A 72,089-nucleotide genomic window follows, 5' to 3' on the forward strand; every position below is an offset into this window, starting at 1 on the left:
ATGTGTGTACTAGCTACCAAGAAAGCAATTACCAAGACTTCTAAGGGAGAGAAAAATTAAAAGAATAAAACACCAAAATGATCCAAACATACTTCCAATACAAGATTGTCTCAGCTTTAACTCCCAGTGTCCTGGAATTTCACAACATCGTTCTCCCAGAATGCAACCCTTGTCTTGAGAAGCTTCTCTTGCTGAGTCTCATTGACTGCATTTATACATTTGTTTTTTGTGTTCTGTTTCGAATTGTTATGAAAGTATAATCCATGGCTATGTTTTGGAAGTATCTATCTGAAAGTTAGTTCCCACAATAGACACAAGGCTATTTGATAATAACAAGGAACCAAGAGAAAGCCCTGGCTGTAAAATGTATAATAGTTTGTCTTTAGTGTAAAAAGGGTCTATAAAGTCTGTTAGTAGGGTAGCTGAAAAACAACAAAGCTAAACAAAGCAAAAAGTAAAACACTTCACAATAGGGTAGTACAGGAGATGTTAAAAGAACAGAAAAAGTCCCCCAAACCCTAAACAAGACAAACAAATTAAGACCCCGGCTATTTTCAGGTGAAGAGACCTTGAGACATTGCTAAAATCCAGCTCTGCTTGTTACGATTATTTAAAAATTAACATTTCAGAACGCTGTAACCCAATAATGTTGAAAGAACATGTGTTAACCAGCAGAATAATCCAGTGCAAACATGCTACAAAGAATGTGTAGATGAGCTGTTTTTACAAAGAATCAAGAGAAAAGAATCCTGATATGTTCATTTATCTAATTCTTACCAAATGAGAGGTGTGGTCCGTATAAAAGTTGCCAGTTTTGATTTATTAAAATACTTATATAATATTTATAATACTGTTAATTAGATGCTATTTTACTTAATGTGCATATCCTACATTTCCTATAGTATTTTTAACTTGCCTGCCACTGTTTTAGAGAGGTGCATCTCCTTAAAAAAGAGGTTTAACTGACCTCTCTCTTTCTAACCCTGAAGAGCCCTGCAGACTGGGAAGATTTGGTATTTAAAGCTGCACTATCTGGTACATATAAATCTTGTATTATCAGGGATGGATCTTTAGGAGCAAAGCAGAAATTTCACATTCAGAGGAGAGAGAAGTAATTTCACTGAAAGGCTGAAGCATTTAAAAAGTAATAAATTATTTTAATAACTACCTAATGGTAGACATTACAGAGTGTTCTCTAATTATTAATCCACTATGGACATATTCACTGCACTGAGAAAGAAAGACGTTTTGGTGCATAACTTCCTTCAGTTTGATAAGGTCATAGTTCTTCATTATTTCTGATTTGAGATTTGGCATTGAAGAGGTTCTCGCATGTCTTTTCTGCCTTCTTCTCCGTGGATATTTCAAATTATGTATATCTTCCCCTTGCTTCACTGTGCAGTAATTCAGATGCTGATATCAGATATTAATTTTTCAGGTCTGTCACCCCTCAAAGCTCTGGTACATCAATAATTCCTCAATAATTCCCGTTTGCTTTCTTATCTGTAATTTCCTTTCATTCTAGGCTATTCCAAGAGTCAGTCTTTTGTCTTTACCTCATGTATTATTTCTGCAACATATATTCAAACTTTTAAAAGACATAACGTTCCTTACCAAAAATTCTTTCTTCAAGATTTTTGCTAAGGGTCAATAAATCTATAATGTCTCTCCTAATTCCTAATGAAAAACATAAACAGAATTTATGTCTGAGCTTTGGCTCTATTAAGAAAGCTTCAATAAAGATATCTAAGTGCTGTATTGTCTTCAAATGGAGAACAGCATTTTGTAACAATCAAGTTTTTTTCAGATTTATTTTTCTAGTCCCCAAGCCTCCCCATCTCCTTTTTTAGGACAATACTTTCTCCCTCTCTCCCAGAGGAAGCTGCAACCATCACACAAGAAGAAAACAGGAAAATAAAGATACAGACAATGTTTTGTGAGCCATGGTAAAAGCCATGTGTGGTAGGAGGAGTGTGTCAAATTATTGTTTGTTATTTTCCTTTTTTTGCTGTAAAGGGTTTTTTACTGCTTGTCTCATTTTCTTTGTGAGTTGTTCAAGACCATATGTCTCCTTGTACCAGAAATAAGAATGGATTTTACTACCTGTGCATTATCGTGCATATATGTTTAACAGAATTGCAGATTCAAAGATTAGTCTGAGTTTGAAGGGACCCAGAAAGATCACTAAGTTCATTTGCAATATATCAAAAGATCTTGACTTCAGATATTCCAGAGGTGAGCCATGAATCTTGCCCTTCTGCCTAATGATGCAGAAAATTTTCCACTTTGGACTGAAGACACTTTCAAGAAGTTGAAAGTTTAGCTGTGAAGGCTCCATCTTTGCATTTAACATGAATCTTACAATCTCATAATACAGAAATCTCATCCTGCACAGTCCACCCACTGGTGGTCATCCTGGGAATTCAGCTGTCTTTGGGAAGAACTTAGAATGAAGAATTCTGATACTATTACAATTTTATCCTCTTTGTCTAGGAAAACATCACAGTAAGACTTTAACTACAGCTCTTCATACTTATTCTCCCTATTTAACATCTGACACCTCTTTCATACATGACATACACATAACAGTTATAAATCATAAGAAAATATCTTCTGGTCCCCAGGTCTGGATGATCAATAATAGATTGAAATTGAAGCATTCAAAGATAGTTAAAAGAGAATGAAAGTAGCAAGTAAAGTTGGCAAATTTAGTTCAAGTGAATTTGAATTAATTTTATTGGAACTTTACTAAATGCACCATGATATTGCAAAGAATACTCTCAAAGACAATAAAGAATATATGAGAGTTTTAAAGAAATACTTGCAATTGATCTACATCTACATAAAAATGTTTACAGCCTAACTAAACAATGCCAAACAGACAATGTGATTATAGATGGGTGTGTGAGTATCTGACAAACAGACACAGTCACAGACCAACCATGACCTTGTAACCAGCATTTCAGCACAAAAGTGCAGCAATGGCAGTGGTCCTATTGACAGGTGCCAGGACTATTCCTGTGATGGAAATCCACAGCAGGGCTGGGATGTAAGGGTGGCCCCTCTTCCTTATGTGTCAGTACATGGTGCCTCACAAGCACATGGTGCTTTCTTCACGGCTGAGTATTCGAACTGCCCTTCCCATTGGAAATGCACCTTTCATTGAAACAGTTTGGTTAGCTGTTGTGGGGGGCAAGGAGGTAGGTGCTCAGTTTTATTCAGATTTAGAATAAACTAAACTTTTTTTACGTGGCAGGTGTTGCTGAAATGGTCTTACCATGAGTAATTCAAGGTGCTGTGACCTAATTCATAAAGAGATAAGTCTCAAAAACATTTAGTAGTCCAGTTCAGAAGAGCCTTTTTTGACATATTTTTTAAAAATTTAATAAATTTTTGCGTTTAATATTATTTTTAATTTATTTTGAAACTTCTGCACTATGCCCCTGCAAAGCTTTCCTTTTTCTTATTGAAGTTTAGTTCTGTTACTAACTATCACTTTCTATGCAAAACATTGTTTCTCCCACATAAAATTACAGTTCTTCCTCTTATTATTGCAATTTCACCCAATTTTCCCACAGGATCATTCTTTAGTCTGGAGTTTCTCCTCAGCTATATTTCTGTAAATAGAGTCATGTGTGTAGTTATTTATTAAAGCTCCAGTAAAAGATACTCCACCTGCCTTAATTTTCTCCTAGCCTTTCTTGCTCAAACAAGCACCCAGTTTTTTCCTCTCCAATCAAAGTAATGCTTCATAAAAAAGAAATATCTCATAGTAGGAAAATTCAGAAGTTGACTCATTTCACAAGTGCTATCTGGACTACAAGATGTTCAAATTTTGTCACCTGTTCTGCTGGGCTTTTGGCAAAGTTGCAAACTACTTCCGTGTAGACTATGAGGAGGCTGAGAAATACATGAGACTGAGTACAGTAAGTTCAAATTTGCAAATTCAGCCTGATGTTTAGAAGATTTCTTGCAAAGGATCTTCATACTCAAAGAGAGGAGCAAGTTTTTTGTCAAGGCTGCATTGGGCCCGGGGTCTTCAATGAGACAAGAGCATTTTGTTGGTTGCAGTAAAGTTGTTTATTGCTGGAATACATCAGTCTCAAGGGACAAGAGTTTAAAAGTTTAACCTAAAAGCTTTCTGGCATAGAGCCCCAAGCAAAGGCAGCAGCCGCAAGGATGCTCTCTGGTGTGGAGTGTCAGGATCCATGTAGGAGCAGCAGCAGCACCAGCTGTTCCCAGGCACAGATTCTAACGTCCCAAGCAGCAGCAGTAGGGACCATAGCCTTTTCTCTTCTTTCTGTTGTCTTCTTCTTGTGGTTGTTGATGGTCGTGGTTGTGGTGGGCATAGTTGAGTTGATTTCACCCCATTACAGAGCATTTTATTCATAAAGCACCCAGTCTGAGTTGATTTCACCCCATTACAGAGCATTTTATTCATAAAACACCCAGTCAGAATGTTTTAGAATTGTGGTTTTGGCTTTCTCAACCAATCTAAACTTGATTCTAATGTGCGACCACAATTCTAAAACATTCTTTCTAAACCAATCTAAACTTGATTCTAATGCGCAAAGGTAGTTCGAAAGTAGTGTCAGTTCTTACCTAAAATCTACGTATATAATACTATTTATTTACACAAATATACTGTGTTCTTACTTAAAATTTACGTATATAAATTTACCTATATACGTGAATAGTTCTATCTATTTACGCATATAGTTCTGTTCTAGTGATGCAAGCAAAGTTCTATTACGTATATAAATTTACCTATATATGTGAATAGTTCTATCTATTTACACATATAGTTCTGTTCTAGTGGTGCAAGCAAAGTTCTATCATGTCTGGAGCTAAGTTACTGAACTTTAAACTAGGCCTTAGAGCCTCCACTAGTTAGCACAGTTTCTTAAGGCACTTAAAATGTATTTTTACCTACTTAAAGCTGTAACATACACTTCACTTCTACTTCATATCTATATGGCTTAATATATCTTCATTTCTCTAAAGGCTTTAATTGAACCCCTGCATTCATCTCTCCCTGAAGAACTCAGAGAGGCTTGTGTGTCAATATCTCCCCCTCCTCTTTGAACCATGCAGATTCCCTTAATAGCTTTGTCAATCATTTGTCAAATGCATTGGAGAAAACATGGCACCATGATTAGCACAACTACAATGATGACTAAAATGTATAAACCCATTTTTAAATGCTCTTTCACCTATAATGTTAAATACCATCCATGAAACAAACTATCTAACCAAGTTCTATCAACTCTAATCTTTGACACACCCTCCTTGAGCTGCTGTATTCTTTTTAAACGGATGCTGAGTGATCAGAAAAATTCATACAACACATTCCTTTAAAATCCTCCCATCCACATCCATGTGCTAGTAAGAGAAAAATCAACCTCAGTCCAGTTTTGCAAGGTTGCGTGTCTAACACTGTTGACATCTGTTAGCATATCAATGGAGGAAGGTAGAATTGAGCTCCTTACTCAGCCAACACCCCAGACAATCTAATTGTTTCAGAGCCACTGCTGAACTAAATTGTGGCAGAAAAAGAGATGCTGACAATCTTTTTCCAGAACTCTGAGGTTCAAAATAATCGTTGCAGTCTGACTTGTATTGACTGATACATCTTTTACTTTTATATTTTGTTTTTACACTGAATGTTAGCAGTCTAAGTTTCCCAATGGTACATGGTCCACCTTTGATGTGTGCTGGGATAGCAGGGCAAACTATCTCCAAAAATGAAAAACATTCTCTGTGGTAATTGAAAAGAGATTATTAAATGCAGATTGAAGAAAAGAAGTATGATTACACCAATAGGTCTGATTTTTATATGTAGCATGATACAAGGAGAAGCATCTGTAACTAAAGCTTGATTTTTTTTCTTGTATAATCAAATTTGAAACAAAATGGCATTTTTAAAGAACTAAGGCCTCTAATTCTTGAGATTCAAGAGATGCCTGGGGGATCTAGGAGGTGAGGAACCCACCAATCCCACACATCTACTGGGGACCAAAGATTCTACGTGGATGATCCTGTGAAGGTACCTTGCATGGCTTTGTCAATTTCTGTTGGATTTGGCCAAGTATTCACTGCCCCACCAACTAGACAAGTAGAAAATAGTTTTTCTGGGGTTGTGTCGGACAGACACATGGTATCTAAACATGATACATCAGCTGAAGTCACCCAAGCGTTGGGTCTAGGTTGGCTAACTGGCAAATCTGAATTATTAAAAGCAAGCAAAGCAAAAAGGTCAAAAGCATATTTGATTGAGCCCCATATTTCCCTTCAGCTATTATCTAACAAAAATTTTACAACACTACTGATTCCCACACTTAAAAAGGAACACAAATTTCACAGTCTTTTGTGGGTGAAACACACGATGTCAGGCTCAAGTTGGAATCTCCGAAAAATCCATGTCTGTATGTCTGCCTCTTTGGTCGTGAAGTGCTCAGCATTTTCTTGCTTTCGATAGGATTTCACGTTTCTCTGCTGGAATCCACTTGAATCCTGTACCTGTTGAGATACAAGCAAACCCACATCCCCCACAGGGACTGCAGGATTTTCTTTTAATTTCTGCCAGTGTGCTCTTGGAAAAACACCTGGAAATTGGCTGCAGTAACTAGGAGTTATTTGAATAACATATGCAATAAGTAACACACATGAAATTAGATAATTATCAAGAATTAAAACACTGTACGCCATCAGAGTCTGCAACAACTGATAAACTTCAAACCAGTAGTAGGTTGGATAATCACATCCGGTTAATGATTCTCCAAGCTTACTTTAAAAAAATAGGTTTAGCTGTCATATTAATAAGGTCAAATTGCCAAGTCAAAGTGACTGGAATAGTTTTTGATGCAGAAAACATCTGGGTTGGTTGGAATCAAGCATCCTGTCCAGGTAGAGCCAGGGCCTGGCCACAACCCAAGCTCTACTTGATAGGGCTAAAGTATTTTAAAAACAAGTCTTTTCATAATAGCATTTATAAGATGTTGGAAGAGAACAAAAAGAAGAATCCTGAAAGCAACACATCTCTTGTTGGTGATCACATAAGATAGAAAAACAGATGAAAGCCAGCTAAAATTATAATAACAATACTCTATAAATCATGCTTATCATAAAAATCAGTAAACTCACATTATACAACCAATATATCAGCAGTAAGTGTTTAAGAAAGCTAAGGCAACATTTTATAAACAATCATGTATCAATAAACAAAGCAGAAACTTTAAACAGTTTGATTCTAATAACAATTACTATTCTTTGTTGCTACCTCTAGAAAACAAAAACAGAAGAGACTGCAATGAAGAAAGAAACTTTTGATGATGTAATGAACTGCATCTTCTACTCACAAACAGGAAGTTTGTCATTATGTCATCTCAGCTGTTTTGACCAGAGCTGTTCTTATCTCTAAAAAATTAAATCCATCTCTTACAGTTTAGATAAAAAGCTTTTAACAAAACTTAGGATAAAATCAGAATTACTGAACTCTAGTAACAAAGGATAATAAACTTAATTTTAACAGAATATCAAAATGATAAAATGTAACTTAAGAGTACTTAAACCTAAACATAAAAATTGACATTACTTGATCTTATCAACATTTAAATGTTATTATCTCTAAATGTTTTTACTTATTTCAGTATTGTTAACACAAAAGGTATTAAAAATCTAAACAACCCATACTTTTAAAAAACCCTATTTTGCTAAAGGAAATATAAATGGAGTTTGATCTATAGATAGGAATCTTTCTTTGCCTCTGATTATAAACTAAGCCATCCCATGCTCTGGTGCTGTGGTTTGGTCATGGTCCCAACAGGAACAGCAATGTTGAGAGCTTTTTTGCTCCAAAGGGCCCCACTCAGAAAGAGGTGCAGGTCTCAGCGTGCTGCACTCCAGAAGAGCCCTTTGAGATTCAGGTGTTAAAAATCTCAGAAGTAATGGCTCTTTATACTCAAAGAGAGGGGCATATTTCTTACCTTCCATTTCCAAATGGACCTTTGTATTTGAGAAGAAAAAAGGCTCTTCTACCTCCTCCAAGTGCTCTTTACAAGTTTTTCCCTCACCAGCCAACTCACCCTTTTTAATCACTATTACCTTGATTATTCACAGCTGCGACCCATTTAGTCCAAGGGTGTTCCTTTTCTATGGTAATTAGTACACCTGTAACCTATCAGGTCATATGTTGAGGTAATTAGAGCTCAACCAGTGTTTCCTGGGTTTCTTTTATTAAACAATTTTGTAGCCAGTTCAATCAATATATCAATATATTGATGGAAAGGATTTTCTTAATTGCATCTTACCCTTTATCCAAAGAAAAAGAAACTTAAGTATTTAGTAGGACTATTCCTTCTGCAGACTAAACACTAATATTTTAAAGAGTCTTCATTCTCTTTTCTTTGAAGAAATAGATCTTAAGAGGAAAGAGGATGAGCCAGAGTAGAACTGGAACTGAAAATGTCACTGGGAAAGAGAAAATACAGTGAGAATTGAGACAAGAATTGTGAATTTTGTGTTCCCATGTTTTGTCTAACCTTTAAAAGTCTTAGTTACAAAAGGTGAGTAAATAAAAGCAAAAATCCACTCATTTTGCCTAATTAGTTCACCTATCCCATTAATGCTGCTATATGCATTATTACAGATATTAATCTATTAATAACACCATTCTTATTGTAAAGCCCCTCTTGTTACATAGCCTTCAGGGAAAATTTCAAATGCTCTTATTTAAAAGGGTAATCAGGGAACTTACTGAGTTCACTTGGGGTGAGGAAGAAAAAAAATTAATAGTGGGCTTTATAAATTTGAAGATTTCATTGATATTCCTCTTTCTTCCTAAATGCTACAGCCTTTCTATCGCTCCCAGGAATAGTGGAAAACAGCCAGCAAATATCAGATAGTTACTGAACCACAATACTGGTGAAGTTTTAAATTTCAGGAGATGTCTGCTGGGGAACTGATCCCAGGCACTGTCACAAACACGGAGTGATCTGACTGCTCGTGCAGGTACAGAACTGTACTCTTAGCCTTAGCTAACAAGGCTCCTCAACTCGCCTGGCTAGTACTCGCATCTTTACAGTACCTCTCCAAGCATGGAACACCTCTGCCCATGAGAAAACTTCCTGGTGCCATTAGTTCAGCATTTAGCATCTATGTTGCAGGCCAGCAATAGCTCTTCTGTGCAGAGCTCAGCCTGCCCATGGATGGTTAGCTAGGAAATGTTGACATTGGGAAGAGTGGGCACTGTTTGTACAGAGTGCTGTTATCTTGGAGAAGAGCAACAAGATATTAGTGTTTCTACAGATTGAGAACAAAGCCTCATTTCATTGCAAAATGATTTACAATGTGTTTGCCTCTGTGAATTGAATCAAGGAAATTGCTGAAATATAGAAAATCCTGCCTTTCCCCACACATTTTGCACCCATATCAGTCACTGGCTTAGGTTTATAAAGGGAGTCTGAAAGAAGCCCACAGACAAAAGCGAAGACATCTTGCTTGCTGGAAAATGAGGGAGAGAAATAATATAAACATCATTGTAGGCATGACTAATGCTAAATATCATCCATGAATTTTGGTCCTCACCATGTATACCATGTACACCATGTACTGGTAAAACCAATAATTTTTGTCTGGCATTTGACCTGCATGCTCAGAGACTGAGGTTATCAGCCTGTGTAGCCACGTGAGCTTGATCCCTGGTGTGACAGAGCCTGGCAAGGAGCACACCAAGGCTGCAAGCCACAGACCAGCCCCAAGCTGCAGCAACACTCCCCCTCCACCACGGACCCTGCTGTGCAGCTGGAGCAGGGCTCTGCTCCCTGTGCCACACCAGCCACAGCTACACAAGTGCTGCTTCAGACACAAGGTGGGGGAACATATGTCAGTCTGCAAAAGGCTATTAGACAGTCTCAGCAGGACATGGAACACAGAGCGAGCAGTCCTAAGTCCTGTCACACATCAACAGATAGAGTTTCAGGCTAGATCACAAACAGCAAATAACTGATTTTCTTTCTTCTTCAACATTTCTATTCATGCATTGTCCTGACATTATCTATCAAAAAACAAATACTCACTGAACATGAGCATTTTATTATTTTATTTATACTCTAAGCACCCTTTAGTTTGCATGAGTACATTTAATGAGCCATCAGAAAATCCACAGCATTCTAGTACTGCTTTTTACATAAGCTAAGAGGCTACATTATTTTATCACTAATCCCTACTCCATCTGTTGACATACTCAAACTGAGGAATGCATCAGAAACGAGGAAACTAACATTCTTCCCTCTTGCTCCCTTCTGAAAACCTGATAGTGCCAACTTGACCCATTAGGAGATCGGGGGCTTCTAATTCTGTGAACCACCCGCCAGAGTCTGTGGGGATGGGTTTACTGGTGGAGCAAATCACCAGTCAGCATCAGCAAAGGTTTGAAAATCAGAATTATGCCATAAACAACTTGTACAAGTGTCTTTTGTGGGGCATATGATTGCTGAGTACCATACTAATGGTGCTGGTTTGGAACTGATGGAAAATTATGCTTTTTCAGGGCTGAATCTATCAAGGTTAAGCTCTCTAAATGACTACTTCTACAAAGTCTTTTACTTCTTACTACATATTTTTCATAGTATTTTCTTTTTGGAAATTGAGGAAGGAGGACTCTCTGGTGATAGTGAACAGTTGCCATCTTATTGCAAAGGTTTCATACCTTCTTGGTGATTTCTCATGGGCAGCTCCTCACAGCACTAACTCCTTCTTCTCAGCACAGCCAACAAACTCCATCCAACCTTCTCAACCAGCCAACCTACTCTTTTACAATAGCCCTCCTAACTGGATCCAGCTGTGGCCTGTTAAGGGCAGGCCTGTTCCTAATTCTTGATAACTAGCACAGCTGTAACCCCTTAGGGGTGAGATTACCTTCACCACTATCTCTATTTTCCTACATTCTACCCACCCACAGTGAATAATTTCTGTGTCTGCTCCTGGGCTGTGCAACCACTATGGTGGCTCTGTCTGTAACTGAGGTGACTTCTGCAGTTTTCAGCAGAATGCTCCCTCTCTTTTGGAATGCAATGACACTAAGAGATCACTTTATGCTCATCACAGGTCTCTAGGTGCTCCTTCACAGAATCATGCTCTGGGAAGTATTCTGTTTCTGTTAGGGCCACTGTGTTTGCCAGTTTTAGTATCAGTTGTGCTCACTAAGTACACCCCAAATAGTTCTCACAATGGTTTATCCACCAGAAAAACCCTCAGTGGAGCAGTTTATCCTGACTTGTTTTACTCACAGGGAGCCAGAGAAAGCACAAGGCCGTGCCATTGCTCTGTTTTATGCTTAGAACAGTAGCTTTCATATTGTGGTTAAAAAAACCCAGCAGTCTGGGACCTGTGCTGAAGGCACTGCACAATAGGCAATGGAGGCTGCATTTCAGCACATCCATTAGATCATCATAAGCCAGCACTTCCAGACAAAATCCAAACAAAAGCAACCTAGCCATTCCTTCCTGTCCCCAAATTAGCTTTCTCATTGTCCTGGCACAAATGTTTATGTATGTACTTGGTAAGTCAAAATGAGGAGCTGCCCTGACTGATTTGCTCTAGGAAGCTTGCTTTTCAGCCAGATTGGCACTCTGGTCCAGTTCAATAAGCAGTTACAAAAATGGACATGCTGACTTAAATTATTCATCAAACAGTAGGTTTAAAAACCCCCAAAAGAGTCTGGTGTCAGTAGATTAAAATTCACCAAGCAGAAATTCATATACCCCAGCTTGCCATATCTAGGACCTGTATATGGAAAATATTGAAGACCATGAAAATATAAAGTGTGATGTGCACTCATCTGCAACTGCAGTCAGTGCTGTGGTCAGGGACCTGTTCCTAGCAGGGAAGATGGGAACTGATGGCAGTGACAGCTCAGAATGAGCTGGTTACTGCCTGACACGCTAATTATCTCTCACAGACTGTTTGCTTTAAGCAGAAAAATTAGTCACTAACCAGGAACCAAGGGTGCTGACAGTCCTATCTGTTGGTTTTTGCTGTGATTTAACCCCATCCAGCAACTCAGTCCCACCCACCCACTGCTCCATCCCTTCCTTGTGGGATGGGAAGAGAATCAGATAGGTAAAAATCAGAAAACTCATGGGTAAAGATATAAATAAAGATATTTTAATAAGGAACATAAAAGATGCATGCACAAGCAAAGCAAAAGGGGGCACTTGCCCTCTTCCTCCTATTTCCCCCGTCCTTATAGCTGACCATGATGCCATATGGTTATGGGGTATCCCTCTGGTCACCTGGGGACCAACTCCTTGTGCACCCCAGCCTCGTCGCTGTTGGGATGGGATGAGTGGCAGGAAAGGCCTTGGCTCTGTGTGAGCACTGCTCAGCAGTAACAAAACCAACCCTTGGTTATCAGTGCTGGTTTTATTCCAAACTGAATACAAAGCCCAATAACAGCTACTGTGAGGAATATTAACTCCACACAGCCAAAACCAGCACACTCTGTAAGGCTCCCAAGTGACTCTTTGTGGAGGTAGAGCCTTGTCTGGGCAGTAATCACATGTGCTGCACCAGTCTGTATAATGGGCTATTCAGAAGGTCAGTCTTGTCATGGAGCCTTTTAGCATTCCCAAGGGACATTTTTGCCCATAACCACTGCCAGAACCTTGGGTTGTGGCTAAAGACAGGCATGCCCTACAGGGATGTGTGCAGGTAGAGTCCTGTGAGCACCAGGACTGTGGGTTCAACCCTCATCTCCTTGATGCTCAGAAATCAAAATTTTGGACTCATCTATTCTGGAGTCAGACACAATTGAGGTCTGCTGAATCTTAGGTAATAGTTGTTTTTTTACCTTTGTTTCCTGGGATAACATTTTAATGAAGAGAATACAGTTCAGGTGAGATTTCCTGCTGCCAAAACTGAGTGGAAATATCAACCGTGCTCTTCCACAGTTACTTCATTTCCCTCTCTCTTCCCTGTTGATTAAATGTCAGCTCCTTTCTTTGTTCTCTTCCCAAGAAAGTCAGCTCTCTCCTCCAGCTGCAGCCAATCTCCTTAGCAGCACAAAGCAATGCTGCCCAGTGGTTTCACAAACCTTTTCAGCACACTACTGCTTCCCCTGCTGCCTCCCCAGTGCTGCATGTGGCAGCTCACAGAAAAGGCCAGGAACTTCCCTTTTATGATGTACCATGGATATGTCACCACAGGACCCAGATGGTTAAACAGATGAGAAAAGCAAAGCAGTGACTGCCCACAAAATTTTGGTATAATGCTGCTTGAAGAGCAGGGGCCAAATTAAGCATTAAACATGAAAGTGCATATAAAAGCTTGCAGCCTCTTAAGAGTATAATCTTTAAAACAGCCATTTTGATGAAAATTTCTCTTTAATGAAAATTTATTTTTTTATAGTGTACTTCTCCTGTTGTGGCTTAAGTTTAGTGACATTTCCTAAAGCTAATCTTAGCAAACAATTTACAGTGAGAAATTTCACTTAATTTCACTTCTGCGCTGTGGAGCAATTGGGCAAAGGTCCAAAGAGCACTTAGCAGCTTCCAGAGGCATGTGAGTGAAACTCACACAACCTGAGTGATCCCAAATATTCCACTTACCTCACCAGGGTATACTAGAAACCTGCCTGAGATACCAAAGTATTGCCTGTGCAATTGAAACATTGCATTTGCACTCTACTCACAGGAATTCTGTGGGTTTTTTTGCATGAGCTAAGTACACAATGGCATTCTCAGGTGGGCATCTGGTTCTGGGACTAAGTTTTCATATTTTTTTAGGATTATTCATCACTCAAAGCACAATCTCTTGCCTCATGTTACATCCTGAGAAGAGGATGTGTGCTTCTCACATCACAGTATACTGTGAGGAGCCCTGCTCCAGGATTTGGGAGGCTTGTCTTCTTAACTGTAACCACAATCTCAACCAGTAGGAATGCTTCTCATGCCAAGATATTTAGAGAAAGAAACATCTTCTGGCTCCCACTTGAGTCTGGTTATTTTCAAAAAATATCCTGTGTCTGGAAGAAGAGCTGAGGTACAAGGAAGAGCCTAAATAACAGATCAGACACTCAGCTAAGAATACAAACAGCTTACCTAGGTTTTAGTAAAAGTCCCACATCGCAGCTGTCACCACCCATTTCACAAATCAATTAACTCCATTTTCTCTGCAACCCAATCCCTGCCTGGGAGCACAGAAAAATCTCCAACCAACAAACCCTTATAGAAAAGTAGAAACAAGGAGAAGTTTTAATAACTGGAAGTGACACTTTATAATTGGAAGACTTTAGAAATACTGATGAAGGGTTTCAGTAGGCATAGCACCTGCAGAAAAATTATCGCATCTCGTGCTGGTAAAATATCCATGGATTTTCTCAGGAGACCAATGCAGCTGGCATTCTACTCCAATCATTTTATGCAATATGGTTTCAGTAGGGAAATGAAAAATAGCTAATTTAATTGAAACAATAGGGGTGGAGATGATTTTTTGCTAATTAGGCAAGCTGTTATTTGGTAAAGATTTAATATTTATATATTCTATATACTTTAAATACAGAAATATGTGATACAGTAGATTATCTACTCACTCCTCTTGGTTTTCTCTTGCACATATTTATACATTAATATACTTTAAATTTCTAGTATAATCAGAATAGAAGGAGTTTTTGTTACACCTCTGCAGTATTTCATACAGCAAATGCAAGAGCTCACAATGGAATGGCTGAGTGTCATGCAAACCAAGACCAGGGAAGGCAGCATACTGTGGCATATGACACATTCAGCACTGATACTCGAAAAGATTACAAGGTCCTACTCGCTTCTTCAGTTGTGGGTTGCATCAGAAACTTGATTCCTGAAGCAAAATCGTCAGAGAAAGAGCTGTACATTGTTATTTTTATCAGCTCTGCTTTTTACACTGCTTAGGTCTTTATTGCAAAATCAGAAAAATAACTAGTTGTTAGAAGAGCAAGAATGATTTGACCTGCATTCAGGGAAAATCTTAGTGATAGGAGGTGAATGCAATATACATATTCTGGGAAAATGTTGTATAGTAGTAGGGATCCAATTACATAATGATAGTTCCACATAGAAATTATGCTGCAGAAATCAAGAAAAACCAGTGTTTAAATACCCTTTGTTTGTACTGTAATTTTTAAGTATTAGTCAGTAACGTGTCCTTCACTAACCATTGCAGCCATTCTTACGTACTGGAAAGAAATTATTTTGTAGTACTGTGAAAGGTTAAAATGAAAACCAAAGAGACTCGTATGGCACAGTCCAGTTCCAACAAATTTCATAGAAAGAGGCATGCCTCATGGCAAGAAAATATATAGGAATTAGTAGGATTTAAAGGGAGCAAGAGGAGTGAAGAGACAAGTAAGTCTTTGCAAAGAAGTGTACATCATACAGAGTCAAAGGACCATATTGAGTTCAAGGGCAACTAACTTCCATATGGTCCTGTGGCAAATTTAGCAGACTGAAGTAAAAGAAGGTGAGTGTCTTCTTTCCATGAACACTTTCTTACCTGGTTTATTTTCACCGACCGTTTTCTCTGCCTCCAGTCAGTCACACAGATATTAATTGACAGGCAAAGAGGAAATGCTATGGCCTTTCCTCTCTACAACACCCATTTCTACAGCTTGGTGTGTTGCATATATTCCAGGTAATACAATATAAGCATGGAGAACACCTTTCCCTTTTCCAAGTCACCACTGAGGCCGACCATGGTGCTTTTCAGAACTGGATCAGGTTTCTGTAGGCAGAGTTTAAGCCTTCACTGTCTAGCAGACTTTATTATAAAGCAGGACTCCTGTTCTGCCAGTGGCAGTATCTCAAGAAACCTTTCCAGGAATGACATTATCTGCAACACAGAAAGTAAAACCTGCTGAGGCTCAAGGCACAGAGTTGGTTAGTAGCATGCAATATTGAAGAAGTGATAATGAGAAACTCTAGGTTAGGGACTGATTATTTTCTAGTACTGCTAATTAGGGATCTTAGTAAACAAATGTCATTAAGCGTCCTGCTAAACACATTTCCTTAAAAAATATTTTTTAAATACAAGAGAAAAGATAAGATTGTGCAGCTCATCTTGTCCAAATATGAAGCTGCAAAAGATGAGGCTGTTCAAGTTTGTTTTCTATTTAATTTAATTATTTAATTATAACATGTTTTTAATGAAAATAAATATTTTAATCTCCTATGATTTTATGGAATTATAGTTTTATCCATTGAAAGTTGGTGAGAAACACATCACAGAGGAACAGTGCAGTGCATTGTAAAATCTCAAACCTATAAGTGGTGAAGTCTTGTTTGCTTAAAATTTATATAAATAACTCTTTCTGAAAAACAAATATCACAGTCAAAGGCCAGTGCTTTCCATATATAACATTTTTGGGTTTACATTGTCTATTTATTAATCTTAACAGTCTAAAGGAAGTGTCTTCCATATATAATAAAGTATTTTTGTATTATGGTGTCTATTAATATTTATTAATTTTTAGACAAAATTTAAATTGTTTTTCATAGAGTAATTTTTTCTATGTATACAAAATTCAATACAGTAAACCAGAGTATATTATAAGTAAATTATGTGTACATACATAAGAAGCAGTCTCTGTCTTTTCTGAATAAAACTCAAAAGGCATATTCACTGCATAGCTGATATTAATCTTATGATTTCCCATAAGATTTTAGTACAAGTGTGTCTTAGCTCAGTTAATAATTCACATTCCCTTGGGTTTCTAGGATGAGTTGTTTCATAATTGAAAAAATGCAGATGAGCTTAACAATAAACAGCAAGTACAGGTGCTGTCATTTTCATAATTCTTTAGGAAAGACACTATCACATTAAACAAAGAACAAGGGCTTCAGTTTTATCCAAGTAGCTAATCTCCATAATCCATCCATTCAGTTTATCTCCCTCTCTATAAATTAAAACAGACAATAACTGGGCACAAGCCTTCGAGTGCTACAGGCTAGATGAAAAAATGTATCAATTTAAAGACGTTATTCACAAATCTTGTTTTCTCAAGTTTTTAATTTAATGTCAGGCAGAAAGTGACAGAAATGGAATACATTTTCAAGTATGAAAAGTTTAGAGATTAGTTAAGTTAGCAGCTTTCTTGTTAAAAGGTAGGTGTTGTCGCTCCTAAAGTGTGCAGTGAAGGACAGTTACCCACACTTAAATAGCCAGGAATCCCAGTTTAATACAATACTGTTTATTGATGCTATTATAAACAAGATACTCAAATTTCAGAGATAGTTGGATGAATTTATACCCCACAGTAACGGTAATAAAAATAGTAACAAATATTCTAAGTAAAAGGCATACATAGAGAAAGAATGAAAACTGCAAGCCACCAGCTGGTTACTTGCTTTATGATGTAACCCAAAGGTTTTCACTGACATTACTTTGCCTTTCCCTAGTTCCTTTTCTGAAGAGCTGTTGGACCACAGAGCAGCACGGGCAGATATTTCATATCAGATTGTGGAGCTGCTAAGCAAGTCTGTAATTACCAGCATTTTTCTGATTTCACAGAGGAAGAGTGACAGGTCTTAAAAAGTGATATAAATCCTATGGAAGGTAGTATTTATAGCTCCACATAATTTTAAGCCAGAATTCTGGCTTATTTCCATAGCTGAGACTCTTATCAATCTTGCAGTCCTATTCTCTCTAAATACAAAAGGAGAAATATGTTGAAATAGGTCTCTCAGAAAAAAAAATGGAGAAATAGTGAGGGAAAGTCAGTAAGCAATCTGAGGCCATGCCTATACTAGAAAGTTTTTATAGTAGCATTATTTCTGACATCTATTTCTGAGTATATCTACTTAATATTTATATTCCTTGAAATATCTGTCTTCAAAATATTTTCTTCCACCTGTGAATTACACAAGTCACATAAGCTTAGAAGATACAGTTTAGTGTGTGGTAGAGAGTCATCCCCTGTTCCTCACTGGGCTCCATGTCTTGAAAAATGGTGCCATGTCAACATTACTTTCAGGGAACTATGAGATTTTGTATTCCATTTCCCACCACATCATGATCTCCACTTTTCCTTTTCTGTATTTTTTTAGAAAGTCCTGCTGCTTTACACCAAATAATTTTCTCAGTGTCAGTCTGTCAGTTCCTTGCTGTGTTCATGGGTGAGTTAACACTGAGGACACTCCTGGCTTTTTCAAATATACAGTACCTGACATTGTCAAGCTGTGAAACTTTTAACTATTACCTTAGAGGTTGTCTGTCATGTTACATCCTACTGATCAATCAAGATACCAAATTTTCAGATTGCTTGAGTTCTGTAACTACCTGGCAATCATTCTATAGACTTAGTACTAAGATGGCAAAATACATATTTTGTAAAAGATGCAACCAAAGTGGAAGCATAATAATGCACGTTGCTGTCAGGGAGTAGGCGAGCAGTTTAGAATTGGTTAATCCTTGCAAACTGGTGAAAAGTTGAAAGGAAATTGGTGTCACTCCTGCAGAAATTCTGCTTCTGGACAGAAAACAATGCAAAATTAGTAGTGTCATTTAAAGACAGAAAATTCTAAAATCTGATACCCAGGGCTTTCACCTCATGGAATAAAAAGGTAGAGACTGTCCCTACTTTGTACTGCTGATGTTGTTTTTGCTCTATGTACGTGTTCATTGCATGGGATGGAGACAGACATTATCCCAAAGGTAGAACGCCAGACTCCCCCTGTGAGGATCTTAACCTCCAACTTTGAGTCACACGTCTCTTTATTTGAAGTTATAGGGAAAAGCCACAGCCATTATCTGCTAAGGCCAGGAAGAACTAGGATTAGAATGATCAAATGTAATAGAAAAAACAGAAGCCTTAGGACTATTCTGAGAATAATTAATACTCTGTCCTAAAAACAGACTACTGGAGTTTGACAAGTGACTGCAAACTATGGAAAAAGAGAGTGAGTTTCTACCTTTAACCTTCTCAGTATCACATGTGCAGATTAGCTTCTTCCATTAATTTGGTTTTTTTTCTCTCTGTAGTTGCCACAGCTTTGCAGTGAAAAAGGTGACTCAACATATTGTGTGGAATCATCAGAATGCAATTTTCACCAAATGAAAAAAAAGGGTTTAAAAAACTTGTTCTCAAAATGATTATTTTAATGAAACTGCAATTGAATTGTTTGTTAGCTAATTCAAGTAAACAGAATGAAACAGGGAAAAGTAGTTTGAGCAGCTATTCCAAGTTTCATGACACACTCTTTCTAAATTATGCTTGTAATAATTATATACATATTTTTAAAAAACCAAGCAAACCTGATTCCAGACTGTTCATTTCACAGCTTACATTTTTGATGGATACAAAGAAAAGGTCATGTTTCAATCTCTGTTGAAGAGATGTTTTCAAGTGCATCCTTTATTCTAATGAAACTCCTACAGAAATGAGGGAGAATTAGAGACTTGTGATTTGTCTAGACCACTGTTTAGCTAAGTAACTGGAAAACAAACGTGCAGCATCATTTTCCCTAGAGTTCAGGTGCTGGAGTACACACTTATCCAGGGGGGTCTTGATGGAAGGCACTGGGTACATCTTGTCTTGTACTCAAGTGCAGCAAAACAAACCACTACAGGAAAAAATTTGGTACTCTTCTCTCACAGAGTAAGAGGAACAAGGCAAAGGAAAATGTAGAATGGAGGAGATGATCACATTTTACTAATTTCTGTAACTGCTGTGCCACCATGGCAGCATGAATAAGCAGGCACTCTCAATTAAGGGAATACTGCTGTCTGAGACAGAGGTGCACCTAAAATACTGAAGATAAGCATTTGCAAGCATTTCTATATTTGAAATGGTTCAGAATAAACTTGAAAAGGAGTTTAGATTGTTTTGTTCACCAGCTTTGAACTGAATCCTGAAAGTAACTTCACAGACTAAGACTTTTACTAGGAAGCTGCAGAGTTATAGCTCAAGTATGGTGACATGGTGCAGGTTTCTGCTTTGTACAGTCATGAATGATTCTGATAAAACTGATAGCAAACCATATTTGTCACAAGAACTACTGCTTTCTTCTTCAATGCTAAGGAAATTTTTCAGGTTAGCAGGCTGTGAAGGTACATCTTTCTATCTCTAACACAACCCAATGTTGTGCAGAGAAACCCAAGCTGAGCCAGCTACTTCCTCACAGAAACCTAGGGAAAAAAAAGAGCAAATATGTGTCTCAAACATTGACAGCCAAGAATAGATAGCTGTGGAGCCAAGCAAGTACTGGTAACAATGCAGTGTGAGAAAGAATAGGATGTGGCTGAACAAGGGAGCCATATGGAGGTAGGGCAGCACTTTTCTGAGACAAACATCCTTGTGCTGGCCCCTGGAGATGACCATAGCATAGTACAGTGTGAGCACAGAAATGAGGTCAAGAAGCAGCTGCAGGCAAATCAAGATCATCAGTTGTTGCGACTGGCGGAAGAAATGCGACACGCAATATGGGTGATCAGCAAGTCTCAGAAGTTTATTGAATAGGCACACACATTTATAGCAGTGTTAATAAGGCTAATGCACATTGCAAAAATTGAGCTCATCATGCCAACTGTCCACAACATCCTCTACAATCAATGATCCCAAAACGCCTCTGACTCTTTTTCAGAAATTTCTAGAAGAACAAACTGCACATGATAATTAATTTGCATAGAAAACCAGAAACTTATCTCCAGGATGGGGAAGCTTACAATTAAAAAAGTAGTCCCACAAGGGCTGTTTCCAGGACCCTGAAGACTCCAGCACCTGGACTGACACTGGATCTAGGACTGATGTATTTTCTTTTCCTTCCTTCCTTCCTTCCTTCCTTCCTTCCTTCCTTCCTTCCTTCCCTTCCCTTCCCTTCCCTTCCCTTCCCTTCCCTTCCCTTCCCTTCCCTTCTTCCCTCATTCAAAATCCACTGCTGTGCGTTTATACTGGAAGATAAGGGACTCATTTATACCAATTTCCATGCCAAGTGTTTACTAATAAAACTTTCTAAGATTTTGTGGACCCTCTGGCTTTTGTCATTCCTTTTCAAACAAGGGCATCTAAGAATTTTGGGTGCTCCCCTTACCCTTAGGGGTGGGATGCCACATTTTTTTTACTAGTTCCTATGATAACATAAATTTTTACTTACATTAGTTATCCATTCTGATGAACTTCAAGGAGTGGGAAAACCTTTGAAGATTATAGGTAAAAAGGTGAAGATTTCAAAAGGGAAAAATAAAAAAGCTAGGAAAGATCAAGCAGCACAGTGAGCTGGTCTCCATCAAGGTTTCTTATGAAGCATTTGACCACTAAAGATAAATATGGAGTAATTTCAGTAATACATGTATCAGTTGGAGTGGAGCAGCATGTAATGAATTAGGAAATTAGGCTGTTCTCTTTTCCTTGCAAGCATGGAAATTGCCTTGTGATGCTGTTTACTACAGTTTATAATTCAGTACAGATTTACTTGGGCCCATCTTTTTTAAGTGCTAAGTGAATTTCCACTATTGCTGAATGACAAGAGTACCTTTGGGAATGGAGGTTAATACCACATGCATACCAGAGTTTGTTATGGTCATTTTTATTATACTGGAAACTTAGTGAATCCAAATTTAAATATGGCTTAACATGTCTCTGTGACAACAGAGAATGATGTTTTTATAAATATGCCTGCTACCTGCTGTTAAGTAAACACATAATCAAATTTCCTCCCACGGTGAGCAGGATTTCATTTATTAGTTGTAGATATTATTAAAGAGTTAATAGGTGACAATTGTCACCTACAGTAATTTAGAGTTTTCATAATTAAGATTACATTCCCTTTGTAATCATTGGAGAGAAGTAGTCTGACTAACCTTTGACCATATGAAGCATTGAGGTGACTGGGCTGGAAGGAGATACCTGTGTTGTAGATCAGGATTCAAAAATTCTGCAGGGTCAGCAACTGAATCTTCCCTGATCTACCTATTCCTGCCTATTTTCTCTTTTTCATTGAGTAATGACCTTTTTCACTATTTGCAACATTTACATCTATACTTTATTTGCTTTATTCTGCAAGATAATCTCCATCTTTACACCTTCAGTGTTGTAGAAAGCAAAGGTAATGGGATGAAAAAAAAAAAAAGGATCTTGTTTTTATTAGACAGCACTACCAGTCATCTTTTTAAAGATAGCTCTTCCTTTTTGTTCATGGTTATCCACTCATATGAATCAGCTAACACCATATCAACCTAACACAAATCCTCAGCCCCATATATTCACCTGACTCATGTGAGCAGATACCCAGAGTGAAAAAAAAAAATAGCTCTCTTTAAAGCTGTCAGTGGCCAGTGAACAGAAACACATGGGATCACATCTGCAGCACTCCTGCCAATCCCTTCTTCCCCTGCAGCAAATTATACACATATTCATAAACACTCCAGAGGATTTATCAGCTCATACTGTGAGCTTTCCTGGAATGCAGAAGTGAGCTATAAAGTTTTTACTTAAGAGAATGACACCTATTTTTCCTTGTTTTCCTCGTTTCTGCTGCTCAGTGTGCCACACTGCATCAGTTATAAAGACAATTTCAACAGTCCATGCTTAACAATAAAGACATTTGATGTGCTCCAGGACCTGAAATTATTTCACAGACAAACTCTGTAGAAAACTGAGGCTGTGTTTGCTATGGCAGATGTGTGTATCACTGCTACCAGTGCAATACATTGGTGCAATGCAGGAGATCTCTACCCTACAAAGTCCCAGAGGGAGAGATTTATTGTTCCTGGCATGGGTGGCAAAATGACTCTGCAAGATTTATTTACCAAGACCCTAATCAACAAAGGAATTGCATTTCTCTTAAGTTATATCTGTTTTCTGGTTTGATTTTTCAAATATTCGGCTATTACCCCAGTATTTTCACCAAACTGCTTAAATATATTGAGTGAAGACACAATTCTCAGTAAAGACTATGAAAGAAATTTATTTAATTTTATGTAATTAAAATTCAACCCACATAAGCCCAAACATTTACAACAATTCAAATTAGAGTCATTGCAGTTTTAATTCCTTCATCTTCACTTTCTGTCACAACAAATTAAGTTAGATTTGCTGTTTTGAGGTTGTTATGGCTGTCTGTGTTCTTGCTACTTAAATTAAGGACCTTTCTAATCCATGGCATGATGTCTAACAACCTCAGAAATAAGTTATGACATCAATAGGATTATGCTTTTATGAAAATGATGGCAAGCCACAATCAATAAAGCATTCCATAATGTTATCAGCTAAAGGGAAGAAATATGAGAAATATTTGGGAACTTAAACACACATCAGATCAGAGTAATAGGAATATATATGTATCTTTTCACTCGGTGTTTTGGAGGTTACAATTATAATGAAAACCTAATAAATGATTAATGGATTGATATATCCAACAAATTAAATATTTTTATAACAACTGCAAAAAAGATATTGCATCAGAAATATTAATTATTCCATCTATAATGCCTGTATGGTTTGTTCTGACCTTGATTTTTGTATTCCTTAGATGTACTAGGTCAGAAAAGTATGTTATGGTTCCTACTCATTATCTGGTTAATTAGTTTCCCAAAACTTCTGAAGAATATGTCTGAATTTGTGTTTTCTGTGATTTTTTCCAAGATATGAAAAAAATTTCATTTTTATAATGCTCTCATGAGTTAAAAAAAAAAAAAAAAACAAACCAAAAACTCCTTGAATAATTAACTGTGCCCTTTTAAAATGTATTTCCCTCTTCTTTTATTCATATTCAACTTTCTAACATCCTTGGCACTGAACATGCTGTCTGGACTTTATCTGGCAGTTTTGTGATATCTACAACACCACTACATTTCATCAGCAAGCACAATGACAGATCAGGTGTCCTCTGCTTGTAGTTTCGTGTCAGTGCTCAGATGATGGGTAATTACCAGTGACAGACCCAACACTGAAATGGGAGGAATCGAGGGTCGGGAGAAGAGATGGAAGTGGCAGTGCGGGGTACTCAAGGCACTGGGCACAGAGATAAACAGCAAAAACAATCTGTACACCAGCCACAGGTTTTTTTAGGTTTTTTTGTTTGGTTTTTTTTTTTTTTTGGGGGGGGAGATCCAGTATCATAAACTAGAAGCTGCTCATTTTGCTCATATTTTGTGGTTTTGTGGTTCAGAAATTTTTGACAGAGATCTTTCCATTGATAGCAAAAGAGAGACTAACATTTCCAATTCTAGGAATATAATAACTTCAGGAATACGACTTACTCATAAGAACAGATAACCTTTTTGTATTTAAAGAGTGTTAGCAGACATAAATTACATTGTTCCCCATGAAACAACCCTGCCTGACCAAGAAGCAAGCAGAACTCCAAAGGCACTCTTGACTGCCTGGTGTAATGGGACACTGAGTGAAAATGTGTTCTGGGACTTGTTGACTTGGAACTGAAGAAACAACCTGTTCAGAAAAGAAAAACTGAGAACTGGGAATTGAAAGCACAACTCTGGTTTTACTGACAGTTCCTAAATAAATATGAACGCCTTCCTTCCATGGGCTATTTGGTTCTGCAAATGGAGACTAAAGATACTGTTTGGAAGAAAGGCACTGGAAAGGTTGTCTTTTGTCTCCCAGACCTGTACCATGGCTGTGTACTTGCTGGGCACAGATATTGCTTCTGGCAAGCAGAGTTTGCCAGTCATTTGCCCACAATACCAAGTAGAAGGCAACTGTTAATAAAATTCTACCATTCTCCTTCTTTAGTGCTCTGATTACTGAATTCTGACTAGACAGGTACAAATAGAAACTTCTTCCTGAATCTGGAAAAATGAGGGTGCTTCCTATGTTTGCACGCTCTGTGCATTCCCAGGAAGATACATCTTCCCAGGAAATCCACATACACATATGCCATGTGGATGGTTGCTTAAAGTTGTCAGGGTTTATGTCTACTATAACAGAAAGACAACTAGCAGAACTTCTCAAAAAATAGCAAATATTGGTACACCCCAATATATAAAGTATAAATGGAGAGAGTGAACAACATAACCTTTCAAAAACCCTTTCCTACTGGTAAGTGTGAAGACTTTAACTGGAAAGCTCCACAAATCTCAAGATTTTCCTCATCAATAAAGCTCTCCTTGCAGAGGAGTGCTGTGATTTACCAGCTGAACATCATGAGGCAGAAGAAAATTTGTGAGGTTGGTGACTTCCTTTGTGAATTCTGCACTTTTTCCCACAGATTTTGTAAGAGAGAATCATGCTTTAAAGTTCCTCCTTGGCAGGCACAGCATCAAAAAGAATCTCTGTTTCTTATATGTTTGGTCTGTCACTGTCCCTTCATGAACTTAGAGAAATGAACTGCCCTTAAGCTCTGTGGGGGGAGGAATGGAAAGCAAATGATGCAAAGCTTGCTAGAATAGATCCCTCCTTGCCTCCCTCCTGTGTATCCGCTTTAGGGCACAGTGAGAACACCCACAGCTCATGGGCTGCCTTGAGGCTAGGGTATCTTGTGGAGGCTGGTGGGCCAACAGGGAAAGAATCCACAACACTCCCCTAGAGAGAAAACCCCTCAAGTGATAACCACCATTGTTAGGGTGAGGAAAAATACTTCTCCCAGCATGCCTTGCTGTGACATGCAGATAAAGGTATCCCATTGGCCCTTCCCCCTCGCTCCACCCCTGTGCTCTAATCCCATTGGCCCTGGTGGTCTGCCCTGCCCCTCAAGATCCCTCCAAAAACCCTTGCTTTGCATGGCTCTGTGGCTCTTTGTTTCTGGATCTCTTTGAGGTGTGGGGTCAATAAAGGCTCTCCTTGTAGCCCCACATGAAGACCCCCATCTCTCCTTGTGCATTGCCCAGATCACAGAAGAGCTGAAATCACCTGGTATGAGCACAGACATGCCTGTGACCTGGAGATGTTTTTTTCAAGATGCTTCTTCTGGAAGGTCACACCGCTTGGGACACATACCCATGGTGACAGTACCCCAGGCTTGTGGTACCTCCAGCTCAACAGCCACCTCCAAAACAACCACCAGAGCCTTTCTGTGGGGTCAGGTGAGTGCTGGCAGTGATTGCAGCTGCTGATTGGCACACAGGCAGATGCATCTTTAAAGTTAGGGAATGGGAAGAAGAAGAAAAGTAGCTTTGGAAGCATTGTCCCGCAATATGGAAAATAATATGCAAGCCAAACAATAGCTTTGCATATAAGAATGCTAAAAAAGAACTATCCTTCAATTTTATGGCCTTAACATTTAACTCAGAATGTGGGAGGTAAACATTCTTACCACACACCAAGGGGCAGAGAAAACATCTTTAAACAGAAAATAGTCAGCTGCTTGGATAAAATAGAAAATGTTATTAAAATATCTATTAATTAAGCTTATTTCAGTGGCAAAATACTTCATGCAGCTCCTTCTAGAAACTCTCAAAAATAACAGGGGATTACTTCAGGTACTTGACTGTTCCTAACACAGATTTGTAGGGCTATTCCTTACAATATTTATCTTACGAGTGTGGTGAATAGCTATTTCTCCCCTAATTTTACAGGCTCATATGAATGTCTTCTTGCCTTTTAGTGATTTTGTTCTCAGAATTTAATTTGTCTGAGAGGATTTATAGCATGATTCTCATGTATCGTATCTTACCTATCATAGTTAGTGTTGGGTTTAATGCTGTGAATTATCACTGTCACTTGATATATAAAGATGTAAGGCAGAAACTTGTTTTAACATACTTAAAAAAAGTTGTTCATTTATTGCTACAGCTGCATAACTTTTTGGAGATAAGTGTTCCTTTACGTAATTAAATTTCCTTCTGCTTATTGCTCATCTATGTTAAGTGAAATTCACTTCACAAACAGAGCAATGTTTCCTTTTATTAATTTGTTCATGACCCCTAGGGATGCCTGTTTCACTCTCATCTACGCAAAGGGAATTTAACTATGTTGTGTTTTGCTGAAGGCCATAATTATTTAATTAAAGCTTACAAGATAAACCCAAAAGTTACAATCTCTACGCATAAGCTGGTTTCTCATTGTGGAAAAAAATGTGACCTTTAAATAACACTTTTCTTGAAAACAAAAACTTTGAGCAGAATAAAGAGGAAATGGCGTGTTAATTTTGTTGCATTAGGAAAATGCAGATTGGAGCTAACATGAAAGCCTCCCATGTGGACATATGTATGGGTGTGAGAAATTAAATTTTTGGGCCACCAGTTCTGTAGAAAACAGCTGACTACATTTTGGACTAAGATTCAGGTCTAACACCTTCTAAAAGAAGAGGATTTTCTCCCAGGCTTGAAGCTGAAATATTCTTTTCTTGAAAACCTTAATTTTCTTCCAGCATTACATTTCAATTTGATTCTCTTTTGTTTGGCACTTCATCTTATTTGGATCACTTTTCATCCAATTTCCCTATGACTACAACATCCTCCGTGGGTTTCCTCACTTGTTGTTTTCAAAGGGGAAAGAAATTAAATTTGAATTCATATCCCACTGAAGAATTTTCACTTGAAGTGAGAAGAAACATATATTCTTCTAATGTATATATAAATTCAGGAGCTAGAAAAGTGTTGAGTTCCAGAGTGCACATAATGCTAAAATGTTATATGACAGAATCCATTTTCAGAGTAGAAACATATTTTATCTTAAAATATGTCATGACACATTAATGATTTGTTTACAGATTCCTGGTAGTTTTAATAGTCTTCATGGAGCTTCTTGAGTAGACATTAATTTTCAATGGTCTCTCTATGATTTTGACAGCTTTTTAACTGTTGTGGTTTAGAATCAGTTTTATCCATGGATACTGTCTGTCTGAGAAGACATTTCTTCTGAAAAGCTCTACACAGTAATTATGCCACTAAAATACTGAGAAATAAGAGCTCACAGCTGAGTTTGATTTGAAGTCCTCAGGAGTATTACAGTCCTTAAAATTCTAAACAGGTAAGTTAAACCTAATTTTATGACTATTTAGAGAAAATTTAACAAATCTGTGTGGTTTTAGATGTCTTTCTTGTTCTCTATTTTCCTAAAAAAAAAAAAAAAACCACAACCATATTGATCTTTTCTGACTATGATTAGTGTCTGGAATATCAGTATTTCCCTATTTCTCTACACACAAAATTAGAGATTTCACTTTTTCTAAGCAGAAGGATCTTGGTGTACACTTTCTGCTGTAAGAGAGCAAAAAGAAAATAATTATGTCCCTCACACTCTCTTGAGACAAATTTCACTTAGATTTTGGCCATAAAGCAGATTAATTAAGTGGTTTCTTGTTGGGGATTTTGGAGGTTTTTTCTTTTCTTTGATTTTTTTTTTTTCTGATTTGCCATTACTTTATCCCCATATATTGCCTTTGAGATGTGATAAAAGAGAACCTCTCATTTTTCTGGTATGAACTATCCATGTACAAGCCCTGATTTCAGTGGACATTCATTTCATGCTGTTATTGAGGAACAGCATTTCAGTCTTTCTATTCTTCGCAAAGCTTTTGTCTGATCTGTATAACAAATGTTTTCACATGATCAGGATTTAAATGCTGCCACATTTTCAGTGTTAGCTCTTCTACAAGCTGTTTTTTTTATTGGATTCATTTTCCCACACAATTCACTCTAAACTGCAATTTATTTAAATCATGGACTGACCGGAAAGCTAGAGGTAGTGATTCAGACAGTTTGAGATTTTTCTGTCTAATATTCATTTCAGTATTTGCCAAAATCCTTTTTTCTAAGTATATATTTAAAACCCTTTCATTTACTGATTTACTTTTGGCTTCCTATAAGGCTTCATACTGATCTAGCTGCCTTAATCAATAATTCATTATGCCCTGGAGTAGAATCTTTTTTTTTTTTCTTCCCTTTGCCCTCAGTATGTTGCAATTACAAAAACAAAATGAAATAATTAAAAGGCAAATTTATGGACCCAGATGTATTAATTGAAATGAAATTGTATTTTATTTAAATTGTTCCTATTTGATGTTGAATATTCCTACAGAAGTTAAAATGGCCATACTTTTTATATATATATACTACTGTCATCCCTTTTGAGGCAGACTTGGCACACAGAAGAATTCCAATTTTGCTACTGTAGTTTGAAGAGTTCATGTGCAGTTTAGGGATTCTTTTTGATATGAGGGATTCTTTGTGAGACCCATGTGACTGAGAATTTCATTTGGAATAAAATATAGATTTGTTCACTTCACCCATTTGATGGACCTACTCCAGTAAAAGACTGCAGAACACTGCAATTTCCTATGAACCATCAAACTGCAGGAAAGGTGAATGATTCTCTGCTCATATGGCATCATGCTTAAGTAAGGATCTCTCAAGCCTGATTTTTAGAGCTTGGACAGGCGCACAGGGGATTACTCAGTAAGTCCAACCATGTGTCTCATCTGACAAAGGTTATGTATGTCAGGACACCTGAGGGGAGCAGGAAGAAAAAGAACAAAAGGAAAACAGCTGCACAGAAAACAGAGTCCATGATTTGGAGAAGAAAAACAATGAAAAAAGGGATTAACAGACTGTTTGCAATTGTATGGTTCAGAGAGCAAATAATACTTAAAAGTAGTGATAATGTTACGTTTTTGTGTGCACACAGTTATGCAAACACACTTTGCTGAAGAGCAGTGTGCCATGGAAATCTAGGGAGCCTTGTGGGTAGGGAGGAGGCAGACATGAAAGCTGAAAGCCTTGCCAAAGAACTTAAACCACTTGTTAATGCATTTTCCATTGTGCAATAGGGCAGAGATTGCATCTCCACTCAGCTCACGCTGCTGCTACTGCAGGATCACGCTGGATCAGACCGGATTTCTTCTACAGATTTTGTAAGAGAGAATCATGCTTTAAAGTTCCTCCTTGGCAGGCACAGCATCAATCATCTAGCAGGTTGTTTGTCTTCTCTTCACTGCTGAGACATTGAGAGGGATTCATCAAGTATTAATAAGGCCTCTAGGTTGCTTGCCTTGAGCTATAAAACTGTAGCCAGTAATTCCAAGCTTTGAAAAGAATATATCTCTGTTTCAATATATGTTAAAGGTGCTCTTTGGAATAATTAAAAAGCAGAAATATGGGATATGGCCAAAATCTTACAAACAGGAGCCCAGTAGCTCTTCATGTTATTCCTCAATTACTTTGTTGAAACATTTTCATCTCTACCCATGATAACACCTCTACACAGATGTGCCAGACAGAACAGGCTTGCCAGTGAAATCATATCCAAGAGAGCTGTGAATTAGTGAGAAGCAGCTTTTAAAAAACAGTGCCCAGTGGAAGAAAAGTGTTTTATCCATGTGTAATAGATGTGGTTTATCATACTTCATACAATGACACTCTGAAAAGATGGGCTCTTTGGGCTTAAGTCATTCAATAGACCATCAAAAGACATTAAAAATACTAGTGGCTTCTGATAAATAGACTTGCAAAATAAGCTCTAATTCCAAGCCTGATGTGTGAGCATAACGTGTGCATGCTCATGAGCCTGTTCACGTATCACAGCACAGATGAAGGGAGCATGACTGAACAAAAAGCACTAGATGCACTAATGTTTCAAAAGCTAGGGACTAAAAGAAGGGCAGAGGTAGTTCCTGTTTTTATTTGAGTACAATGTGTAGGATAGAAATCTGATTCTGGGATCAGAGCCAAATGGTGCTCTGGAGAAAATATATGTATTAGTATTCTTTTTTTGTAGCATTGTTCAGTCTCATTCCATTTGCACAAAATATAAATGAAGGCATATTAAACAAAACATTCTTAGGTTTACTCTATTAATTTTCTTACTCACAGAAAACCTTGTTATCTCAGTGAAATTGTTGTTCAGACACGTGGCCCCTGAGGAGTATATCAGCCTTCAGAGGGATACACAGAAGGTAGGTGAAGTTTTGTTTTCTTATGGCTAAGTGATGTAACAGCTGCTCCTGCATATTGCTAAAAAATTAGTGTAGCAAACTACACAAATTTACCAAGAATTTATCCCAGCACCAGAGAGAAGGATAGACTCAGTAGCAATATTTAATATGCTTTATATTTCTTAACAGTGATTAGTTTAGTGTTCATATAATTTCATTAAATCTCACACTGCTTATGTTTTCTTTGAGTACTCCAGTAGCGTTCATCTTGAAACAGTCACTAAAAGGAGAACTATCAAAGAACAGGGGTAAATATTTCTCTCCCTAGAATCCAATCACTGTTATGAATCAACCATCATTGTAAAAGCAGTATGAGAGGAACTGTGATAAAAAAAGAATACTTGGAGGATGATCAGTAAAATGAAAACAGCTTACCTATTGAAAGAATATAATAATTCAGCCCAAATTGCATATCTGGACTTTATTTTCTGTTACTGACTTGCTATTGGGGACAAAAATGAAGAAGGGTTTTGTCCTCCTATATTTATGGTTCATAGTAAATAAGCTATAGTCAAGAAATCACAAAATAATGTAATAAAATGTTTAAACCAGCATTAATGCAACTCAGAATTTCAGAATTCTACTATACAAATATGACTATGGGTAAGATATTAGTTATTCATCACATTTTATGGCCCTTTATGCAATTAAATGACAGGAGTATTCTAAAGGTCAAATGTGAGATGTAAAAGGCAAAAAAAAAAGCCAAACATTTTCTTGTTGTTGAACATTTTGTTTGTGCTGTGCTTAAGTTGCCCTAAGGATTTCTTTCTGTCCTGAGTAAGTCAACAAGCAAACAATTTGAAAATTATTGATATTGATTTTGCAGAATACACCACAGTTCTGCTGGATTTCTTCTGTCTGCAGCAGAAAGTTATATTTCTTGTTTTGTGAAGAGAGGACTATTAATACAGGGGAAGGAACAATATGCAGAACATACTGTATGTCCCTGAGGCTGATGCTTCTCACTGCATCTTGTGCAGGGCCTGTTTGGCTGCAGCAGTGCAGATACCTGACTTGGTGTCTGACAAATGCAGAATGCCCTAAATACACTCCCGGGGATCTCTTGTGGGGAGAGGGGTGTTAGCTGAGGGTCGGTTCCTTCCATGTCTAGGGCAGGACGTGCAAAACTGAGCTGATGGATGTACTCTTTCCATAACTCCCTTCTGGAAAAGCTTTAGCTCAGCCTTGCACTGGCTCAGTTGCCACTGCCAACAGGCACCCTACATGCAAAGCCAGGACCCATGAGGAGAAGTGACAAGCAATGAGAGAGAGAACCAGGGCTGCAAATAGCTGCTACTCTTATTAGCTCAAGGGATGCCAGCAACCAGGATTTATTGTATGGACACAAAATCTCTGCATGTTCCTGGGTCCTGGCATGTTTTACAACAAGGCTTCACCTGCCCCAATTCTTGCAGCTTAGAAGCATTGAAAGATATTAGAAAATCTTGGCGTAGCTTCCCAAAGTTTGTTTTATTTTTCCCTCAGAAATACTGATGGCCACTTAACAGCCTAAAGTTTAGCTTGGCTTATTTGTTTTTCCATGAAAAAGGTGGTCGTTCAGAAGATAAACTATTTTTTATAGCTTAAAGAAGATTTAGTTCCAACTGTAAGGTTTCATAGGAGCTCCTTCATATCCCTCAGGGAACGGGTTCTTGCTAGCATTTCCAACATCTGTCAGTTCTATCTGTCAGGAGTAGAAGGAAAGGATGTAGAACCAGTGCTCAGTCAAAGCAAACAGAATAATCCACCAGCTCAACAAAAAAGCCTTTTCTATGGAAATCTATTTTATCTGTGGGTTTTTCTAATGAAACTGTAAATTTACACAACCTTTGCATTGGATAACAGCTCAAGAAGTAATACTTGCAGATAAGGTCATTGCAATTTTACACTGACTATTCAAAACCCCTACTTTTTCTAAAGAAAGTATCTGTCTTTCTTGGCTGCTTTCTGTTCATTTATAGTCTGTTTCTTTCAAGCAAGGTATATAAAAAATAATAGCAATTATAAAATATTTAAATATAGTAATTCAAGTAATTCATGTTTTCAGAGTTTTCACATACTTTCACCAGCAAACACCTTTTGACCTCTATTTCAAATACTGTAAGTGGAGGTCAGCATTCAAATGTTAAAAATAAAAACTGCTTCCATTCTGTGAAAATTTCTTGTCTCATACAGCCTATATTTTGTTAAAAACAAAACCAAAAAAATTTGCCACTTCATTCTTCTTCCCATACGCTGATTGGAAAGGTAACACAACCAGTGAATTAATTGCTAATTTGAACAGGAATAGGGATTTATGCTGTATCATATGTTTTGCCTCCTTTCTGTCACATACATACAAACTTTTCCTTTCTGTTTAATTAGCTCACATAATTCTTTAGCACCATTATTTTCTACAGGACACCACCAGTGTTTTAAAGCATGTCATATTAGAATATTCAAGATAATTAAGGAAGTCTGTTATTCCATATACTTGTCTACGGCTTTTAAAGAGAAGAAACAAGCTCTTATAAAATGTTAATTCATGAACACACTAAATTGGGTATTAACAAGATATTTTATTTCTGCCCAAAGGACTATTTCTTTGTCAAACCAACAGTACTATCAACTTGAAACTGGCAATATCTAAAATATCAGAGCACTTCAGGAATATTTCTGAGGACTGATGTCTGTATTTTAATTTGTGATAAATTAGGGTTCAAGACCCTTGAATAATACCACAACTTTAATATTTTTGTCTGTGTTGTTAAAACCAGATGATAGTATTACCTATTTGTGTCCAAGTTATCTTCAAGAACAAGTCTTGAATCTTCGGAAGACAAGATGGAAGTTACTATCCATTTTTGGTTTTATGAGTGACAATACGGGAATTATAAGACCACATTTGTTAAAAAGATGTATAATCAGCACTTCACTCTGATAACACTTCATTCTTCAGCCAGGGAACTGGGTGTGGAAATGGGACCACCAAACATACTGCAAAAGGATTTATAAGCAGCATTTGTCCACCTCTGAGCAGGGACGCTGGACCGGATGATCTACTGTGGTAGGTGACCTTCCAACACTCTCCATTCTGTAATGCTGTGATTCTGTTATTCTGTGGTCTCTGTTCATGGAACATGTACTTCTAACAGGAAGTTTATAAATAGAATATGTCAACACTCCAATACACAATTTCTCCTCCACTACACATTGCTTTTTGCTTCACTAAGTTGACTGTCAGCTGGATTCTCCATGCTGAGAGCACAAGGCAAATGCCCTCAGTGTATCTAAGATCTTTTTTGAGCAGAATTGTGTATAACATAATATCACAAACAGCTGTTTATTCCAATGTGTCCATCAGCTGAGAACAGTCAGGACAGGCAGGACTTGGCTGTGCCATGCAGCCATGGAAACTGAGGAAAAATGACATTCAGCTGTCATTCATACAAACAGAGCTTTCTATTCCCTTAAGTGGTTCTTTAATCAGTATCACTTCTTCCTTGGGACTTTGAGTCACTTCCTCAGGTCTTCTAGGCTTTTGTGATGTGCTGAATCAAGTGCCTAACCAGAGCCAGGAAGAAGGAATGGGTTATGTCTCATTAAACCCAGTTGTTTCCTCAGAAAACCTTGTAATGTGCAACTTAGTGAAAGACAAAACATCTGATCTAAATCCACACCAAATTTTCCATTTTTACCTCAGGGATTGTTGCTGACTGAGGCATGGGTACAAAAGCAAAGACACCCACTATAGCTGACCAAAGAATAGGGCTTCTGCAGACGCTGTGCAAGTCGTTCTCTTCACTTTTAAGCAGAACTTTTCTTGAGTTCTTGTGGAAGATGGAGTACTGCCTGAATATAAGAACACTGCAAACACCCCACAAAACTCACCTGTCACCAGCAGTGATCTTATCATCTCTGATACCTGACCAAGTTTTGGGGAGGGAGGCAGGGGTGTAGGCTGCGATCTCACATTCTTTCTGGCTCGAGGCTGCTCCTGCTCACATAGGAAGCATGATAATATGAATAAGTAGCTTCAAAGTGTTTTTTCCATTGATCCAGCAAATTATGCAGCCTACCAGCCTGCCTAACACAAATGTCATTCAGTTTGACAAAAGCTACAGAAACTATGTCTGGCATTTCAAGTTTAACACACTCTTTCCTGAGCGACGAGCTGAGAGTATTCTAAACTTGAAATCAGATGACCTTTCCTTTCTTTCTTAATAAGCATCTCAGATGACACTCTATCAGAGATTATTTGCAATGCCTGCTGCAAAAATCACCTCATGTATATTTGATAGGTCTGTTGAACACTTGTTAGTGCAGGTGGGCTGAAGAAGCATTGTTTAGAAATTAAAAGAAACTGAAAATTCAGACTTGGTGAACATCAGAAAGCAGGCAGCCATCTGACATCTTCACTCTAACATGAACCCTCTAATAAAAACTGTTTACCAAAATACTGAGATTGGGAAAACCTTTTTAATAGCAGAAAACTATTGCCAGTATCAGTTTTTCTGTCTATCCATTAATTAAAATAATTTAATCACCAATCTCTTGTATTGACCAAAAGCAATCCAAATACAACTGTTCAGTTTGGTACCAATTCTATTGATCAGACTTGGGGTAATGGAATCATAATCATTGTATCACTGGAAATTAGGAGTGCAACCAACAGCTGTCTATATTGACTGCTTTTCTTGTCAGGTTTCACCAATGTAACTGGCTAGATGCCCAATTCACTTTCTACGTGCATATTAGAATTATCCAAAGTAATGATGACTGATCTTTCCAGGTATCATTAATACTAACTGCCAGTTGATGGCAAAATAGATCACAGACTGTGTTGCTTGCCTGAATTTAATAAAAATAGAAAGACATACCACAGGGATCTGATCTGACCCTGGCTGGCCTGAAATAAATTGTTGATGAATACTGTACACTGTAAGTAAATAGGCTCACTAAATATTCAACAAAGCTGAAATATCTTTTTGGCATAGAGAGAGAGCAGAGCAGCCAAGCTGCACTGAAGCAGACTGTTGAAGAGGCCTACAAACAGAAATAATTGAGTATTTCTGTGTTTTTCTCTTAATAACCAGTAGTTTTCTTCTGTTATCAGATGGATTAGCTTGAATAGGTATTGATAAAAATCGACTCTTTAAGTGGCAAAACAAATCTCTCTTGAAAGACCTTAAGTGACAGACTAAGATGAATTCCATATAGTTACAGCATGTTAAAAGAAATCTCCAAATATAAGGGGATTTAGATGCTGAGAAAAGTGGCATCCAGTCTGAAACTGTGAACATCAAGTTTGGGTGCATTTTCATGTCATGCATCTATTTCGTGCTCACACATAAGCGATTCAGTCTATATTGCCTTCCACCCCGTTATAAACTTTTTAAAGGAGTCTGTAAATCTAGAATTCATAAATTTATTGTGTTCATCATAAGTAAAAACATAGGTATTTTCTCAAGCAGATCTTCATCATTTTTATGCCAGGAGACTTCACTTCCAGCTTTTATCTAATAAAGGCAGACACCAGCCAGTGTTCTGATGAAAGGCAGCGCAAATCCCAGTTTTATATTTTGCAATGAATACGCTTTTGCCAAAATGTTATGTTCTCAAGGTCTTATTGACCATCATGACCCCAGAAACAGATAAAAACTCCTGAACATTTTGGTTACAGGAATAACATTTAGGTGGTAGTGGTGTTTGACAGACACATTACCATGATATGACCACATCAGTCATATCCTGAAGGCTGGAATCAAGGTACATCAAATTAATTTTTTTCTTTCAAACTGAAATAGTTGCTGTCTTCAAAGTGGTTTATTTCACCTGTAGCAGAGTTGTTTTGTTCATGTACCAACATAAACAATCAGAGATGTATGAGACATTATGTTCTTGAAATCATATATCCAGTAGAGAACTAGGGGTCATGGAACTGGAGACACTGTGAACACAACTACTTTTATTTGCAACTAAATATAAGTCATAGAACACAGAGGATTAACCACCTTGCTGTGAATTCATCAGTTCAGCAATTCAGCACCATATTAGGACAATATCAAAGTAGGAGCTATGATAACCAGAGACCAAGGCAAAGAGAAAGTACTCCTGTTTCTCACTGCAGAGTCTCAACATGGAGCAAAATGCAGCTATTTTGGCAATAGTGCTTATTAAGTACCTGGTATTTTATTTTTATGGGACTTTTATATGCAACTGATATTTAGTTCATTAAAATAAAATCCAACTGAAAAGAAATATCTTTTTATTCTTGATCCAGCTCAACAAAGTAACATAATTGTTTTATCTATAAAGTTGCTCCATAAAATGCCAGCTACACAATCCAAAAGCAAATGATTAACTGAAACTGAATAGATAGAAAAGGGCCCTTTCCAGACTCCCAGCTTTTAAGAATTTAAATTTTTAAACTAAGTGAAATGTTCAGCATTTGTCTCCATTTCTTTCTAGTGAAAGTCCTTTGGGAAAAGCATAGTGTGGAATGCTGTAAATTAGTCTCCTTGCATTTGAAAAAATATTAATTCCTGGTTTAGTACTGCTATAATATATTTTTTAGTTTGACTGAAAATTCCATTAGTCCATCAAATAAAATACTGGTCAACCACTTTTGTTTAACGTGAAACTATCCTTTTCCCTAGAAAAGATTAATATACCTTATCTTGTGTTTATTTGTTTTCACTCTGTTCCAGAGTTTATTTGTCTTTAATATTTTGTAGATATATATGATAATTTGCCTTTTTCTCCTTCCAGCAATGCAATAATTCACACTGTTTGTATTGTTTTTTTCTTTTTTAAATTTCTAGGCTATGTCTTGACCAACAGAGTGCAGTTAATAAAATGAGCTTTTGTTTTTTTGTTTGGGAACAGCATATATTTTTAAAATTTTGATCATGATTCTTTTTTCTTCAAAGAAAAGTTATCCTTTTGATACTTTTGGATTCCAGGTCATATTTTTCTTCCCTAAACTTCTCTGCATTCACATGCTCAGCTAGTTAATACATTCTTCCGGATCTCATCACAAAAGTGATCAGATCCAGAGGAATCTGAAGCAAAAGTGGTAAGTACAAATTTACTATATTTAATAATTTACTATCAATATATGTCTGAATGGAGAGTGTTAAAAACCTTGTTTCTCTGCCAGATCTTTTAGGCTATCCCTCCACCTTCCTTCTCCTTTGATCCCAGAGCCTGTCCCTGGACGATGACTTCTTTGAACACCTGTAAATGTGTTATGCAGCCAGAACTGGAGCTCTCTCCCATTTCACTCCAGCCTATCTTTATACTCCAGATCTACCTCATGTCTGTGCTTCATGATCCAACCAAGATAGGCTCTGCCTGTTTTCTGAACTTTGCCTCAAACCTCTGCTCCACTTCTGCCTAAAGCACTAAACATCTCATAAAACCATCGCCTCTTTCTGAGCACTCAATTTAAAAGCCTTCTTGTACAAAACTAATGTCATTTAGTGGAATCATAGCCATATATCTATGAATTTGTTTTGCTTGTCTATCTACATTTCTTTCCAGAAATGTAGTATAAACATACCTGGCCTGCCTTTGTTAGGTTTATTTTGCACATTGTACCTTCAAGAAAAAAAAAATAGATTAAATTTATATATTCATATGCGTATGATTTAAATGTGCTTACACAGGATGGCTCCACTGAGCCACTATAGATCTCATTGGCAGTTTTGTCACCATCCTTTGCAGATATGGATTTTTTATATCTTTTAATCACAGTTTTGCCTTGAGAAATTTTTTTTAATAGTAGTAGTTCTTGCCAAATCTAATAAGAAGCCAGCAAATAGAGGTGCTGTATATGTCTGTGAAATCTAATCTGCAGCAAAATTGCTCAAAGAAACATTCCAATGCAATGGAAATTTATTGTTTTAAACCTATTTCTATTGTTTTAAATCTAGCATCTGGAAAAGTATGTAATTAGATAACACAAAATAACTTATTTTTTCCCAAAATTTTTAATTAAAATCTATGTAGTGCTGAACCATTGCAACCTCTCTGATGACAATCTAAATGAGTCTACCGAAGAGGGAGAATGGTAATTTTTTGCATTACCAATACGCATGATCAATTTAATGCTTTTGTTAACAAAGCTAAAAGTAATTGCCCCAGGCTGTTTCAGCCTTACCTAGCAAAGTAAATGAAGAGATAAATCATGTTCTCAGGTGGTACTGTGATATTAGGGAGAAATTAACTCCATTCAGAATTGAAAAAAGATACAGAATAATATTTGGGAAGAGTAAATTTAGTGTTTGTAAAATATTCAGCCATGTCCATAACCAGAGATTAGGCAATGTTCCTGTGGGAGTTCATCCTTCCCCGATAATAGTCAACATTCCCTGTGGCTGGGAAAACTCATGAAGGAATGAAGGGGCATGTTGGCATTTAAGCCTTTTTGGTGAACCAGCCCAGAAGATGCCCAGTGTTGAAGTGTTCCAGTAATGTATCCTCTGCCTATTCACTAGGCTTTGGGTAGAGCCCACCAACCTTTACAGGCTTCTGAACACCTCAGAAGAGCAAAGCTCTTCAGTCCAGGCCTTACTGAGCCAGACAGTACTTGGATATGTGTGCAAGCAGTGAGACAAAGAGCAGGACCAATCCAGGGGAGCCATTACTTGGTTGTTAACGCACCCTCAGCTGTGCTGTGCAGAGCTCACTGAAGACTTGCCTCTTTTTCTCACAGGCTGAGAGTTCAAAAAAAAAAAAATAAATTTATAAAAAATAAATAATTATAAAAAATTCTCTTCCCTTGCCAGTTCACCCCAGAAAAGCATCCACCCAAGAGGCACTCTTTTAATGTCGGTATTTTTGCCAAGGACTTCCCTTATCCAGTATTAATTTTGAAGGGAAGATGGTTAAGACTTCCATACTATCTGGAAAATAATTTTATACATATGGTTTATTTTAATCCTGAGAAGTGGCAGAAACTACATTGTTGCTATTAATTTACCTCTTCTGATGAAAATGCATATTTTTTGTCTCATATTACATTTAGCTCTCTCTGCCTCTCCTCCCTCCCCCGGAGGTGTCAGTGTTAAAATCACAGGAGCATTGGCACCAGCTGGCTGCTGCTACCTTTGGCTACCTCCTTCTCCCTTCTCATGGCTGGTTTGTGTGAGTTGCTGCCAGTAACATCCCTCTAGGATGATTTGCCAGATCTCATACATAAAATGCTGTTATAGCACCCAGTAGGGTGTTACTAGCAGCATTGCAGCTCATGGTGTTTTGCACAGTGCATAAGATGATTAAAATTGTAAAAAGGGGCTGAATTTTGGATAAAAGCTCTCTTTTTGCAGTCATTCCCAGTGAAGGCTAAATGAAGAAGGTAGAGTTTTCATTTCAGATCTTGGCAAGTAATTTTTTTTCACATTCCTCTTCATAGGAATTTTTCACATTCCTCTCATTGCTCCTATTTTTAACTTGTTTTAAAATTCTTTAAATACATACAAAGAAAAATGCCTTCATAAGCAAAAAATTAAATAAACACATTTAATAGATTTCAAACTGAGATAAAGACTACTCGTGCTCTTACTGAAGTCCCTGAGGACAGGGTGAGACAGGTATTTCACAGTCTAAAAGTCACAGTAAGACTTGACAATGATCTTGTGGCAACACGGAACACTAATCTGAGACACAAGAGACCGTGAAGTGTGTCTGCAATAAATTGTAAATGAAAAAGTAAGACAAGGACAAGTGTATCCATTAAGATTTAACAGAATTATTATGAGCATTAGGAGCTGTTAGCTTAACGAAATTGTTATTAGTTTTACCAACCGAATACAGTATCTGTGCAGGAATTACTCCAAGCAATGCTACTGGAATCTCTGAGCAACAATGGATTAATTACCAAAGTAATTCTTCTTCCTCCTGCCCAATAACCAGACTTCCTTGTCAGTGTCATTAGAGACAGTATTAGTCTTGTAACTTCATCATCCCTAATTGGCAGAAAAGGGCAGACAGAGTAAGATGGTGCTGTGACATCAGGTATTCCATCACAATCCACAGGGGCATGTGGTACATCCTTGCTGGTAGTTCAAAAGGAGAATGGAGCATTTGAGTTTCTAGCCTAGCCACTGTTCACTCTGACTTTTCTTTTGGCCGCTGGTTGGGATGCTGTTGTTCTGCCATTGGCACACAGGTATGTTGGCCTCAGTAAGTCACCTCAGCAGTTAAAGGACATCATTTTGGCACCACCTTGCTGGGCAGTCTAGGAACAGAGCAGAGCTGCCCCTGCCCTTGCTGACAGCCTTGCTTGCTGTTCTTGCTCTCCATCAGCCCCAAGGCAAGCTGACTGTGCCCAGGTGGCCCTGGCTGGGTCACCAGCCCATGGAGATGTCCTGTCCATCCCCACCAACAGCAACACTGGTCCCAGACTGTAGTCTGACATCTGGGGAGGTGTTCATGGACCTTTAGAACATTCCTTTTTAAAATATTGATTAATAAAGAAAATTTAGCTATTTAAGTGTTGGATTAAAGGCACTTTCATACAGATTAGATTTAACTCGGTTTGTCATTCATACTCAAGAAGATTTCAGTATTTAAATCAAGCCTTCACTTCTTACCAAAGAAAAAGAATAATTTGGGAACATCTAGCAGAAATTTATTTTCCTTTTGATTAAAGAAAATGCCAGAAAGTTAAATCAGACAAGCAGTTTGTAATTTCTACAGAATGATTTGATTTTGATTACTCCTTCTTTATTAATTATGGGGTTTTTTATTAGTTAATCACCTAGATATCAGGTGTAATTACCTTTGTCATCCATATCTGTCATACTTATAATGTATTTGTGCATAATGTATCTAACACACATGCTTGAAGGAACAGTGCATAATCTGCTTCAATTATTCTCCATGTTTGTGTTTGAATATCATTCCATACAGGATCTGGCAGGAGTGGAGTAAATTACCCACAGAACAGCCTAGTATGTGCTGTATTTTGGATTTGTGAACAAAACAGTGTTGGTAACACAAGGATGACCTTTTTTGTTTTTTTTTTTTTTTTTTTCCTCTGAGGTGGTCCTGTGGAACACAAAGCTTTAAAAAAGGAGAATGAAATATATCTGAGGTAATGAAGTCTCTGGAAATGTTTTGGTTTACAGGCCTGTGTTTAAAAAGGAGAATGAGAACCCTTATCCCAAACTGTCAGCACCTAACTTTCAAGATCAATATTTAAATCTATACATTAATATCTAACTCCTACTCAGAGTTCCCCAACAGCATCACATAATAAACACTCAATAAGTGTTACAAACATTTATTAAGCACAAACATCTGTGCCTGTTTAAAGACTAAAATAAATAATTTAAATACTAAAGTCAAATAATGCAGACGATTCGTGAATGGTGCCCCATGTCCTCATAATGTTTCCCCATGGAAATTTTCTGTAAACTCAGACCTGTTTACAACTGTGGTGGTCAAAATGGTCCCATTCAGTATTTACCTATCATGCCATCCTACTAATTACACTTTGGCTGAAGTATGCTTATTCCTAACAATAGTAAGAATATAAATAAAATCACTTAATTATAAGGTATTTCTTTCAAGAATACCTTAGGGCTCAAGACTTTTTTTTTTCCCCCAGAGAAGTTGAAATCACTTGGCTCTTAAAATTTCATTGTTAAAATCATGTCACTCCAATTTCATTATGGAGAAGAAACAGATGGTCATTCACTTAGAGGACTAATTTTCATTTAAAAGTGAGTCAGCAATCTAAGTGCCTAGTAAAATAAATCTGTATATATTAAACATTTGTTTTGAGGAAAGAATAAACAGTGTTTTACACATAATAAAAAATACAAACTCATTGAATCAGTGTTCTGAGTACAACACATTGTACCTAAAGAATCAGAAATAATAGTACCATATTATTTAATACTTCTGTACCCAGAAGTATTTTTGTTCATTTTCTAGTATTTCACATGTGATACTCAATAAATCTACTTCTGGAGTTAAAATAAGTTTTGCATAATTATTTTTTGCATTCTTTTTATTCTTATGAGTGAGATCTAGTACTCAAAAACCAAGATTTGCTATATTATTGAATATTTTTGTGGGTGTTAAGATTTCTGGATATGCAAATAATCTTTTGCTATTTTTTAATTCAAATTACATGCAACCAGTTCTAGTTGCAGGCAAGTTTGTTATGTCTAGTTTAATTGGCCATCACACTTAGAATGGATTATTGAGTTATAAATGGTTAATGCTCAGGTTCATTACATTGAATTTAGAAATACATCATGTTACTAGACCTGGAGGTCTAACCAGAGAGACTCAGCTTCATCACTGATTTCCCAGGGACATTTTGATTGATATTTTGTTGGGAAACCAGAGGGTACTGCCTGGCTAGATCACTTGAAGGATATAAATGGCCAATGTGCAGAAGAGTTCCTCTCAAGCTATATGAGAGGAGGAGAGGATATATCAGGAGAGCTCTCCTGGTGCATCCTTTTTCACCACGACAACATCAGGTCCATATCTATGAGGGATTAAGTAGAACTGAAAGGTCTGTAACCTCACCTGACAACCCCTCCACTGACAAGTGGATGCAGGAGATCCTCCCCCAGCAATGGCATCCTATATTGGTACTCTTTTCTGTTCACTGACAGAGGATGTGCTTCTACAATCTACAACAATGTCCTATAGATACACAGAGCTTGCCTGCCTTGCTATTCAGCAGTAAACCATAATTTGGGGTGCAGCAAGGTGCAGGTTGTGTTTTAAATAACAGCATGAGCAGAAACAGAAGTGCTGCAGTAAAGCTTTAGTTCGCTTGTGGGAAACTTGGACATTTCTCAATTGATCCTGGGTTATAGGGCAATTTAAATATTTCACAAGTCTCCTTAGATCCTCTGGAAAGTGCATGCAATTATCTTTTAAGTACCTGAAAGAATAATACATAATCATAATACATGATTAATAGTTGGTAATTATTTTCTCCTTCTATAAGATATATTTTCAACATCCCTTAATCCTAATTAATTGTTAGTTGGAATACAGATGCTTAATAGATGCCAAGTACTGGATCTGTTCCACTTTTTTCACAGTGTAGAATATGCTGCACATGGCAAAAAGAGAGTTTCTTTAAATCCCTGGGCCAAGAAACTACCAGGAAATGAGAAAAGCCAAGACTTTAGAAGGCAGCTTGAATTACTCTGGACACCATAAAAAAGCAAGCACTGTAGAAAAACTGTTGTAATGGGAATACACAAGTTAAGACCTAGTGGCTAGTCACTGGTGACAGGATTTTATGTGATTTCCTAATTCTAGCTGGATGATTATCATGCTTTTGAAGGGAGAAAATTTGGGCTGTTTGTCACTATGGTAAAATGGCCCTGGAAAATGAAGAGATGGATAGCTGAAGCACTGTCAAAGAAACTATGTTAAATAGGAAGAGGCCATACCTATTTTACCATTATTGATAAGTTAGAAGTGGCAAGGGAGCAAGCTATCAGGGCACACAGGTGCTTAGCCTTCATCTGAAGCAGAGATTGCTGTTACGTGAATCATGCAGGGCTATGCTGCTTCTCCTAGAAAGCAACCAGAAGAGTATCACACTGTGACCTTTTATTCTCTCTTGTCCTTCCCTACCTCTGGAATATCAGTCCTTATCCATCCCAAGAAATAGAAGGGTACCAGTAAAAGACTATATTCACTGGCTGGCATCTATTTGTTGAGGCACTTAAGACCTTTTCCATAGCATATTGCAATAGAAATTTCATGCATTTCAGTGGTGTCTGAAACTTGGATGCTCAGAGTAATATTTACATAAAGAGATTTTCTTGTCAGGCTAATGATTTATTTCTAGGTAAACTGAGGTCTCAGGAGTTGTTTCTATAGAGTGGATGTTGGGAGCACTCCCAGTCCCTGCAAGCACAGGCTAAATGCCAAGGCTATGATGGGGCAAGATCAAGCTAGCCCCATCCCTTCTCAGCCCACATCTTGCTTATATTGAGGAAGAAAACCTGGGCAGTGAACATCTCCCGTCAGGTCAAGGCACCAGAACTGGTGTTGTTTGGGTAACACAAGGCATTGAAAACTTCACGGTTTACTATATGCCTCTTCTGCATGCCAGGAAAGGAATATGATGCTTGCCAGGTGTCACACGGTGGCCATGCCATGGAAAGCACCCCTGGTGTGACAGCCTCTTCTGAGTCAGTAGAAGCTGTAGCACTGCAAGCAAGGGACCGGGATGATCCCCTCTCTTTCCCACCAGGGAAGTGGGACTTATGCTACATAAACTCTGCAGATTGAAAAAGTTGTCTTACATTTCTGGGGGTTTCACAGGATGTTGGATGGAGTTGGCAAAATGAAAGCAACTAGAATGAAGAAGGAGCTGAAGTTTTAATTGTTCTCTGCCTCTCATGTTTTCTTCCTTTAAGACAAAGTCAGCATTGGCTGTTGTGTGGAATGAATGCAATCCAGACACAGTTCTTGAGCTCAGGTATGGCCTGAAAAAAACCATTTCAGTAGTGAACACCTGGTTCAGTAAGTACTGGGTTCAAAGGCAAGGACCATCATGACTGGCAACAGTTTCAGTGTCTGTCCTATTTTCTAAGACCCAGAGACACAAAGTCCTGGATTCAAAAGAACACAATAAAAGATACTTCTAGGTGTTGTGGTTAATGCTCAGGGCTTGAAGATGTGAAATAAGAGTTTCCTAAAGACTCTGAAGTTTGAACATGAAGTAAAAGAACGTTGCTAATATTTTTGGAAAAGGATGAGAAAGGAAATTAGTTGAGAATTGAAAAAAAAAACCCCAAACTTGGATAGGCAACCTGGCCACATTATAAAGTATTTTGTTGTCACTTGTAGCGTTTCTGGGAAGTGAGAAAAGTCATTAAATGCCTTGACAGGACTTTGTGGGGCATATGAGTAATTTTATTTTCCTGTAAGAGCATTTAACATTCAAAGATAGAAACTTGAAGCTTTAATTGTCATCCTAAAAGTAATTAGGCAACAAGCAATAGAACTCTATCTCACTCAAACTTTCCTCATCATCTGTTTTCCAGTCCTCTCTTCCTTCTCAATGCTCTTCCGAGAAAATTTTAGCTCTGAATGTCATTCAGGCTGTCCTGTCTTCCTTGGATTTCATTGCTCAACAATCAGTGTTGCTGCACTGCAGCAGAGGTCAGCACTGAGAGTAGAAGGATTATTTGAAATGTCCTGTTAGCTGTGACAGTTTATTAATCATTGTGTGTGATTAATCACATGGGCTTTGCATTTACACAATCCTTGAAACTATGATTCACAACAATTCTAAATATACTTCCACAGAGCTCTAACCACGTCCCTTGTTCCATTCACTGTTTTTGTGCAGTTAATTGTTCTTACCCAAGTTCATGGCTTGAGATTTGCCCATAATAAACAGCATCTTTTCCTTTTTTAATATAATTTCCCTGTGTATCAGGATTTCATTAACTCTATTCCCATTTTTCAACTATACTATCAGCTTATTGGTGTCTTCAAATATAATCAAAACGTTTTCTATTTGATCATCTGGGTCATTGAAAATAACATCTGATAATATCACTCCCTTAGGTCTGATCCTTGTAGAACATTACTCAGTCCTTCTCAGGGTGTACCTGAACCACTGATAATGAATTCACAAGTAGAATTTTCCCATTACTTTAGAATTTTTTTGTCATCATCTAAATATTCTTTAGCTTGGCTGCTGGACCTCTATACAACATAGTGTTAAAGTCCTATATAAGCCAAGGTATATGGCATGTTTTGCTTCTTCTCTCTGCTACCTTGAGTATTAGGAAACTGATTTGCTTTGATTTGATATAGTGTGTTTTTATAAAATTCATTCTGACCATTACTAACCTCTATGTTTTCTTTTAGTTCCTTAAAAATAGTCTGTTTGTCATCATTGGTTTTGGTAGGAACTATTAGCAGCTAGGAGCTGTAGGTTTCTGTATAACTATTTGTGGTGCCTGGTGCCTGGCAGCTGGCATGTGAGCACGTGTAGCAGCGATGGCAGTGGAGCCCAAGTTTCCCAAGCTTAGGTGTGCGCAATTAAAGCTGTTACTAGTAAAGCAAACTGTACTGGTTAGCAGTGTGCATTTGACCACATTCTGGACATAGAATCTTGGAAACATTAAGGTTGGAAAAGACCTCCAAGATCATTGAGTCCAACCTTTGATCCAACACCGCATCAACCAAAACACAGTACTAAGTGCCATGTCCAGTTTTTTCTTGAACAATTCCAGGGATGGTGACTCCATGTCCTCTCTAGGCAGTTCATTCCAATGCCTAACCAGTTTTTCAGGGAAAAAAATTCTTCCTGATGTCCAAACTGAACCTCCTCTGGTGCAGCCTGAGGCCATTTCTTCTAGTTCTGTCCCTGGTTGTGTGGGAGAGAAAACTGACACTCATCTTACTATGATCTCCTTTCGTGTTGTAGAGACCACTAAGATTTCCACTGCCTATCTTTTATTCCAGGATAAAGAATCCCAGTTCCCTCATAGGGCTTGTGCTCCAGACACTTCGCCAGCTCCAGTGCTCTTCTCTGGACTCACTCCAGTACCTCAATGTCTTTCTTGTAGTGAGTGGCTCAGAAGGGATCACAGAGTTTGACATTTTGACATGCACAGTGTACTCACCAGTGCTGAGTACACAGGGACAATCACTGCCCTGGTCCTGCTGGCTGCACTACTGCTGATACAGGCCAGGGTGCCACTGGCCTTCTTGGCTACCTGGGCACACACTGGCTCATGTTCAGCTGCTGTCCACCCTCATTCCTTGGTCTTTTTCCACCAGGCAGCTTTACAGCCATGCTGTCCCGAGCCTGTAGTGTTGCATGGAGTTGCTGTGACCCAAGTTCAGGACCTCTTCCTTCGCCTTAATAAACCTCATGCCATTATCCTCAGCCCATTGATCCAGCCTGTCCAATCCTTCTACATAGCCTTCCTAACCTCCAGCAGATCAGCACTCCTGCCCAACTTAGTGTCATCTGCACACTGATTGAGGGTGCAAAAGGTTTTATTGTAGGCAGAAATATAGCAACGTGAAAAAGAACAAACCACTCACACCTAATACTTCATTCTGTATTGTTCAAATGAAGAAAAAATCTTCAGTCTTTGAGAATGAGCCTGTGCTGGTCCTCTGCCCTCATATGTGCTCTGCATTTGTTCTAGACAGCCTCCAGTGACTAATGGTTATTACCATTCCACTATAAATTCAAGTTCTTTAAAAATTAAATGGCAACACCTTCTTTTGGTGACACCTGATGTGTCACTGAAAATTGTTTCTGTTACAAACCATTCTCTCAGCTCATATGGTGTATATGGATTGAATAGCCTTAAGGTTTAGCCCTGCTGTTCATTTTCCTTTCTAACTTTCTACATGTAGTAAAGTGTGTTGCAAGATTTTTCAAGCTAAGTATTAGCGTGCTTATTCAAAAATACAAAACTTATACAATTCTATTTCAGCAAATCTTGTTTGTGACTTCTTTGTAAGATGCAGGTAGTAGTAAAACTAAAGAAACCATTGATCCAGAAGTATTCTCTGTTCACAGCAAAATAGGGACAGCAAATTTGATAATGAAATTGCAGAAAAGAGATGCATTCTTGTTTCAGCAGTCTGGAATACGATTTTAAAAGCATTGAATTCATTCTCTCTTCATACTGAGTTTATCTCTGATGCCAAGGGCAGTCATTATCATGTACACAGAAAATATCAGTCTTAAAAATGGGAATTCCTGTCTTCTAACTGCTTAGTGGGCAAGATTACTGTTCTTTAAAAAGAGGTATTATTTTTATTAATTTAATACTAGTTTTTCTGTGTAGTTTTTTATTTGCAGCAGCAATATTTCTCAAAATAGAGATTTCTTCCTGTGTTCATGGATCTGTTGAGTTTGGTTTCTTTTCTATTTCCCCCTGTAGATAAAAAATGTTTTTATTTATTGCATAGGAGTACAGGTTAGAGAAATGTTTTCTGACTCAAATTAAAAATGATAAGCTTATTCCCTATCTCTACATCAACGGTATGAAGACAGTAAGATCATTTTCCATCTTTAATAATGTTTGAGAAGTGCACTCTACTGTGTCAAGTCATGCTGTGGGAGCTGCCAGTCTATATCTCAACTCAGCCTTTATATCTTACGAGATCCACAAGCAACTGCGTCAAGACTTACTGCATGATATTAATTAATTAATTAATGTATTTTTCAAGTACTTTCAGATGGAGAAAAAAATATTTCTGTATTTCTGATACTATTGATTATAGGTTTTAAAATATAGATTCTTTTGAATGTTCCAAAATACCAAGCTATGATTTTGGTACTGGGAAATGAAAGTTTGTTGGTTCAAGGACAAGTATATTTTCTAAAGCATAAGGAATATTGAGAAAATAATTTCCAAGGAATTTCATATTGTATGCAATAGAATTAGATATATGACTTCTCTAGAAATTCAGTGTAAAGATTCAACTATTTTTCATGCCAAATGTGAAAACAATATAGCCTTTGTTTACATGGTGATATGGGAATGAATACTTATAGCCATCAGTATTTAGTTACTGGGTTTGGTTTATTGTATATGACTCAAAATAGAAAATGACGTGGCATTGTACTGGCTTGATAAGGCTTGTCACAGTATTAGAATACATTAGTTGGTCTTTAGTAATTTCAAAAAGATGTTAGGAAGTTGCCTGGGAGACAGGAGATAAGATGTACACATCTAAGGAAAACTGCCTTCTCAGCAGTCATCATCATGGCTGTGTCTTGGCCAGCCAAAGTACTGTTTAGATCTACTGCTTTTGCTGCTCCTGTAGCTTTTCTTGTTGCTATAAGATGACATGACAAGCTTATTCTTCCTAAGACCTTCAAGAATAAATTATCTACATAAGCAGAGAATATTCCAGTGCAAAAAGAAGAGAAAGCTATTTCTTTTTAATCTTTCTTCCTCAGTTAGGTCAGTTCTGCAACATATAAGGACCCATTTGTCATTAACATTAGAGCTTGTTTAGAGCAAACTGATTACTCCAGTTGCAGCTGTTGCCACTGGCCCATTGATGGTTCAAAGGCTGCAAGGGAATTTCAAGCTGTTTGTTCACTCCTTGCTGTTGTGAAGGACCAACAAAGAACAACAAAAACCCACTGTAGTGGTGAAATAAGAAATCATCTGCCTGAGCTGATAGTAAAGATTAGTTCATACCTTAGGATAGTATAAGAATCACTGGGAAGAAGCACCAGGCAGGAGGGGAGGCCTGGAGATAGCGTCCTGCCGTATGCAGAGTGCACACCTGGGCACACACATCTGTAATGCTGCTCTCAGCATGAAAGCCATCACGGATCTGCCCTGGCAAAATTCATCAGCTGCCACTGGTGTACCTACATGGAGGATTGAGACAACTTCCCCTCTACTGTGGCCCAAGCTGATGAAAATCAGGGCATCTCCAGACCAGACATAAGAGAAGGGTGCTGTGCTTAGGCTCTCACTGGCATTCGGCCAAGCAGAGCCGATGTTCTGTGTAAATGCACCCTTCCTACTCAGCTGGCTCTGCCTCTAAATGCTGCTCAGCACAGCATAGAACACAGTAGAGCTCTGAGTGTTCAGTATCCTAGTGAAGGCTTCAAAATACATTCAGTATCAGGCTTGGAAGATAAGTAATAATTACCATTTGGGATAAGGAGACAGTCTTTCTAACTGCGAATATACTGAAGTATTGACATATTTACAAATTTTTTTGGCAGTTACCCTGGATTGCTGACATTCCTCTCCATTTTCTATTGTATCTCTGTTTTAGTCAAGGTAGTTTTTCTTGTTATAGGCAGCTAAACCAACATACCTGTGTCCACTGTGGGGAGAAAGAATATTTTTCTCAGGCACAGGTGTACAAAAAAAAAAAAATCTTCCTGTTTAAAAATGAGCTTGCTCCTTTGCACAGTCCATGAACTGAGTACCACACTTGTAACTCAGTGCAGCTGCATGGGCACAAGGCAAATCTTGTTCTCCTGCTGCATTTCCTGAGCAAGTGAGTTCATCACAATGTTGTTCAGTACTCTTAAATATAGTGTCACAACTGTATTGACTAAAGAAAATAGTGCCCAAAGTATAGTAAAGCAAACCAAGGGAACATGCAGGAGGCTGAAGATGTTGAGGTTAAAGCTGTCTTTGCTACCTCAGAGCAGGAGCTCCCAGAGATGTCCATGTAGCTGTTCTCCAGGCAGCCTCTTTCCTGGGTCAGAGCAGCATGTTGTGGAGCAATGCCATGACACAGGCATTCAGTGGCAATGAACTCCGCCATTTCCTTAATCTGACTGCCAGGTCTTGCCTGCACAAGATCTGGATTATTTAAGATTATTTATTGTTGCAGTTCTTTAGGTTAAAACAGCTGGATAGACATAAGGGTCCATTGTATGATAGCACACTGATTCCTCACAGACACCTTCTCAAGTTTGAGGCAGTTTAGAGTGAGCCAGATGTGATTGAAAATCTTACTCAGTTGTGTTTTTATAAACATATAGAGACTTCTGCCTGTTACTGTGTCTGTTTAGTTCAGTTGTGTGCACTACTCCATTCAGAGAGTCCCAAAAAGGAGTACACCACAGCATTAGGGCTTCCTGCTGTTTTTCAGATTGTCTGCCACTGGCTTCAGCACTTTGTCTGCATGTGAAAAACTCATTTTGGACCCTGGAAATAATAACATCATGCTTTTCCCACCTTCTCATTTTTCCTGTCTAGGCAGAAGTGCCAGCAGTGTGCCTAGGACAAAACCCAGGCATAGCTGGTTCTGTGTCTGAGGATCTGTCACCCCAAGCGTGGTCCCTCTCCCAGTGCCACCGTCTGGCTCCACTGGTAGTCCTGCAGGCAGTCATATATTGGCACCAGGGCAGCCACTGGGATGCTCACAGGTCAGGATGCCTTGTCACCTTAGAGAAAAGTTATGCTAAGTCTTTGGAACTTGTGCAAACTTTTCTTCAGTATGATAATTTTCCATTTTTGGAGACAAGCTCACTCCATGGATCTACACAATTATAAAGTGGAAATCTACTCTTCTTAGGGGAGAAGCAACATATGTCTGTATTTATTCTCTAAGCAGACACTTTCATCTCCTTACTAAATCCAAAAGAATAGGTGGACAATTCATTGTGTTTCTTTCATGTTACTTAACAGGCTTCAACACTTACTGATTTTTGTAAAAACCAAAACGTTATACCACTCATATTTGTTGCTAAAAGGGTATTTGCACCATTTCAGTGGCTGTTATTATTGTAAAGGCCTAGAGTTTCTGCTCTTTATCTGCATAATACTAATTTTTTGTGTGTGCGTTTGCAGGAAATATAACATTCTCTCCCATATTCCGTCTTCAGATCTACACAGGAATGTACATTCCTGCAAGTAAATGTACATCAAGTGGCTCAATATTCAGTTACTGTTAGACATTTCAAAGACTGAAAGACTAAATCAGAAGACAATTTCAGGTTACAAGAACAAAAACAGTGATTCCCTGTAATGTAGTTATTAAATAAAAAAATCTGTTCATTTGCAGGATACCATTAGGAGGGTTAGTCCTCTCTAGATTTTCTTTACAAAATGTTCAGGTCTATGCTATTTAGAACAAAATGAGTACTGCAAAAGTGAATGTTGTACCTGTCATTTAGAAAATAGAAGAAATGTGAATGCATTGGATTTTGTGCAAGGGAACAACGACTAAATAATTCACATCAACTGAAACAGAAGTTCAGTTTTGTTTGCTGTCATAATCACAAAGGTTTCAATGGGTTTATGATAATTTTGACCTGAAAAGATTCTGCTTCATTATTCTAACTGCAGAGAGTGATCATCTGAGTTTTCTTTTAATACCTTATACTTGAGGTTAAAATCTGAAGGAAGTTTGCCTCTTCAGCCTACTTCTCCTTTACCGTTTCTGCTTTTGCTTTTTTTTAAGTCTCTTGTATAGAAGTAAAAGGAAGGGAAAAAGAAGAGGCAGTGATAGCCAGAGACGAGTGAGGCTGCAGAGTGCCACAGCTTTTTGAGGCATCCTGGGATTCACATGGCTCTGCGGGTTGAAGACTATAACTGAAAGAAAGCACAAATCTGCAGACAAGCTAAGATTTCTTTTTTTCTATTTCTAACAATCTTGTGGGAGGGAACAATCTGGTCAATTGAAACAATTATTATTTTACTATCACCTACTCAATTAATGTTTAAATAACAGTTCTTCACCAAAATATAACCCATGAAAGTTAAGGAATGATCACTTGTCTGGGTCAGATTCTTTATAGCTGAGACAAGTAATGCATGTATCTAGTGAAAAACACAGGTTTTAAATAAGATGTCACATCATGCTACTAATTCAACACACAGAATGGGAACTGGATAAAACAAAGAAATCAACTGAAAAAGAAGTAATAACAACAGAGGTTATAATTTAATGTTAATGTTTTGATTGATTTCTGTCCATATATTTGAGTTTTATATAACCAGCCTTCAGACTGCCTCTGCCTTGGGCTGTCCTTTCTGCTTGAACTTTGTGTTTCCCATTAGCCTCGTTCCTTGGTGGATTCCTTTCTCTCTTTCAGAGGGAAAAGATAAAGCAATGCTCCACTCCTTCCTCCTGACTTTTCGCCTGCAAATGTAGGGCATAACCACAATGAGCCAGGCAGGATTAGTCTTGCTAAAGCATGAGCTGCTCCTGAGGTCATCAGGGCAGAGGCTCTGGCCCTGCTGGTCACTCCATGCTGAAGATTGCGTCCACGCAGACACCTGCATACACACTCAGGGTATGTGACTTCTTTACATATATGTGGGACTCACAAACAACATTCAAACAACTGGATTTTTAAGATTTATAGTTGACACTGAAACTACGCCTGCTTCTTCATTAACTTGTTTTGATAAGCCTGTAGTGTCAGAAATATTTTGTGGCATTAAGCTTAATGAAAGCTCAGTTTAAAAAAGAAGAATGGAAGAGAACTTTCCAGACATTTGAACTGAAAATAGATAATGTTACTATCTCACAATAAAGCAACCTAATTGTTTGTGTGGGGACCTTCATTTAGAGGACTAATTTGAAAGTCACATGGGACTGTTTGATCTCTTCATGTGGAGAATGGTAGAGCTCTGTTAATTTAAAGCAGAGACAATCACATAATGAATTTACCCACCAGGAAAACAGAGGTCATTGAGCAAGTGTGCCCAGAGCTGTTAGTGCCAGGGAATGACCTCTCATATCTGATTTTACACTGTAATAACCGATGGCACAGCTCTCTGAAATTACATCTTTGTTCAGCAAACTTAAAGAGAAAGCACTCTAAATTTTTTTAAGCAGAGGCTGTGTTTTGCTCTCTCAAAAAATATCTGCACCTGACACAGTTTAGGTTTGTAAATGTCTGGAGAGAAATGTTTCCTCTACTGAAAAATTGTTTTTTCCAAAAGTACATTGAGGAAAGATGGTTACAATTTTTTCCTCTTAATTTCTTAAGGAATAATGTGACATTTTTCTCCCGTGTGCTGGTCCCTGGGAAGTAAATCCTTGCAAATAATTCTGATTCCATCTTATTTCATAAAACAGAATCAAAAACACACAAACAAAAAAACCTGAACAAAATCCCCCAAACAAACAAAAAACCCCCCAAACAATGAGCCGAAAAAAACCTACCAAGCCCCATTTGTTAGGTGCAGTGATCATCTTGACAGGAGCACTGAGTAAGAATAAAGCTGCTTCTCACCACTGCAGCTCTCATTAATCTCTCAAAATCTTGACATAACAGAAGGACGCTGCTTTTCCTGATCAGTGTCATCCACCCTCTATTTCCAGAACCATTTACAAAAATCAGACTGGAGCTATATGCAGCTAGGCTCTAGCTGTGACAACTGACCACCTCGAATTTCCACCTGGGTCTCTTTCACTTCATCTGTTTTAAATCTGATGGTACACGGTCTGCTGACTGGGTGCTACAATTTTAATGTCATATAGGTTAGTTTCTAGAAAAGAGTAAGTTTGCAAGTTCAGAGTAGTACCAGTCCCTTCACAGAGGTGAGAGAGTTCCTCCTCAGGGAAATAATGTTTTCACACAATTGCTATGAATTATTATGCAATATAATAAGCAGGTGAAAAACAAAAAACCCAATTCAACAGAGAGGATACATAGAGAAAGCAATTTAAATAGTTCAGGGGATATTTCCAGACACTGAAAGGCATCCTCCCATGGTAGATTGGCCTCCATGGGCTTCTGTAACACGAGTCCACCCCATGGGCAGCAGTCCTCCATAAACTGCTGCAACACAGGTCACTTCTTCAGGGGCTGCTGTCCTTCAGGAACAGCCTGCTCCACAGTGGATACCTCACAGGGTCACAAGTCCTACCAGGAAACTTTCTCCAGCCTGGGCTCCTCTCTCCACAAGTCCATGGATCACTGCCAGGAGTCTTCTCCAGCACAGGTTTCCCATGGGCTCACAGCCCTCTTTCAGAAACCCACCTGCTCTGGTGTGGGTCTCCTCCATGGCCTGCAGGTGGATCTCTGCATCCCTGTGCTCCTCCATGGCCTGCAGAGGCACAGCTGTTCCACCATGGGCTGTGCCCAAGGCTGAAGGGGAATCTCACCTCTGGGGTCTGGAGTGCCTCCTGCCCTTCTTTCTCCACTGACCTTGGTGTCTGCAGAGCTGTTCCTCTCACCCATCCTCACTCCTCTCTTCTCTGAGAGCAGTTACATCTTATCAATAACTTTTTTTCTTTCCTTATCACAGAGGCATTACTATCATTCCTGATGGGATAGACCTTGGCCAGAAGCAGGTCCATCATGCAGCCAGCTGGCACTAGCTCTGCTGAATTTGGGGGGAGCTTCTGGCAGATTCTCACAGAAGCCATCCTGTATCCTCCTCACTACCAAAACCAGACCATGCAAATCTATGGCCATTGCCCTTCTTTCTCCACTGACCTTGGTGTCTGCAGAGCTGTTCCTCTCACCCATCCTCACTCCTCTCTTCTCTGAGAGCAGTTACATCTTATCAATAACTTTTTTTCTTTCCTTATCACAGAGGCATTACTATCATTCCTGATGGGATAGACCTTGGCCAGAAGCAGGTCCATCATGCAGCCAGCTGGCACTAGCTCTGCTGAATTTGGGGGGAGCTTCTGGCAGATTCTCACAGAAGCCATCCTGTATCCTCCTCACTACCAAAACCAGACCATGCAAATCTGTGGCCATAGCTCTCTTTACAGAGAGCAGCAGGCACAAGTTCTCCAAGGACTTTTCCTGGGAAGGCAGAGAGAAGAAGAGAAAACAATTCTTATCTGTATTCACTGCTCCTGTTGTTGCACATGTGGAATGTGTTATGGAGATTGTTCAACCAAAGTGATTTGGTTATTGGACACTGGTGAAAGTTGTTTTGAGTGATTAGCCAATCACTCAAAGCTGTGGCCTGACTGTGTCAGACAGTCCCAGGTTTTCCTGTAGTATAGTATAGGACAGTTTTGATTTAGTATGTAATTTAATATAGTATTAGTGTAATGTAGTATAGCTTAATAAAGCAGTTGTTCAGCCTTCTGAATCATGGAGTCAGAGCACATTATTCCCTGGCTGGGTGATCGCCTGTTTCTACAATACAAACCCAGTACAGGCTGTCTGCCCATGGATTTGCCAAATAGAGAGAAATAGATTTAAGGAAGGATTTCCTTAGGGTCCTGTTTTGAGAAACAGAGACATTGGCGCCTTTCAACCTTCATACCATGAGCATGTCTACTGTCTCCTGCTGATTGGCCAGCACAGACCTGGCCCATATTGCAGAAGCACTCTGGATCTGTTCTGTGGGGTGAAATAGGGTCCAAGTATCAGAAAACTGCCTGAAATTTTAAGTCCGTACTTTTAACCCTAAGTAGTAACTGTAGATCACCATTCCTGGTGCACTCATATGCACATTCCTGCCCAGGAAGAAAGCTATGAAAGAGGAGGGCAATCTATGGAAATCTATGAAAGAGGAAGATCTATGTCTCTACACACAGGTCAAGAGCTGACTTTTTTTTTTTTTAATGTGGGTCTAAGAATGCAGGGTTTGGTAAAAGATGACAGGAACACAGGGAAGGGCCTGTAGTCTCCTCAGCATTTTCCGTCATGTTATTAAGGTTTTCTTCTTTGACAGAGCACTACACAGATAGTGACAACAGAAATGGCAAAAGAGCAAAAATATATCCTTTTAGCTTCTTTTTAGTAAAAAATATGGTACAGACCCATCAATGGCCTTAGCCTTCTCATTGTGATCTCAGTTTTGGGATGTCTTGAAAATGCTCCGTTCACATTTATTACAGACTGTATCAGAGGTCTGGCAAGATGAGGCTTCAGTGCGATATACCATTCACATAAAAATGACAGATTTCAGTCACAAGATGCTATCAGTAGCTGGGGAGATAGTGAAATGAAAACTCTTCAGAAAGCACAGACTGCACAGAGCAGTCCTGCTGAAAGATGACAGTGCCACAGGACGACCTCACACATCTGATTCCCTGCCAGTGAAGGCAGATGGGGCTGTGTGGTGTGCTGCAGGCACTAGCTTGCTTCCCTTGAGTGATCAAATACAAGAGCTGAAACAGTCACTGAGGCAGAGAATTGTACAATGCTGCCTATCCACACACCTTCTACTGAGCATCTTGTGAAAAAGTGATTGAGGGGAAACAGGAAAATGGAAATGAAGGTGGTGGTGCAGACTTCTTTTGCAAAGTGTTTTCAGACCAGCAGATTAAAGCCAAATGTGAACCATATTATTACTAGTAATAGGATTTGGCAAACAAATGTATTACAACATTTTGAACATTGAAATTTAGAGTGTTTGCAACTTTTAAATAGAAAAATCCCTCCCAAGAGACATGTACAGAGCTGTCCCTTTCTTGCAGGAGATGTAAAACAGGGAAATGCTTCAGAAATTTGCTTAAAACATTATTAACTCTGTTGTTTTTCACATTTTCTCCCCACATTTTAAAATTGTCTTTGAAAGTAAGTGACATCATGGCTGTACCAGCTGGAGAATGGCACAAACAAAGTGTACTGGAACAGGAGTGACAGACTGCAGGGCAGCTCTAATTAATAAGTGACTTGCCTTGCCAGGCACAAAGCAGTTGGGTATTGACCCGATGAAGAAATTGAGCTTTTGCATGAGTAATATAGCATTAAATAAAGCAGTGCATGCATGTTTTGAGAAAGTACCTAGCAGGGGGTTGTATAGAAAAGAGAAGAGTGTCGGAGTTTTGTTTTTCTGTTTACTGCTTCTTCCTTTTGTGCTTTGCTGTGCACTTTTCAGTCTGAAACTGGAAGGGTGGCCAACAGGGAGCTATTCTTCTGCATCAGCAAAGGGCTCCACCACAGCCCTCATTCCTCTGGTGCCTTCACTCTCTGCAGAGACCAGTGCAGAGCACTGACTACGTAAAAAATTCTTGCAGCAGGTTACAGTCATTTCCTGGAGTAATATATGTTCCTCAGAGTATGAGGAACATATATATATGTTCCTCATACATATAACATATATTGTCATTATAATATATATATATATATGTTCCTCATACATATAACATATATTGTCATTATATATATTTATTTTTGATGCCTGTACGCAGGTCTCTGTTAAAGTGAGCCGTCAACTGTCGACATATATTTTATTCCATTCTCAGTGTGTTCATTCCTTTCTATACCTGTGGAAACCTGCAGGAAGGTGTTATGTAAGGCAATATTTGTCAAGTGTGTTTTCTGTCTCTTCCACCCACACTTTATTTGTTGTTTAAATCTTTCTGGGCATCATAAAGCTGAACAAACTCTTGTTGTAACCCTATGGGTCTTTTAAGCTCCATATGGGTCTTTAAGCTCTGTACAGATGATGCATGCACCAAAACTTTAACTTTGGCTTGCTGTGCTTGCAAAGTCTTCTGGTAAGGCTTTGTCTTAGGCTTCTCCCAAAGTCATACACTCACACCTCTCAAATAGTCCAGTGGCTTGGCAATACTCCTTTCTGTGTCTCAGTCTAGGCTGGTTTGGAGGTTGCTTCTTTTGGGAGACACAACAGTGGATATAATTTGATGTAAACACTAGAGAGAGATTTTTAATACAAAATGTGTTGTGCAAACCGGGAACATCATGGTCATCACCATCATCATCTGTAAATTGAACTTGGTCTCTACTTATTCATAACTAACTTATTCATAACTAAATATTCTTTGGAGTTGGGTCACTCCTTTTCCTGATCCTCTTGTTCTGAGCTTTCTCAGTATTTATCTATGGCTTAGAAGTGTTTCACCCTTTGTCCCTCCTATAGCCAGCTTGCTTTTTCAGATGCAGAAATTAATTAACCAGTTCTATTGCACCTGAAAAGGACTGCTTTTCTTTCAAATACACCTTATTTTTTTTCTTATTTGCTTCCTTAGTGTCTCATTTCTTGCCTGTACCAGATGACCTAGTAAAGCTGGTTTCTGTCAGGACACAAACTTATCTCAGAAGCAGACCAAAAGTCATTTAGAGTGAACAGCATGTTTTCCTATTTGGGAATTTCTTCATGCATCACACTTTTTTTTTTTTTTTTAATCTCTCCCTCCAGGGCTGGTAGTGATTTAATTCAAATTGAAGTTTTGAGTTATATATGAAACTTATAATCACAAATTGATAAAAGAGCTTTTTAAAAATTTTTTAATAGCGAACAAAAAACCAAACAAACATGAAGTAACCACATTTGTTTTAAACACAGGTCTACAAAACACTCTTCTCTAACACTATGTTAAGGTCAAAAGTTAAATAGTCAATTCTACCACCTCTTCTTACACAAGCAGAATTGCTTGGGCAACACAGTTCAAGTCAGGATCATGGTTTTAGAGATGGCAGCAGATTGTCTCATTATCTGCTGACATTTGCAGCCTATGCACACACATATGAGATATTTGGTCACCCCTAAGTATTTCTAGAGAGACATTTCCTTATCTGCTGCACATATCAACCTAGATATCATCTTCTGTAAGTGCCTCCATTCCTGCCTTGAATGCAGTGACTTTAGGTGAGTGTCTCAGGAACCTCACCTCACCTCACATCTCTATGGCTCTGCCTTGTAATTTCAAGGTCATGCAGATAAAGTTATCTGGGATTATATATCTTGGCAGTTACACTGGAATCGTTATCAAGGACACATTTGCTTCCACAATTGTAGCAATGGAATTACGTTTCTACCATAAAATTGGACTCTGTTAAATGAGATAGTGGCTTTCCACCTTCAAGGTGTTACTAATTTCCATATCCTACTTCCTGTGTGCACAAATAAAAAAGGATTTTATCATCTCTCCCCTCAAACTCATCCCAGATTTCAACAGCTCTGCTGTGTTTTTTTCCAGTTCATGCACCAGCACCTCTGAAAGTTCTTAGACAGAAAATGGGATTACAAATGGAATCCTTAAAAAAAATGGCAAGATAACAGTTACACAGGTGTAATAAGATCTGTTTTAATTTATAGAGTATGCATGAACTGACAAGCACATTAGTCAGAATACAGCATATCAATTCAGAAGAACAAGACCTAGGGAAGGAGAAAATATAATTTCCAAGACTCACAGTTTTGCTTACAAGTTTACTTTTAAACACAAATATTTAGAAGTTATTTCCACATATATTTAACATTAAATTTAATTTTTTTTCCTGTAAGAAATATAGAAATAATTTTTTTTCCTCAGATTTCTTACAAAAGCACTATACTGACTTGATTTCTGTCAAGGACATACCTATTACTGAACCTCCCAGGCATATGTTGAACACTCTATTAGTACCAGGAAATGGAATAAATCTTTTTTTGAGAAAAAAGAAACAATATAACATATTTGCAAATTTTTCATAATACGTTTGTAATTGTCATTCCAAAGAACCACATTGCTGTCATGGAGTCTGTTCTTGTGCCCTGTTTCCCAAGGGTCCTTGTTTCAGAACTGTTATGCAGAGAACACTGCTGAGGAGAATCACTGTTCGCTAACTGGCATGGCAATTTCTATTACTGTAGGGATTTAAGGAGCACAGTTCCCTGTCTCTATACACTCTTAAGGCCGCAGAAGGACTTTGCCATGAGATAAGCACAGGATGGAGCTACAGGGTGGTGCTAACCCAAGGCCTGGTGGAAGCAAGATCTGGTTAGCTCATCCTGGTTAATGCATCCAGACAAAAATTCCCACTGTGGCAAACAGTGTAAAGAAGCAACTGCTTACATGTGTATCAAACAAAGATCACCCCAAGTTATGGGACAGATGGAATCTGTGACCACTAATTGCCACTAAAGCCCCCCTGAATATGTCTCTGTGGATACGTGGAACTTGGACTGTAAGAGAAGACATCACTGTGGGAACTTGAGATAAGAATAGGTGGTACTATTGTCCAGGTGTTGCCTCAGACCTTGGGAGAGGCTAAAAAAGCTTGGGGAGAAGAATCTATCACTGATAATGGACACAAAGAATGCAGAATTTTTGGACCACAAGGAAAGCCACCTCACAGCCTATGAACCCAAGAAACCCACAGACTCAAAAGAAGAGAAAGACTGAACATACATGCTAATGAATATTAGACATGAGGCAATCATTTAACCAGTAGTGTAGGAGAACTGTGTATCCAATGAGCCTTAATTCCTATGTTTGCTAAGATGTATAAACAGTGAAAGGTTTTGAACAACAATGCAACTCCCCACAACTGAGAAGCCCAGTGTAAAGAAAGAGCAAGGGGATGCTTCTGGATCCATGTGTGGTGACCATCTTCTTCTTGTTCCCTCTCTCTTTCTTTCCTCTCTTGCCTATTTCTTGTCAATTTATTTATTTTGTCTATTTCTTTCTATGTCTCTACCTCACACTCATTGTTAAATAAAATCTGTATTATTGACTTTGGCATATGATCTTACTTGATCTTAATTCTGACACAGGCATCTTTCACAAATCAGAACTTAACAATTGCACAAATTATTTGGTGTGCATTTCCATCACAAACCTTGTGGTAGATTTGTAATGTGAGTAGGTCTTATCCTCTGTCCTAGGCTAGATCTGCTTGGGGAGCCTTGCATTCAGCAGAAAGTATTGTAATATAATAGGAGCCAATTTCCAGAACATTTGTTGCTGCTGGAAACCTGACATCCAAACTATCTGCATTTCAGGAACTCTTTTCTTTGGATTAGCTCTAATAAGGACCAGTTTTGTCCCAGTGTCGAATGCTGACTGAAGAGTGCTTTGGGGTCCTGTTTTGTTTTAGTTTCACCTTAGTTTCATCCAGAGAATCAGAGCCTAAGTACTATGAATAGTTTCTGGACAAGAACCAAGGTGCAATAGGCAGGGAAGTTATAAGATTGGCTTCCAAACCTCCATTCTAGCCTGAATTGAAACACTAATGCAGGTGCACTCAGTAAGCACTACACTCTAGAGCTAACAGTAGGGCTCCCCAAACTCCCTCTACAATAAATTGAGCAAGCTGGAAGTGCTCTTGAGCATTAATGATGGCTGTACCAGCAGTGCTGTCTCCTCTACAGGAGCAGTGACTGCAGGGAGAGCACAGAACTGGCATTGAGACATACAGGAGTAACAGCAGAGTTAAAAATAAATCAGCATTTGGCTGTTTTGATGGATCAATTTTGGTTGCATTATCATAGTTGCTAATAAAGAATTTTCCAAAGCCATGTGCTGCATGAAAGAGCACTGCACATCCCAGTTTCTCTTGTGCTCACAGGAGGCACCTCTGCACTGCCTCCCAGAGATTTCCAGGCTGGGCAGGTGTCAAGGTTGGGCTGGTTCCCAGCACTGTGAAACCCACCTTTGGCCATGCTGTAAGGATTCACATCTTATGCTCAAATATGGAGTGGGTGAAGGAGATGAAAATGTCTTACTTTCTTTTCCTTATGCACTCAGAAGATCCCCCATGACTGATTCAGGACCTAGAACTATTGTAACTCTACTGATGAGAAAAAAAAAAGCTGTTCACTGAAACACAAATCTAACAGGATCAATATCCTGGTTTACAATGTTTCCTTGATAAAACTGAAAATAATAATTGCCTTAAGCTTAGTTAATCTTTTTTAGATGATCATAATGCATATTAATGTATATTAAAAGGCATTTACGTACAGTTATTTGTTCTACATAATGATTCTTATGCTTTTGAGAGAAGGAAATTTCAGTTTTCTGAACTAAGATCCTATAGAGTTTCCTGTTGGTCCATGAAAAATTTAGAATTTCAGCTTTTGTTTAAATTTAGAAAGGAAGCACAGTTCTGAACAGATTTTCCATGAGAACAAAATTGCCTTCTGAGACTGTAGGCCATAATTATTCGCTCTTCACTTCCTTACCAATAATGTTCTGTTGTGGCTGGCTCTGGTGAGAGCTTACAGAATCCTTCCTCTCTCTTTTATCTGGATCTCACCTCTATTTCTTTATCTGTACCTGGTGTGAGTGTAGGTTCATCCTGCAGCCTTTGAAGGTAACTGTAAGAGATCAGGAGGAGCAAAGCTAAGGTCTAAGGCTTAGAGCACTTGAAATGATAGCTGGTGAACTGATTGATTCATCCTCAAACTCCCCTTTGCCTTCAAGGACACTCCATTTAGAGGCAACGTTCCTCCTGTGTGCTATCAGTGGCAGGATCATGGCCATAGGCTTTCTACCAGTGCTTTGAGCAGGGAAATGTCTCCCTGCATTTGTCTGAAAAGTCACAGTCAAACGCAAGGATGTTGTGGAAAGGAAATAATAAATATTCAATTTTAACTAGAATGCACATTTTGCAAACTTTCTTCTCCAAATTCAATGCACATTTTCAAATGCATTATATGCAGCCTAAGTTCAAGGTTTTAGAACATGCCTTTGAGAAATGTCTGCTAATGGTGTACTATATCTCAGTAAAATTTACTCACAGAAACATACATCATAAAGCTGTTTTGTTCCTTAATAAGGAATGTACATGTAGAATGAATTTTAATGCACTGCTTTTACACCACAGATTTATTTTCTTCTAATATTTTGCAATATTGAACAAATTGGTTTGAGAATGCTGAAAACTACTTCATTTTGGCATGCTTATTTATATCTCCTTCTTACAGAAATTCAGTTTAATTTAAAATCATCAATAAAAATAAGTGATCTGCATGTAATCCTTTTTTTTTTTTTTTGAGTAATGGTTGTGTGTGCAATTTATTTCTATCAGGATCATATGCATCTACCAACACTGCTTTTTTGCTCTCTTTATGGATTATTTTTAGGCAACCAAATTATTAGGGATTGAATTATTAAATTATTAGAACGGAAAACAAAAAAAAAAAAAAAGGTTTTCATGCCTGGACAGAAGTCACACAAATTTTCAGATCATGAGTAGCAGAAGGAACAGGATTTGCGGCATTCAATCAGGTATGCAGCTGCAAAGATAGATCATATCCTTTCATTTGACCTACCCTGCAAAACAACTGTTTCTTAATCTCCCCATGGTAAAATCTTCATCTAACAACCCTTCAGCAAATTAGAAAGCATGGTCTTTGAAGGTGATCTTTCCTTTAATAATGGAAGCTAAGAAGTCTGCCAGGAGGGACACATAGATGTTGCTGTAATTATCCCATGAAAAAAAAAATTGTTATAAATGTATTTTTTATATGGACAGATGATAATGCCTACTAGATTTTCAGCATATTTGAAGATTAAGTTGTTGATGGCATTTCTCTCCCTACAAAGAGGTATAAAACATGCTATCTGCATCAGCATTCTAATGTTCCAAAATCTAAGCCTAAAAAATATTTAAAATTACGTAAATCATGGAAATATTTCCAATTAGTTTTATAAATCCCAGAATCCAAACAATGTTAGCTGATCTGCTGGAGACTGGAAAGCTCCAGCAGAAACACAAAGTTGGAAATGTTCATTGTTTTACTCAGCAGAGTTGGAAATGAGAAAGTGGTTAAGAGTGAGGAAGGATGTGAATGTTTGCATTCAACTCTGCAGCTTTTAACCACTGTGACCCTGCATACTCCTGAGACCTGACTCTTTGAAGTCCCACTCAGTTTCACAGGTACAGCAGCAACAAGTGCTGAAACTTTTTTTCTTATGAGGACAGGTGTTCTAGACGATTTTAGTTACTAAAAATTACTGGCCATCTTTTAGCCTGAGAAACCTCTGCTTACTGAAAATCTAGATTTTCAGGCTCTGAATTGCCCCCTTGATGAAGCTGTTTCTCTCCATCAGCTGTGCTGGCCAGGGACGCAAGTTTGCAAATCTGAAGTAGTCTTTTAATTGAGCTTATAAGAAGCTTCATTTTCTAATTGTTTTTCCCTGGTTTTGTTTAGCAGAGGATGTCTTCTGGGACACATTCTTAGTTTCTACTTCAGCCTTATGACATAAGCAGTGGACTTCAAATAGGATCTGCACTACTAGAAGTACCTTATGCAGCTGCTTCCTCTTAATCTGTATGCACTTGATTGTCTCTAGGCAGTATTATCTAAGAGGAAGTGTGACTAGAGATGAGAAAATAATATTTTATGGATGATCCAGGAAATTCTGTTCTTAATTTACAAATTAATTAGCTTTTACCATCTTACTCTACTTTCATATGTTGTATATAAATATTCTAAAACCCAGGAAGGCAGATTGAAAATAAATAGCAAAATATGGATGAAATTTACTGTCATATTTTAACTAAGGCTATTCATTCTAGAAATCCAAGTCTATGAGTTGTATTTGATTATGAACATAAAGGTGTGACATGATCAATGGAGCCAAAAAGCCTATTTCAAGCCAAATAGTCTTTGGGGCAAAGTTCATCTCCCTTGTCTGTGACCACTGAAAAGGTAGATATGTAAGTCAGATCAAGAGGGCTCTCTTCAGGTGCACTGGTCAGTATGGAGGAGCAACAGCTCTAGAGGGCAACTCCTCCCCACTGCTGTAGACATCAGTATGAGAAGATGATGAGCTTTTTAGACAGAGGCTGCAGTGACTAGTTCACATGCAGAAGTTTTAGAAACCTAAGTGGAGGTGTGACCAGTGGGTAATTTCCAGCAGTGCACACCTACGAGTCCCGAAAGCAGGAGTCTGCTGATGATGAAAGCCAGCAAGGAACAGCTCCGGCAGGGGATCTGATCTCATCCACAGATAATGGAAAGCACAATACAAGAGTCAGAGAAGATTGTGATAAAATTATAAAGAAGGCACTGGAGATCCTGAACAATGGGAATAGCATTACAAATTGTTTAAATAATACTCTTTATTCACATGAACCTCAGGGAGGGTGAAGGTGCTCATTCTACAAAGAAGGTACTTTCCTACCTTAAAGTATAGAAACATATGTAGGATATAGCTAATGAAAATAAGACTTCAAAATTGCTCATTTTCTCTAGAAATCTCATTTTTCGCTGCTTGTTTCATATCAATCTTAGTGAGAGCTATCAACTGTTGTTGGATTGTAAGTAGAATGGACTGGGGCAATGTGAAGGCAACATGTTTTTTCCAATGTTTCTTTGGGAACATTTACTATTTAAATGAGCAGAAACTTAACATTAACTTGATTAGGTGCTCTTTTCTAGGAATGTTTCATCTGTAAACAATGTAGTACATGGCAACACCCCCATAAGCCATTTATGGTGATATCCTTGGCCATGCATGTATTGTTTTAGCGTGAATCCTCAAAAGAATTTAATCTACTTTTCCACTTAAAATGTCATGATTTGTGCCATAAATAACCATTCATATATGGAATTTTCTAATAGATCATTCATTCTGTCAAAATAAATTCTGTGAGAATGCTATCAAAACTGAAAGTTTTGTGAAGAACAGAATAGAATGGAATAGATTTAGAGAACAAGTCTTAAGAGAAGAGATTGAGGGAGCTGGAGCTGGTTAGCCTGAAGAAAAGAAGGTTCAGGGGGGACAATATTGCTCTCTACAAATACCTGAAAGAAGGTTGAAATGAGTGGTGTGAGGTCTTTTTTCCAAGGTAATAAGCAACAGGGTGAGAAGAAAAGGCCTTAAGTTGTGCCAGGAGAGATTTAGATTTGATATAGGAAAAATTTATTCACTGGAACAGTGGTCAGGCATTGGAAAAGGCTTCCCATGGAAGTCATGGAGTCACCATCCTTGAAATGCACAAAAACCAGGTGGATGTGCCATTTGGGGACACCATTTAGGGAGAACATGGTGGTGTTGGTTTAAGGGTCAAAAGCAATGATCTTAGAGGTCCAACCTTAACAATTCTATGATTCTATTAATTTTTCTGATTTTATTTACAAATATCATGTTGTCTTCCTCCTCCCCTACCAAAAAAAAATATATATATATTTTTCATGTGCTGAACAGCAGCTTTTGCAGAGGAGCAGATCTAATCACAAATGGTCCCTGAGTTGGCATTAATGTGAAACCTGTGTGGTGGGATGGGACACAGGCAGATCTGGGCTCCTCATACAAGAAGGGGATGTCCTGCATTTTCAAGAATGCTGAGCAGGTTACAGCCTGCTCTTTATGCTCTTCCAGTCACCCTGTCCTCACTTTCAGTAGTGGTGGGGATGCTTCAAACAAAACAGAGATTTGTCATCTTTACTTTTGGAAAGTTCTCACCTTTTGTGTATTTCTTATGCCTTCCCTAAACAATATTTATTGTGATTCTTTCCCACACTACAAAGGATTATTTTAGACTGGATTCAGAACCTGGAAATAACACACAGGCACAGCTGACAACATATTGCTGTTGTGTTACCCTTGATAAGAGCAATGGGCAGAAAGCTGAAAAACAATCCTCACAACTTTGCTTCCTGTTATTTAACTGAATAAAAATAACCAATCATTTGTCAAAAAATAAAGTCAAGGGTTTGTTTTTCTTACATTATTTCATGCAATGCAGTTGTTTTTCTTTTATCAGAAAACATGAAACCAGGTGTAACCATTCAGGATCTAACCCCACAACCTTTGCATCTTGTACCATCAGGTGTGACAATGATCAGTAACAGATGTATAATGTGGCAGGCTAATAATAAAGTCCACAAAATGGATGTTTATTTGCTCAGAGGGAAGATACTTTCCCAATTCCTACTGACTGGTATTTGTCAATGCCTGAAGCATAAAGATAACCTCCTTCTTTCAGTTTTTGGTTTGGATTTCAATATGCTTGAGCATTCAGCTTTTTTTCCCTATCAAAGATACACACAGGTGTCTCACTCTCTTTGCTTGTATGAGTTTTTTCATTAGTTTTAAAGACCAAAATACTTACATATGAAAGTGTATGGCAATACTTTAGCTACCAGAATCTTATTCTAAAGGCAGGATGTATATAACTGGCACAACCTTTCATGACTGGAAGCTGGGAGACATAAAACATGGCAATTTGCTGCAGGGGTATACTAAGTATAATACCTAAAAGGTACTTCAGACTAGTTGTTCATAGGACACTTCTCTCTGAATATATAGATCCTGCCTTTTTTTCTGATATTCTTCTCCCTTTCTGGATAGTATGCACCCAAGGAGATGCCTGGAGAAATCCCTGGGGCTGTATGGAGGGTCAGGCTTGCAGCCACCCCTTTTGTTTGGGCAGAAGCTCTGAAAGAAGTGGTAATCCTTTCCTATCCCTGTAGGTTCCAGCCGGGCTGTGCCCGGTGAACTGCCAAGGCCAGGATAGTCTCAGTGGAGGCTCAGACTTGGTCCGATCTCCCAAGCCGTTCCCAGCTGCAGGCAGCCAAGCAAGCTCAAGTGATTTTGAGCTCTTTAGTGATTATCAGCTCTGTGTGATTATCAGCTCTTTTGCTTGCTTGTGGCCGTGGCAGCAGACGCAGGGAGAGAGGAGAAGCTGTATAAGGTTCCACAGGATTCTTTATTAGGGTCTTCCACGAAGGTTCTCAGTGACAGCTCTTCTGATGAGCCAGGCAGAATTAGGGGTTTTTATACCCTACAGGGGTTTTGGAAACTGTCCAATAGAAAGGGTCGGGGAAAAGTGACCTGTAGGCTTACAGAGAGATAAGCAGGGTCCGAAAGGCGGAAGAGAGGGGCTTCTAAGGCCCGAGTCATCGTGACTTGGCATTTCCTAGCTCAGGCATTCTGACCTCCAAGGAGGCCTTGCAGGCCCTGGGCCTGCTACACTTTCCTATACACAGATCATGGCCAGTATCACCTTCTTTGGACAATTATATTTTCATCTAATTTAACCAGATCTTAAGTCTTTCCAATTCAGTCAGAATGCTGTGACCTCACCAAGGTCAAGACCCAGACAAAGCTCAGTGTTAATTCTCACCCCCTTTCAGCCTGCTGTAGCCCTCCTGGGCTCCCATCTCTGGCAGCCTTACTGACATGGAGAATCTCCTCACTGCCCAGTCCTCTCTCCTGGCAGAAAACCAATTTGGATGCATAGTATATACCACAATGAACAATCTGGTTAAATCTGTGCATAGGGTGTCACAAATGGATGTGGGGGTTTAGATAAGTCATTGCCTTTTGCCCAGGCCTCAGGCAGCAGCCAGAGCTTTACTGGGGCAGCCAGCACCCCAAAACTCACTCTCATTCACAAGTGCTTTAAATCTGATTTGGTCTATTATAGAATTATTCATTCAAATGACATAAAACGAACATAAAATGGATGTGGGGGTTTAGATAAGTCATTGCCTTTTGCCCAGGCCTCAGGCAGCAGCCAGAGCTTTACTGGGGCAGCCAGCACCCCAAAACTCACTCTCATTCACAAGTGCTTTAAATCTGATTTGGTCTATTATAGAATTATTCATTCAAATGACATAAAACGAACATAAGACTTAAAGTCATACTACACAGGAATTAGGACAAAAAAGAGACTAATAGATATGTACAGCACAAGGTTAAAAGCACCTATTAATGTTACAGCTAGTGAAATAATATAACTTATGATTCAATGTATCTTGCCATCCAATTTTTTGTGGGGCAAACATCGATATCCTTTACCTCAATCCCCTAGGAAGGAACCACAGAACCTGGGTCCAGGCTCCAGGGAGAGGTCTCCCACACTTTGAGATGTGCATGTAGAAGGCTTCTGTCTCTGTGATAGCTTGTGTGTCTATAGTTTGCAAAACTGTGTGGATAGATAGAATGTAGGAGAATAGAGATAGTGGTGAAGTAATCTCACCCCTAAGGAGTTACAGCTGTGCTAATTATCAAGCATTAAGAACAAGTCTGCCCTTAATAGGCCACAGCTGGATCCAATTAGGAAGGGTATTGTAAAAGAGTAGGTTGGCTGGTTGAGATGTAAGATGGAGTTTGCTGGCTGTGCAGAGGAAGAGAAGAAGGAGTCAGTGCTGTGAGGAGCTGCCCAGGAGAAATCATCAAGAAGGTATGAAACCTTTACAACAACAACAAGATGGCAACAATTGGTGATGCTGATGTGATCAAGGACCCAGGATGGTGCTGGGTTCCCCCTGGATGGCAGTGTGTGCAACAGGACACAAGCTGCGTGACAGAAGGGGCAAATGGCATGGCCACAGCAGCAGCCGGTGCCTCAGCAATAGCATGGCTCCCGAGGAGTACAGGGGGAGGTTTGCTAAGTCACTGCTACATGAGCACTGGAACAAAAGCAACACGGAGTTCTGAGAAGCAGAGTTAGAGCTGCACAGACAACACATAAGAGAAGCCTTCTAAAATAGTATAGTGGCCAACTCCACAGTAACCCAACATGATTGGGAGTGGGCTGTAGGGAGCCTTTAACTTATTCTTGTGAGTTACCTTATAAAGTTTTACAGCTGTTGATATTGTCAATATTCTAGAGATATAAATATAAAGGTTTCTGATTATATGTAATATAAGTTTGGGTAAATATTTTAGAAGCAGAAGATTTTCTGATGATATGCAAGTTTGAGTAATGAAACAAAGTCAGCACAAACGCATTCGAAAGTTAAATAGAAATTACACAAAAGATTATTATACTGGGTTTACTATCTTCTGCAAAGAGCCTTGCAAAAGACAGTAAACACAGCATTAGTTTAACTCATTCTTGTGAGTTAATCTTTGATTAGACAATTAGACATAGATCTAAAGATTTTGATGATAAGTACTCTGTGAATTTAGAGAATTAATCAAGTCTATACTGTGAAAAAGCAAAACTGAATTAGAATTTAGAAACATATACTTTCACGGTAATATAGAAGTCTAAGTACAAAAGTTTTTAGTGATGAGCCTTAAGTTGATGTTCTAGATTCTGAAAAGCAAAACAAAATCAGAACTTAGAAACATATGTTCTTACTGTGATATGTTGCCTGAACATTCATATAACTGGTAGTCCTAAGTAATATATGCGAATATGTTATAATGTCAATTTACTTGAAGATAACTTTGTAGAGCTACTGCAACTTTGTAATTAAAAGAAAAGGGGGAATTGTGGATAGATAGAGTGTAGGAGAATAGAGATAGTGGTGAAGCTAATCTCACTCCTAAGGAGTTACAGCTGTGCTAATTATCAAGAATTAAGAACAAGCCTGCCCTTAACAGGCCACAGCTGGATCCAAATAGGAAGGGTATTGTAAAAGAGTAGGTTGGTGGGTTGAGATGTAAGATGGAGTTTGTTGGCTGTGCACAGGAAGAAAGGAAGGAGTCAGTGCTGTGAGGAGCTGCCCATGAGAATTCACCAAGAAGATATGAAACCTTTACAACAAGATGGCAACAAAATGGTGTCTCTTAGTCAAGAATATTTCTTCCCATATCTGCTCTCCAGACTAAGATGTGGATTCTTAGCTGAGGTCTGAGCCCTTTTGGCACCAGACATGACCCCTTGCTGGGCCTTTCAGCCTGGGTTGTCACTTCATACACCAACAATTTGTGGTAGAGAGGGGGTGAGGGAGATGTCCTCCCACATAGACACAGGCAGAAAACAAAAAGGTATATTAGTTTTAATTTTTTCAGAAAAATGAGTGCAACGATCCTGAGTGATATAGTGTATACTGTGGTAGTACACATTGTAATGTTTACTGATGCAATATGAAATTTCAAAAGATCACTTTTTCCATTAAAATCTTAAGACCTTCATTGCAAGCAATGAAAATTGCATGCTAATTTTACAAATATTTCCTGTCATCACTGCAAGACAGTTTTTACATAGTTTTCGTTGAAGCAACAGAGCAGAAATATCATTTTAAATTTCACAGCCATTCATCTCCATTATTTTGTTAATATGCTTTGCCATTGTCACATCTCCAGTCAACCGAAAAATATACTGAATAGTTATAAGAGGATCAGCACCTTCCAAAATAATTGTTTGTTCAGGTGTGAAGTGTCTCTTTCATACAGAGTCTTTACATTAATGACTGTGTTTAATTAGGC

This window comes from Pyrgilauda ruficollis, unplaced genomic scaffold (genome assembly GCF_017590135.1).
Source record: "Pyrgilauda ruficollis isolate IOZ18807 unplaced genomic scaffold, ASM1759013v1 scaffold22, whole genome shotgun sequence".
Taxonomy (NCBI): Eukaryota; Metazoa; Chordata; class Aves; order Passeriformes; family Passeridae; genus Pyrgilauda; species Pyrgilauda ruficollis.